Below are 58,760 nucleotides of genomic sequence, written 5' to 3'. Positions count from 1 at the left end.
TGTGGTCCACACCTGGATATAGATATAGCAGTGATTGTGTACTATGTTAAATTGTTGTTTTGATGCAAAACAAAGATATCCACCATATCAAACCTGTGCAGTTCGCCCACCAGGACAAGACTGGCTCTCTCCCATTGCCACTGACCCTGGTGTTTTCTGACAGAGCACTTTTTTCTCTTTTGAAAACGTCCATATTTTGTCACAGAATAGAGAGAGGACAGAGGAAAAGTCCAAAAAGTTCTCTCTCTTCTGAGAGTCCCCCAAATCGTTTTTGATCTTCTGGGGGAACGAACAGCATCTCGTCTCTCTGACATACAGTGGAGAAGGCCTATGATCTGACAGTCTTTTCACCTAAGCTGGATTTTACTCTCTCTGTCACTCCGTGTCTCTCACAACCCCTCACTTTTCTTGACTGAACTTTATAATTTAGAGCGCCGCTTTTGAAATTGCTTACATTCCATTGCTGCTCGTATATATTTCTAATGCTTGTTCAGCTACACCCTGTCTGAACACTGAAACTCTTTTTACAATCATGTCCATCATGTACTACTAAGTTTAAATATTAGTCTGAAACCCATGACGAATAGTGAAAAATCGAAGCCATCATTGAGAATTTTAGATAAAGTCAAATCTGTTCTGTGTAAAATGTGGCTGTACTTTGTCCAGGATTGTAAAGTACAAATGCTGGTCTACCAACAGCATTTGTCTGAATCCATTATCTCTGTGTGAGTTATTTTGTTGTTGTGGTCCCAATCTGGGGGGCTTTCTTCTGCTGATATGTGCTAGTCTTGGAAAAAACTCTTCAGAACTTCAGAATATAAAACTGTTCAGAACATCATGTGCATCTTGCTAGCTTGGATTTCACAACATTTACAGATATCCTGTTTTCACTGTCTTGGGTATGGCATCTTGGTTTTTTGGCATCAAAAATGAACATATTGAGGGTGGAGCTGGAGAGGATATGCATTGCTACACCTTGATCCTGATTGGATCTGACTGAGAACCTGAGGACACACCATGGGAGCTACTTGTCTCTCAAAGTAGCCACGCCCTAAAGTATATCCTGCTGGACCATTAATTACAAAATTAATGTCATCCTGCATTGAAGAAGACTTGAACCTAATGATTGAAACCAGACATTATGTGAGAAGGAGGATCATTTTCTCATTTTTTTTCGTACATTCCATTTTCTTTTTGCTGCCAGTGGTCTCGCCCCCTGCTGGCCATTAGCGAGAATGCAGATTTCTGGAACTACTGCCTTGGTTTCACTTTTCAGACCTGGTTGCTCTGTCCACTATTTATACAGTCTCCATCTGTGAGTTCTTGGGAGTTAATTGGACTTTCTCTCCAGTCTCAGCTGTACTGAGTGTTGCGTACACTTAGGGAGTGACAGAGTCACGGCCTGGGTCATGCAGACTTTTTTTTTTTTTTTTTTTCCATTGCCTTGCTTCCCTCTGCATTACCTTGCAGTACTGTCCTGCACTGATTTTTCTACTCCACAGCATTACGTTTTATGTTCCTTTGCATTTAGATTTGCATTCTCTCTGAGCCATAGAGAAAGTCTGAGCTGTACTATGGTATACATACCTACAGTATTTGACAACCCCTGGCTGTGGCCACTGCAAGCAGCCAAACCCTCAGCTGTGGTGCAAGTCTGTATCATTGCAGCTAAAAAGACAAGCTTGTTCTTTCACTGAGACTGATGGAGACAGGCTGCAGCTGTGATAACGACTATAGTCATGGGATGGCATAGCTTCGGCTGTTGCTGTCACTGTGATTGTGCCTGTAGCTATGCTTTGGTTGTTCTGATTATGGCTGTGACATATTTGCTTCTAATGTGTGTAACACAAACTACAAGCAGGAGTGTGTGTGTGTGTGTGTTGACATGGTTGTGCTGGATGTGCACTGAAATATTCCTGAACTCCTGAGGTGTATGTATTAACAAATTGGTCATATCTGATTGAAGTCTAAAGTGTTAATTCAAGCAGCAAACAGCAGTGACAGTTTGCTGCTACTGTAGCCATATCCATAGCACCATAAATTCAACCACAAATGCAGCCATAGTCCAAGCAATAACCATATCCACAGCCACAGCTCCATCCAGCACAGTCAGACACAGCAGCTGTGCTCACAGCCAGGGGCTGTATACTGTTGAAGCTCGGCCTTTTGAAAGGAATAATGAGGAGTAATGCATAATGTAATGTCACATCAACTCTCCTTTCTCTATCTGCTGAGCATTTCCTTAAATTGGCAGTATATTATAACTGGACAGGAACAACACACTAACTGTTCCTATGGATCCTGAGGAATACCAAAAATATTGCAAGGAAACAATGCATGAAAACATCATGCAAAGTAACACAATACTTGCCACACAAAAGTATTGTTAGAGAACACAAAGGGGGCTTCTTGATAAGTGAAGAAGAATAGTTTGAACTCACATAAATACATACAACAACCTCAAACGCAGAGCTGATTCTCAAGAATCTGGTCTTTTACCTGAAAATGTATGGGTTTGATTATCCTCATCATTATAACAGCGTTGTAACATCAGTTGAAAGAGACTCATAATGAGACTCACATGGTTCAAGAGAAACGATAAGATGGCTGTTGTTGCACATTATATTCACAGTACATCTCATACAGTGCAAATTGTCCATTACAGATGAGCAACCTCACTTTTGCTAAGCCAAGCAGCTGCTACTCATCACTTTCCTCAGGTCAGTTAGCCTGCACTTAGCCAGAACTGGAGGTTTTGGTTGATGTTCCACGTTTCAGCTCTTGCTTGTGCTTGCATGAATGGGCAGGGAGCCTCTAGGATGGAGAAATTCCTTTAAACATAAGTGCGTACTGTACGCTAATGGCATAATTAACTTTCAAGAAAGTGGTCCTGGGTGAAATGCACAAAAACGAAGGACAAAGGACCCGTACTTTATCGGTAGGGAGGGAGGAAATGTGAATGATACCAGTTTAGATCTTGATTGCACTTTCTGCGAATGAGTGCATTTACTCTGCAGAAGGTGCGAGTCATTAGAGCAGGAAAGGCTGAAGGGAGAATGCTCCCTCTCAAAAAGAAGGCCAAATCTCTTCTAATATTTCATATAACACCAGCTGACAATGGTGATTGACAAGAGTTTTATTACTTTCTCACTTCTGTCATTAGTGCTGGGCCTTCAAATAACAGGTTCCATCACTTAATTGACTAATGTGAAAAAATAGCCTGCTGCCTCAGGGCTGGACACAGAGTTTTCAGAAATACAGATGTCCAAAAACTGAGCTTGCTAAGGCTCTTCCAGGCATAGTCGGAAGAAAAAATATGTGCATTTTATATTTAGAGAGCAAAAAAATCAATACAAACAGCTTTAAAACAATGTCAGTGGGCAGTAGCATAAATTATCTGTTGAGCAGTAACACGAGAATCACGTTAAATGTTGAAATGAATGATCTACGGTACAATCTGAAAATATATCTTGACTATGTAAAGCGTTCAATTAAAGTGGAATTCACGTTAGAGCCGCCACCAAAATCTAACCCGGGTCTCTGTGACTACTTCCTTCTCTCTCCTGCCAAAGTAAAAGTCCATCCATCCATTGTCTATACCCGACTATCCCTGGGGGGGGGGTGGAGTCTATCCCAGCTGTCTGTGTTACTGGGGTACACCCTGAACCGGTCGCAGGGGCAACATATACAGACGAACAACCACTCATGCTCACACTCACACCTACGGACAATTTAGAGTCATCAATTAACCTAATGAGCATGTTTTTGGTCTGTGGGAGGAAGCCGGAGTGCCCGGAGAGAACCCACGCATGCACGGGAAGAACATGCAAACTTCACACAGAAAGGCCCTGCCCAACCCGGGGATCGAACCGGCGACCTTCTTGCTGTGAGCCACGCGCACTACCTGCTGCCCCACCGTGCCGCCCCAAAGTAAAAGTAAAGTAGTGAAATGACATACACCTTCTTTCTTTCATCTTTGTGTTTTAGTTTGGATCATTTTGGGTTTGAATCATAGAAATGTGTCTCTAAGCAAAATGTGTGTTATACAATAATATGCCTATTCAATAATACTATTATTACACTACAATTAAAGGTGTTCAAAGAACACATGATGTTGAATAGAGCTTGTAAAGTAATGAGAAGATCATCTACTCATCCACACACACCAGCAATGATGGTGATCAGATGACTAAGTTCTAAATCTTGCCGTTGTATAACTTTGCTTCACCTAGCTAAGGATATTTTCACCTAATTATTTCACAGCTTTTATTATATACGCCTGCAGAGGTCCAGATGGGGACCTCAGTGGTGGGTACAGCCATGTACCCCGTTGGTCTGAAAGTATGCTTTAATAATTCACTTTGCATTTCGGTCCAAAAACCTTTGAATTGGAAGCAAATGTAAGACATTAATCATACATTTAGTGCAGTGTATGTGTTCATCTGCAACTTCCCAGTTCATTTCCATTTGGCTCAGTTTTCTGCTTTAAAACCTTTCTTCAAATGTTTCCCTATTTGTCCAGTATTAATGAAATGTGGAACAGAGGAAAGCTCGACTGGCCCAGTTTTCTTTTTTTTTGTTTTGATGTTCAAAAATGGTTTAGCTTGGCTGTCAAAGTTTTGTGGGCAGGGCCTACTTACTGGATCATAATAATTTTCCTCGTCAGTATCAAAAACCTTTCAGTACAAGTCCCCAACTCAAGCGTATTTTTTATTGACATTTGGTGAAACTGATTTTCACTTAGTCTCTCAGAAAACATCTGAATTATTCACCATATTTGGTACTCAGCATATCTGAGATCAATATCAACAAATGTTTGTTGTTTTTATATTCAATACGACTTTACTAGCTGAAAAAATAAAACAAAGAAAAAAAATGTTCTTCCTCATGAACACATGTAACTCAATTGGACATGACAAGTGATCTTTCTCTTTCGGCTACATTAAGCCACACAGGTACAACACTAAAAATGTTAAATCTTAAATCTTAAAATGTTAAAATCTGCTGTGAAATCTGTATAATTAAGTTTTAACAGACAAATGGGAATGATTCATAACAAACCAATTTGTCATTCAAGTCTTCATTCTGTATCAGTCATTTATGTCAGTGAAGTCTAATATTTCAAAGACACAGATTTCTGTACATCTTACAACATTTTACAGAATTGTAGCTGCTGAAAAGTGTTTTATTTGTTTTGCTAAATATTCTTTTATTTGTACTCTTGAGTTTATTTTTTCTTGAGTACACACAGTCTCATTGCTCATATCTGCTTCCAGTCGTATTGTGATTTTGTATTTAAGTATATTCCATCAGCACAAACCCTCGTCTCCTTTCTCCAGCGGCATCTTACTGTAATTACAGAAAGAGGAGAGGGATCCAGGAAAGTCTGCAGTTCAGTGTTTCATGGTAAATTTTTACTGCCTCAGCTAGGTGTGCGACATCAGGACATCAGGGTTATAAAACTGCATCACCCATGGTTGCAGCCCAGAATGATTCTATTTTACTGTCCTTCATGAAACGGTACCCAATCAGCGGATGTGAGTGCTGAATCAATGAAAGCTCAAAACACAATTAAAGAGCCAATTAATGGCCATGGTTCTCTGAGGAGTTAAGTGGAGTAAAATTACCTCCTTGCTAACCTGTTATTCCATCTCCACACCCCAGCACAATCCTTCAAACATGAATATAAAATGAAAGGGGAAATAAGGAAACTGAGAGCAAGCTATGTTTAATCACAAAGAAACAAACGTTCAAAGCACTGTTCAGATTGCTTCTTTGTCACCTCAAGGGGCAGGGAGTTGAGAAAAAGTTTGTTTATTGCAAATGTTGGAAGAGAGGAGTGCTGTTCCACGCATGGCTGAGGATACAATTAATGAGGGAGCTGATGAGGAGGTGAAGGATGAACTAGCAGACATTTGAAACAAGACGGAGACCATGTGTGAGCCTTGGTGTCACAGGCCAGAAGTAGACGAAGATTGAAGGGACAGAAAGCAAATGTACAATGCAAGTGCTCTATAATTTAATCAAAGGGAAGTATGTCAAAACAAGCTGCACACACAGGTGATTATATTTCCATCAAAACAAGCCTTTCTTCCTGAGGATGGTTGCATGATTAAAGTGGGAACTGGGTTTGCTTCTTAATCCTTGAGTTGTGGTTTCTGTATCTGTTCCTGCCTATGAGGCTCACCCCTGTGCACCCTATCTAGCCGGTCCTACCGCTGCCGTACCTGCTCTCAATCAGTTCAAGTGCATGCGAGAATGCATGCTTATGAGCACTTTCAGTAAATCAAGCAGCCCTGCTGCTCTGTGGTCTATTATTCCTTTCTGCTCTGCATTAATGCAAGCTGCTCACACTGAGAGATTTCTGTACATTAATACATGCTCCAAATAAAAATTCTATATTGGTTTCTTATTATTCAGGCCAACTTTAATTTCAAAGTTGGTTCTTTTGTTTTCCTCAGGGACCTGGCTGTCGGTACCTCATCCAGACATTTGGATCTGGATCATCGTCCCCCAGGAGATTCAGCCTCTCTCCGTCGTTAGCGTGCTGTGTGTTCGCCTGTCTCTCCTCTCTGTGTGAATGCTCTGCTGCCTCTTCTGTGTTTGTGTGGCCTTTCCTCCTTCCAGGTCTCCATGGTTGAGTGGAGGTCACGTAGCTCAGGTTACACTTATCCGGCAAGTCCCCGAAGCTGCTTAACATCCTATTGGATCCATACTCTTCACTTAGTTTAACACATATTTGCATTTTTGCTGATCTACTCTGTACATATGACAACCGTCTGTTTTTGTTTTTGTTCCCATTAGCATCCAAGCTGTGCGAGTTTCTCTTCCCCTCTCTCTTGCTCTCTCTTTCTTTCTTTGTGTGGCCTGTCCTCTTCCAGGTGTCCATGGTGGAGAGGCGGTCGTATGGCTCAGAACTGAGGGTCAAAGAACAGAGGGGATTGTAAGAGGGGATTGTAAAGCCTCTGAGGCCAGTTGTGATTTGTGATTGTGTGCTCTATAAATAAAATCTGACTTGACTTGACCTGTACAACTCTGTGTGAAGGAAGTGTTCCTGCAAAGTCACTGCTGACCCTTACACCAAAGAAATTTAACTGACGAAGTGGCTTCGGGTCTTTCAAGGTGAACTAGTTGCAGTTTCTTCCCAACCACGATGAACAGCGTACAGTAGCACTAAACTTTTACTTTTCTATTGTACTGCGTACTGTGTGATACAGAGCTAACTTACGTAATACTCCATGCTGTTTCAGAGTTGCCAAGAATAGAAATGCATTATCTATCAGATATTCTCAGCAATTGTGGGGGAAGTAAAAAATATTACTTACCGTCTTGGCAACATGAACTTGGATGAATTGCATTATTAAAGTAATCTGCTTTACAGTATTTTGTGTGTGTGTTTGACTGTACAGCTGTCTCCTTATGGCACATTCATTTCAGGAAATATCATATCGTTCTTTGGATTAAGTACAGTGAATGTCCCATCACATTCTTTCACAAACTGAGCTTGTTTAAAATCAGAGATGTAAATATTCATCTTTCTGCACCATTTAGAGCTCTCATGTAATTCTGCACACAAAATATCTGCCTGCCTTTCCTCAAAAAGCATCTCTGGGACAGATCTGAATGCAGATTTAATGCTTTTCATCAGTTACTGTTTGGCTGACAACTTTGTGAATCAGGCGCATCTCATGAGTAAATATTGATTCACTTAGTTCAGTATAGAGATTTGAGTGTGGCTTTAAATCAGGTGCTAGGTTGCACAAAAACCAATAATTAACTATGTCTGTCTTTTATTAGCAACTATTTTTATGCTTCAATTGTCGCATCATATTGAGTTTTACACCACAGATTTCTGTCATGTCTGTCAAGTCTCTGTATTATTTTGTGCACATTTCATGTCATGACATTTCATTTCTTGCATGTCCTGTTTTATTTTGATATCACTAACCTTGTGTTTCTGTTTTAGGTTCACTTCCTGCACACCCTTCCCCTGTCTCATCACACCTGCTCCCTGATTGTTCTCCCCACCTGTTTCCCATCTCCCCTGATTACCTCTTGTATTTTACCCCGTGTGTCTCACAGTCTCGTTGCCAGTTCATTGCGCGTCACAGTCCTCGTTCCAGCGTTCATTCTTGTCATAGTCTGTTTCGTACTCAACCTTGTTTTTTTATCTTGACCTTGCCTTTTGCCTCTTGTTCTTGGATACCTCTGCCTGTCGTTTTTTTGATCTCCCGTGTACCGAACTCTGTCTGGAAATAAACCCGCCCTTTGCTTGAACCACCCGAGTTGTGCGTTTGTGTCTGCCTGTTCTGTGCTTTAAGTTCACGACAGATTTCATTCATCCACTTAGATGACACTGCTCATACAGTATTACTGACTATGCTAAATAGTACTTTTGTAGATACTGAGTCAGCCAATTAACTTAAATTACCATTTAACTTCTGAATATGGTAAGTGTCTTCATATATCCAGATGCTGTGAGTTATTTCCAATTATTGAAAAGGAGCATTTTATGGCCTTGCATTTATACAACCTTATGCATAAGATGCTTCCTATTAAACACCATTTAATTATTAAATGAAATGAACCTGTTGTGTTTAAGGGGAAACTCTATACCCACCTTGCATTAATTGCTGCTTGAGAAACATCCAGCAGGAACTCTGACGTGCAGACAAGCCTGAAGTCTGCTGCACTGCAGTATTTTACGGATGAATCTTCACTACATGTGAAACTTAGCTTTTTAGTGTGTTCACTGCACTGTATGAATTAGCTTCATGATTTTCGGTCTTTCGAGATGATTTTCAGCAAAGAAGACATGCACATGCTGTTGCTCCACAGCAGGTGTTATGTCCTGACAAGCAGGCCTTGACCTCCAATCTGACCAACCCCGACCAATCTTGGCAAAGATACAACACTCAAATGGGGACACCCATAATGATTGGATGCTATTTGTCATCACCATGACTTCTTCATCGTTGTTATCATTACACTTACTGGCCCTTGGCTCTGAGCATTAGCTGGCACAACAGCATACTCACTGGTACTTACGGAGCTAATGTTTGCCTCTCAAGCGCTGGAGGCGATGGATATACTGCTGGCAGCAAATTCTCACAGTAATTGATTTTATTGAGGAAAAATGTTGTCAACAAAACATATGTTTGTTTTTTTCCTGCACTTCTTGGTAATAGCTCTGTATTTTCTTTCCATGTCTCTCTCAGAAACATATGAATTTGCATGAAAAATGTATGTAACTCAACAACATTGATTAAGAAATATGAGCGAGGAGAGTGGCAATAACTTCTATTTTCTTTTTTGTTGTGACTGAATGATTCTTTTTTACAGTGACAAGCTCAAACGGATAAATAACTGCTATTAGTTTTGTGTTGCAGGTCTTAAGTAAAATGTGGAAAGGGGTGGATAGATGTTCCTTTCACATTTCTCAGATGAATGCATCTTTCCAGTCTGCTGACTTTATTTTTCAGTTTGTTTGATCACAGAAAATGCATTATCTGTGTGCAGTCGCTATTTCCTTCCCTGCTCTTTGTTAAGGGGGAAAGTTTGTTGGCTGGAAAGTGTCGGTCCATTTTAACTAGTCATGCCTAACATTAAATACCTTTGTGCTTTGGTGAAACTGTCAGCTCCAGACTTTATTAGAATATGATCTGTAAAACACTTCTTTTTACAATAAGTAACCTTCCACCCTGCTTTATAATTGCCTGCACATACAGGATGGGATTTGCTTCTTTTTTTTTTTTTTCTTCCCTTAGCCGCAGACTGCAGTCCAATGTTTTTAACGTTTTTTGTTTACGCAGTGCCAGAGTAGAGAGAGGATGCTGTGGTGGATCTGATCTAAGAACAGCAAGAGCAACAGTCTTCCACTCTCATCTCAATTGTATACGTTCAGGAGTAACCGCAATTCACCATTGTTAACCATTTATTGGTTTCTTTGGTAATCAATGACATCTATATCTACAGTTTTATATAATTATAACTCCACATTTACTCTCCCCCTACAGTGTACTTTATACTGCACTCTCTCTAACTGAGACAGTTGGATGCTCTGTATTGTTGCGTATTGTATTGTGCTTTAAATGTCAGCCACTACTGTGTTTGAACTCATCAGGGTTCTCTTCAGCACAGAACTTTATTGATATAAAGGTCATTCAGGATGAATAGGATCACCATGGTTACCCAGGAGAAGATAAGTGGAACCTCATATTCTATTCTATGTTTTCTGTGTCCACCACAGCCTCTGCAAAGAATGGATGCACCCTCACAAGCTTTCTGAATGGAAGGAATTAAGTGACAGCACAGTGGGCTGCTGTCGCTTTGCCAAAGTGCTCCCTATACAGCTGAGAATTCGTCAGAATCATTTTTCAGTGACAAATAATAAAAAAAAGTTGCAATGTACTGTAAGGTTTGCAGTTTGAGACTCTCTTATGAGCACTGTCCCACTCTCTGGCTTGTGTTTGAACATTTCTCTGCAGAAAGCACCTGAGAAGAGCTGCGCGTATAACAAGATTAAAGCAGATTGGAGCTTGACAAGCAACAGTAACCGTGAAGCCTCATTTCTCTAACTCAGATGTAAATGCTCTTAGAATTCCTTTTACATTTTGTCTCATCTTCCCTGCTTGTGCTTCTGGACCCTTTCACGCCACTAGCTGCTCCTTTTACCAAATGTCTTGCTTTCACTTTCAATTCACCTTGGGAAAATAAAATGTAAGCCATGGCAGTTGCAATTAATTTTAACACTGTTTGAGTATATGGAAGCATGCCATTTTATTGCACTGTACTGCATGTCCTGGCTTTTTCTTTCTTTCTTTCTTTCTTTCTTTCTTTCTTTCTTTCTTTCTTTCTTTCTTTCTTTCTTTCTTTCTTTTTTTTTTTTGCCGCTCTAGAGACAGCCTTGTCAGTGTTCACATGCTGTCACCTCGTTAGGATTCAGCTATAGTGATAACACACTCAATATCAGCAAGATAGATACAGTTATTCCAGGATTTTGATTATTTTGAAATTGTGTCATTTAGCATATTAACTGTAAGAATTTCATGTGTCATTCTGAAAACAGCTTTTCCATGTTTTTTGCCATCTCAGTCAGTTTTCAGTGACGAACAAGGAAGAAATACTTACATGTCCTTGTCACTCAAGGGAGAATAAAAGAGATGCTAATCACAACTAAAAAAGAAACGTTACACCTTTCTTCCTTTTAAAAAGAACCCACCTTTGAGAGTTTCTCCTTTATTGTTCATCCCCCCCAAATTACAGTGAAGGTCTATTTGAATGAAAGTGACAATGAAATACAAAGTCATAAATGGTAAAGACTGATATTTATTTCTCATCACAAATAAAAAGAACCATGCTTACTCATCACAGACAGAAAAAAAAGAGAGAAGCGCTCAGTCTTTGTATCTTTACCGACTTTGCTGTCGGAGTGTTTTTTGAGAATGTGAATAATAGCACTCTATGAAGATTGAAATTCTTTAAAAAAACCCCAAGCCTTTGCCCATACACTGATGCCCCCAACCCACACCTCCCACAGCTTGTAGCCACACCTCCCACAACCTATAACCACTTCCACCCAGCTCATTTGTCCCTCCCCGAACAATGATCACAGCATTATCTGAGCGGGTCAGTCTGAGGGCTCTCAGTCCCCAGAAGTCTTAATAACCTGGAACAGTGTGACATTGTACAGCACCTGGTGTCCGTTGTTCCAGGTGTACAGGACCCTCTCCCTGGGATTGTAGTCCATCATGGAGATATGGGAGTATTGATTGTGGAAGGGGATGTCTGTGTACTCGTAGCTTGATGTGTTGGTGTAGTAGGCAAAGTAGATTTTGGCACCAGCGAGGTGGGAGTTGGTGACGTAAAGTGTACCACAGATCATGAAAGACTCTCCAGCACTGCGCTTGGGAAAACCTGTGTCCCAAGTCTGCAGCACTTCCAGACTCTGAGGCTCCAGGCGGCTGATGACAATGTTCCCAGCATTGGGGATGGTGGTGTAAACGGCCCACAGGCCATTCTCATCCGCCATGAGGTCGATGTCAGAGGAGCCACCCCAGGAGTAGGGAAAGGTATTGTTATAGCCGGCCCCACTCAGGCTGCGCTGCACCAGCACACTTCGAGAACGGAAGTGGTATTTGATGATGATGTTGCTCTGGTACTTGTTGTAGTACAGTGAGCCGTTGTAGACCACATGGCCAGTGCCTGCCCAGGGGTGAGGCAGCAAATGCTGCACAAAGTTCTGGCCCTTCATGAAATCATTCATTGTGCGGTATTCCAGGACACGCCGTCCCTTGAAGTAACCATCCATAGACCACACCTGTGGAGAGAAGAGAAATGAATCCCATGGAGGAGAGGGGACAAGCTAAAGGAGGTAATGAGAAGATCTAGAGGTCACAGGAGAGTATTGTTGTACTATACCTGACACACCTCTCTGCAAGAACACTGTGATTAATGTTTCATTATAGCCAGTGGCGATGCCCTGAGCAAAGTAAGCATGTTGTGCGTATGTGCTCACTCTTATTCCAATGTGAGTGCATGCCTTCATGCAGTTGTGCAGACTTGAATGTGTGCACAAAACTATTGATCTCTCCTGTGTGTGGGAGTGAAGACGTTGCCTGCGCTTTGCAGTCAACCACTGCTTGTGCTCTCTGCCCTTTCCAGTCCACATTTACAGAAAATCAATCCATTTAGCAGCTCTATCTTTTTCCTCAAGTACTCTCAGCGGATCTCTTCACTGACATGGCCCCTCTCTGGCAGCATCTCCCATCTCATTCTCTCAATGCTTCCACCGAGGCACAGTTCAGCTTTCAATTGATTCAATTAATCTGCAGTTGGCTTAGATATTTATTTTGTCCTTAACATATCAAGGAGGGCTTTACTAAGATGAAGCTCTTGTTCTTCTGATGCTCTACCCTTCATTTTTCTCCTCCTCATCTTGCCTCCTTCCCAGGTGTAGAGGAGACACTTTCCTCCAATAACAATCCCACTGGGGCAAGAGGAAGGGTATGGGAGGAGCCTGGGGTGGTGAGATACAGCGGCTGAATTATGGAGGAGGGGAGATTATGGAGCATTAAGCATTGTTTCTCCTCTGCCTACTAAATGACTCCCTAGAGCTGAGCCAGGCCAACGCTGTAGCATATTTAGACCAAGCTTTTTTTTTTTTTTCCCTCTGGGATGCGTTTTTTTGTTTGGCTCCTCAAATGACGTTACCCGAATATGGTCATCATGTTTATGGTGGGTATGGATGTGATATTCTTGATGTATATTGCTATTAATACAATCAGTGATTGATCTAAAGAATCTTATGTGATCTCAGCATGTCAGGTGATTAAAGACAAAGATCAGGGCGTTCAATCACAGTAATTGACCTTTTCTGTTGGCAATACCTATTTAGTCTGTTATGATTTAGGCTGGGGATGAAAAAAGGCCATCGTCATCTCTCCTCTTTAACTTCATCAGTTTTCATTCTCCCCCACAGTTCATAATCCACTCTTCCACTCCTCCATCTCTACCACTTCCCCCATTCATCAGGCTGCACAATTCCTCTTCCTTTTCTTCCTCCCATGTGTATTTTACCCCATGCTTCTTACCATGTGTCTACCCACATAAGAACACATCTCTTTTCAAGCCATTACTATATCATCTGGGTCCAGAGCTTCTCAGTACACTCCTGGTAATTACAGAGGTGATTTAGAAAACTTTAGTCTAAACAACTCATTCATTTCTCCATTGATGATGAAGTGATTAATCAGATGAAGTTGCAGTGACAGAGGAAGACACAGAGGAGGGAAGGGGATACTATCCATCAGTGACTCGGCTTTGCATCCCCATTTCTCTCTCTGTCTCTCTGCCTTCGGAGTGCAGAAGAAGTCCAGCTCAGGCAAAACAGTCAATCAGTCACTGAAGTATCATGACAGCATTGCTGTGAGGGATACTTTTTCAACTGAGCCACTCACAGAGTTTGCCCAGTTTCTCACAATGGCTTTGGTTCTATTTTATCCTCTATGTTTTTTTGAACTATGAAGGGTTCTAGTTCGAGGGTGAGCACAGAGGGACTTACTCTGTTGTCTGAGCTGGGGATCATGGTATCTGTCATCCACGAGCCGAACCTTGACCCTGATGCACGCACTGTGATGGGATTACTGACGCCAGTCAACTTCCCACAACCTGGAGGTCAAAGAGGAGAAAGATGTAAGATGACAGAAAGATTTAGCCATGTATTTATGTACACACACACCCTATATGGTTTTGTCAATTTCAGGATTTCCATTCCTCATGTTGTCTTGTCTTAAAAAAATATGTTACCCTTTGTTTTTAACCTGTGTGAATGAAAAGTACCTGTATGTTATCACAGCTATTGTAAACAGCATTCTACAGGTCACGAGTTATAATAGTCAGTGTCCAGACAAGCTCAGGTTTCAGCCCAGTAGTGTTAGAAGGTTGTGTGTTTGCTGCTTAAGAGGAAATAAGGTTGCTGCTTATGAACGCCACCACAACAGCTCACTACCATCTTTCATTAGCAGACTGGTCTGGACCGCTAAGGCTAGGTACTGGATACAAGCCAGGCTAAATTAGTCTACAGAAACCACTGCGCTCCCAGCTAAATGAATGAATGGTTGAATGAACAGTTCCAAGTGAATATTGAATGCTGCTTTTGCTTGAATTGCCTATAAAAACATTCGCATTTTTTCACTTTTTGCAGATGACACTCAAATATGTATCAAAAAATGGGTTTTTCAGCAATGTCCAATCTTGTCTCAAATGTGTTGCTGGAATTAAATTCAGAATAAGCATATATTTAGAAAGATCAATGAAGTTGATGAGGTAAAACATGAAATATATTGTCTATGTATTGTTTTCAATTAAGCTTTTAGAAACTGTCACAACTTTTGGGGGGAATTGGGGTTGTACAAAAACTGATGCATTTATTCATTAACTGGCTTGATTGATTTCTCTAAACATATTTAATATTCCTGCATGTTTTTTCCATCACTTGTCTAAGACTTCTCTTTCCATTATTTTCTCACTTTCATTTTCTCTGCACTTGTTTATTCAGCTTTGGAAAGCACTTAATAGAAATTATCTGGAAATAAATATATTTAAATGGATAATTATTACTTTATTATCTCTCAGTATGAAGTAATTTGCTTTATGCAAAAGCTTATCGGAAGCCAATGGAAGACAAAAACAAAACACTAATGACCTAAAGGCTAAACTCTAACTGCAGTCTTTTTCCGTTAAGTCATCAGTTTATGTATGTGGGATTTTGTAAAATCATCAGATTAAGCTAATACATTACACAAGAACATGATCAATTATTCATTTGGGCTTTCTAGGGCAATTTTTCTTAATTTATGCAGATAATTCACGCTCTGAGCCGAGTGGAAATGTTGACAGTGTACAACAGTTTTGACCATTGATGATCTTAATTAATCAGTTATTCTTTTCTGCACTGCTGTTGTCTCACCTGTAACTGTTTAAGGGCTACACTAATATTTAATGAATTTCAAATTAAGCATTCACTAACTACACCCACTCACACCTCTTTGCATATCTCTTATACCTAGTTTCTGCATGCAGGAGTGCAGCCTGGTCTCCAGCAGCAGGACTCTCTGGCGGAGCTCCTCATAATCATAGGCCCCCATCTCTTCCTGGATGGCCATCAGCACCAAGGACAGATTCCTCACCTCCTCCCGAAGACGAAGGATCATCTTGGCATCCGCCTTGTATTGTTCCAGCACTGGCAGTAGGGGGAGTAGCTGGGTCACCTTGTCTTTCAACTCCTAAGATAGTCATCGCAGAGAAAGAGTAGCAGAGGGGGTGGGGAGGATTAAACCCCCTGTGAGAATATCGGACAGGGGATGAGGTCGACCAGACTTGTCAGTACAGGGGATTGTGTGCAGAGGAGCTAGCCCTTCAATCTTCACTTGTTACTTCTGGTCTGTGGATCATATCTCAGTCAGGACCTCATATTGTAGCTGGGTGCTGGTTCATCTCTTTGACCCCTTATCACCTGGATTGATCATGAGATGGACAGCACAACTGTGCCAATGTTTAATTTACTGTGATTACGTACTCCTGACATTTCTGGTATACATATTCAGATTGGATTTGTATTTCTTTAACTTTATCTTATAGTACTTTACACATCACATCCCATCTTGGCATTTATGTTGTTTACAATTAAACAACATTTTCTCAGTTGCTTTTTGTTGCTTTGCACTGATCACACTTTTGCTTACTTGTTTTACTTGCGTAGGCTTATTTTTATGATCTGTAAGAAGAGACCTTTTCCCATTAGCAATGCTTTATGTGCAGTTGAAAGGCACTGAAATGACACATTATTTTCAATGCACGTCTGCTCAGTGTCTAACCAGATTCGGGTGACTAAATTTTCACCTACAGTTAGGAGCATGGTACTGGTGGGTATAAACTTGGTCTGTGACTCATCATGTGTTTAGAAGTGAAAAGAACAATGTGTCCTTAGGTAGGAGTGCAGGGAGCAGCAGGAGAGCCAGGCTGCCTGCTTGGAAGGTAGAAGGCACAAGAGAGAAATAGGTGTATCAATAAAGTGTGGCCGCCACTAGAGGGGCTGTTTCCTCCTTGTTAAGGTTTATCGTAAATCTGGTGATGGAGCAGCTCTCAGCCCTGTGGCGCCACATCATAAATCTCATTTTCCCCTTTTCAAGCTGTGAAAATTTGGTCTCGTTAATCTCCCACGCATTGCCATTGGCAACTCTGAGCTGCACGCATTCATCAGCCAACCTGCTCTGGTCAAATCCCACTTTTTTTTTATATATATATATACTTTGTTTTTCTGTATTGGATTGTGAATTTTCATTCAGGTAATCCAGGGATATAGTACTTTTTAATCTGCAATTTTAGTCATCTGAGGCTTTACTGATGAATTGGCTAATTTCATAAACATCTTCACTACCTCCACTGGACTTGCTTTCATAAAACACGCTGAAAGCAAAACACAGCCATTCATGCCTGTCCTGGTGCTGAGGCAGGGTCCCAGCAGAATAGCACACTTAGCATTTATCCAGGCATCTTTTAATCAAACTATTTTATGGTCCATCTAATGTCTGTAAGAGTGTGAGAAATGTGGAGAGAGCCCGAGCAAGACGGCCCACTGACAGGAAGACAAAAAGGCCCACTGATAATGGCAGCTGAGCCTTAGCTTGTAGAGAGATAAGGTAGAGATAAATGTGAATATATGTGCCTGCTATCTAAGAGCAGACAGCAGAATGCTAAGCATACAGAGTAGGAAGAGAGGCTGAGTGAGGAGAGAGAGGAAAGGGTGTAAAAAGAGGAATACAGAAAAAAACACTCTTCTTCGAGGTCCAGGAGTTTAATAATTCAGGAGCCTGTGAATTTGCTCAAATTTCCTCTGTGCATGACTCAATGACTCAGATAGTTTTGGAATTGCATTTGTGTACCTATGCCTATGCGGCAGTCTATTGAGAGTCATGCAAAATTTTATTGTCTGTGAAGAGTGAAAGAGATTGCAATGCATCTGGCAAGGTTTGTGTGCACGTGGAGAGCAGTGCCACACCTAATAGTATCTGCATTCACTTGACAATAATATACATGCACCACTGTAAAAGAGGTGACAGACAGCCAATTACCTGAAAGCCCTTTGGATTGAGACTGCGGGGATTTTCAGAGGCCACCTTCAGCTTTCCATCCACCACTTTCATTAGGCTCTCTGTGTTCCTTACATATTGTAGATCTCTGTACGTCCTCAGGTCCAGCACCTCCATTGACTGGCTAATGTTCTGAACCTGTCAAACACACAAACACACATAGAAACACACACCACCAAATTCCCAAGACACACAGACACAGAGGTTTTTGTGTTAATCTTACAGAAATAGATTGGATTTTTACACTCATCAATCTCCCATCAGACATGCAGCTCTGGCTTGCAAAAAGAGCTGAACTGATTAGTCGATTTACCGATTAGTTGATCAACTATTTTTATAATCAGTTAAGCATCAGGTCAGCTTTATCCTCATGTTGCACCGAATGACAATTGTGGAGCTGCAACAAACAACAATCAAAAGCAAAAAAACAAAACAAAAAAGAAACAAACAGCAAGAATAACCAAGATGAAAGCTGAGGAGCTTCAAAAGCAGCACATAACAGATACACAATACAGTCATAAATTATGCAATAAAAGTCAACAGGTATCCAGTTAGGATATAAATATCTTATCTCCCTTAGCTATCAAAACACAAGGGTAGTAGACCTACAGCTACATTATGGCAGTGTATACAGGTTAATGGGTACATATAAACTATATATAAACAAAATAAATCTCAGAGGAGCAAACATGCTGACAAGTAGGTGTTTAGTGAATCTCACTTCTCAGAGTAATCAGTTTTGCACTATGTTTAATTTTTACCTTGTACTCAGCTTGCTCACTCTTTGACAGCCCACTCTGTTGCTGCATAACCAGCCTACTGTTTCATACACCCCCTCATCTCCTGCACGTTGTCCTGAACTGGCCAGAAATCATCTGAACATTGACAAATGTTACAGTGCTGTGGTGCATATAGGCGGCTCACGTGTACATATGTCCAAGCACCCACACGCATAGACACCCACCCACACATACACCACTGAAACTCCAAGCATACAGAAGATATTTATTCAAATCTCTCCCAACAAACAGTCCTAACTCTCAAAGGTCACAGTTTGGCATAAAGTCTGTTTTGCACCAAATGCCTTGCTTGCCTACTCTTTGACAGCCCACTCAATTACTTCGTGTCCAGCCTACTGTTTTCTACACCCAGCTCCTCTCCCACATGCTTCATGAACTAGCCAGGGAATATTTGGTCAGAAAATACTCTTCACCAATTAAAACTGATTTGACAGAAATACAGGTAGAATAGTGTATAGGACTGTGCAACCGTAAACTGTTCCACCAGCCTGGAGTCTAAACAAAAGAAATGTCACCATCCTCCTGGGCTGCAGTGTCATTTGGGACTGCTTCATCTTCTGAACTGTGATTACTGATGCACACACATTAGGCATTTCATGCTTTCTTCTCTCCACATACAGTGCCCTCTACTCTCACACTCCCCAGTTTAGGTGTGTCTGCCTCATGTCGTGTATAGACTCGCTCTGTACCAAATCCCAAATTGTGTTTTTGTGTATGCATGCCAGACTGTGCCACACTATCTCATTTTATCTCGACTCAGACATGCAGCCAGAGAGGTCACAGGGAGGTGAGGTGTTCAAAAGTCTGCACCGAGTGTGTTCTCACACCACCATCCTTCAGGGTCAACTCTGCTTTGGATGGCATTTTGTCTGCCTTTGCAGAAAGCTGAATAGAGGCTTTTGCGCAAGGCTGCTTTACATTCTTTGAACAGAGGGTGGTTTTGACATTGTTAGCATAACCTTGGCTTTCTGTGTCAGGGACAGCCTTTGAGGATCTGGTCCGCTCATATAATTCCTCCACATGCTCCGGGTTCAAATGATCCATGCACACAAGCAAAAGCCACAAGTTAAAAGACTACATGTAGATCTGTATGTGTGTGCACATAATAGCACCATGCCTGATAAGACATCCTCATATAATTGCTCCACATGCTCCGGGTTCAAATGAGGATGTCTTAATGTCTTAATAGCATGGTGCTATTATGTGCACACACATACAGATCTACATGTAGTCTTTTAACTTGTGGCTTTTGCTTGTGTGCAGCTCTAATAGCACTGACCCATGTTGTCCCCATTAGACTGGGCTGTGGACTGCATTTGACGCGAGCACTTGCCTCTAATAAATGCTGTCTTACAAGCAGTGTGCATCTACAGATGAAAGTGTAAACACAATGTGAGTGCTCATGCCCATTAGAGTTGTATCAGGGAGAAAGACAATGATCTTCTGAGTATGCAGACTTGCCTCCTTATGGTCTTGTAGTATGGATCTTGGACTTCTTGACAGACAGAGAGCACAGGGTCTCTGTACATGGTTGTTTCTCAAACTAGCTACATCCACGGGCTTGCCACAAGCATGCGTCCTTTCACCCTTACCCTTTGTTATGGACACTGATGGATGCAGGAGCACTCACGGCAGTGATTCATTTTTCTAATGATGTGCGTTGCTGTCCTTTCCCAAAGGTTCAGAATCAATGTGAATGCTCTCACTGTTGCTAGTTGTTGGCATGATAACAACTACTTGGATTTAAATGTAACTAAACTGAGGAGCTGATTATTGATTTTAGATGTTACAGAGATGCAGCTAAGGCGTGCATCATCGTGCTATTTTCGACGACCACCTTAAATTCCGTGTGAACACTCAGGCTCTTGCGAAGCGGGGGCAACAGAGAATCCACCTTCTCTAAATTCAACTAAATTCATTTTCTGACAGTCCCGTCATTCTCTGCCATTTTTATCAATCTTTTATAGAGAGTCTCCTGAGTTTTTCTTTTGTCTGCTGGCTTCACAGTCAGCCTGAGCAGCATTGTTAAAATGTGTTGTAGGATCACCATATTGAAACAAAGAGATCAGAATTCTTTCTGCAAACGGGAAATCCTCCAGGAAGCAGCAAGTGTTTTGGCTTCTTCTGGACATGTTCTTGCAAGTGAATTTCTCCGTTGCCATCAGGGCATTGTTATTTTTTACCTGTTTGTAGAACAAACAGCTATTCTAAATCGTTCATTCCCTCTGCAATTTGAATTCTCTGTAGGTTTTTTTCATTCTTTTAGCGGTCATTGTTTGTGAATGTTTTATCAGATTATTTTTAGCAATATTATTTACAGGGTCTGGTGACCACTTTGCTCCCTTGTATCATTTATTTGTTTTTGTATGTTACTGTGTTTTTGTGCACTAAGCTGCTCCAAAAAAAAAAAATAAAAGCTCCACATGAGATTAACAAAGTTGTTTGTATTGTATCAACACCCACACTGTATAATACAATCCAATACAACAATGCACAATACATTTGGGTGTTACTGTTAAACTAAGAATGAGGACACCCATGTCAGTAGACACACACATATAGACAAATGTATAACAAGCATATACTGTGCTGTACACACACACACATACACACGCGCGCGCGCACACGCGCACACGCACGCACGCACACACACACACACACACACACACACACACACACACACACACACACACACACACACACACACACATACTGTATGGACTCTACATACATACATAAAACATGCAGAAACAGTATTCTTCACACATAATACAGTATATAACAATTCCTATAAAGACATACACACATTCAAGCACATATCTAGGTGAACACAACCACTGAACAGCTTTATCAAGTTTGTCTATTTCTCTGGCAGAATATGCCTTCTCTGTTGGAATAGGCTTCTTTTAAAGTGTGTATGAGTGTGGATTTTGTCTGCATGAATGTGCGCTCGAAGCAGCAGCAGCAGAGACTGTCGGGGGAAAAGGCAAACTTCAATGAGAATGAATGCAATATGTGAATTCAGGTGTTTCATTGATCCATCAGGACCTCAGAGCCTATTCAGCATCTCAATTTACCACCACCTCTCCTCACAAGACCACATCAATGTCAGCCCCCTCCTGTCTTACCCGCTCTCTTCTGCTTCTCTGCTCACAGGCTTTCACTCGCTTTGTGGATTCACACTCATTCACCCATGTGCTGGTTTTGAATGTCCACAAAAAACAACTCTGCTTTGACTGAGCTGCCACGGCCTGTCAAAGCAAGTGAAAGCTATTACGCATTATTTATCAAGTTTTTATCATTTAGTTTGGGAAAGCCAAGTAGATAAGAATGGAAAGATGCAGATGTACTGCCTGCAAACCACCAATCGATGCAGTTGTAGATCTGGAGAGTCAACAAGCAGCTATGGATCACTTTTCAGCAGAGGTCCTGTCCTGTGTGTACTCTCACCCCTTATTTGTGTGTGTGCGTGCGTGTGAATGTGTGTATGTGTGCGTGTTTTTACTCTAGACACAAGCAGGAAATTACATTTGCATACACTGCACTGTAGGTCAATATCACTCTACCCCATGTATATAAAACATGGATTTATTGTCTGCTTGCTGAAACAGTGTTTGCTTGATTTGCTCTCTGCCTGCTTAAGGTTTTTTGTGTGTGTACATGTTTTTGTATAACATTACATTTATTTGCTTGTCATACACAAGTACCAACAGAAAAGAGTGTTGACTGATATTTCCCTCTTGGAGAAAGACAGAATGAGCACAAGTCTGAGCAAACAGATTTAGTGTGCACAGCATCCACTGTGTAACGCACACAAAGCATTTGCTACCGTCAATGATTTGCAACAGTTAATTTTCTTAATTGTTATTTAATAGATTAATATTAATAAAATAAATATTTCAAGACTATGGCTCCATGAATCCAATTTCTTGGATAAATTTAGGACATTTCTCTTATCAAGGCAAGCCATGCTTCATTTTTAAACAACTCTGAAACTCTGAAAAAAGAATAGTTCAACCAACAAACAGTGTTCCGATTGGCGTCATCTTCACCTGTTTGATTGATCAACTGTGGGGTAAAGGAAGTGAGACTGTTCATTTGAGCAGCCTGTACACGACAGACGGCGCCAGACATGAGCTCAGTGCAGTGTAGCAGTTTGTGTTTGTGTGTCTGCGTGGGTAACAGTCGTGTCTCAGAGTGACTGTGTTATTGACAGATGTCACCTTCTCCATGAGCTGGCGAAGCTGCCTGCTGCGTGGGTCGCGGTTACACATGTTCTGGGCTGGTGCAACCACAGTACAGATACACTTCCCATCTGCGTCCTGTGCCGAGCTGTAGATCTGCCAGCCCTCCTCTGGGCTCGGGTACAGAGCCTGCAGAAACATAGAGACATATATGTCTTAGACCAAGTACAGATACTGTTTTCTTCTGTCTGCTGTCGTTAATCTGTTGCGACCAAGCAGACTTTTGAAAATGCATGAGGGCAGACACAATATTTTATTCTGCCAGCATGTATCAACAGTAATCTGAAAAGTGTTCCACCCTTATAAAACATTTCTAAGCTAATAAATTTATCCGGTACTTGAAAGTGTTGTAGAAAGTGTTTGGAGGAAAAAAAAAGACTCTTTAATACATTCCATATCGTGATTAGTTGTGCCCATTCTGTCACCATAAGTTAGCTGCAGAGTCATAATTTCTCCATGGCATTCTCTTCCTCGCTTGCAACACTGTCAAACGTTACTCTTCCCCAAAGGCAATTAATGGCAATTGATCCCTCCAACTACTCAAAATCTCTTGCAGTCTAATTTTGGTATTAACTGGAGAGCAACAGAGAGAGAAATAGAGAGAGAAAGTGAATAGATTGACAGAGGTGGCGCTCACAGCAGGAGAAAAGAGAGAAGGAGGATAGATGAGTCAGATAGAAGATAGTAGAGAGGGAGAAAATAAGCAGAAATGGGTGCAGATTAAGATAAGACAAGAACATTGGTGGAAAATACACAAAGAGATGAAAAACGCAACGGCGTGACAGAGATAGAGTAAGATCTTGATGAAGGATGAGGAACGACAAAGACAAATGGGAGGAAAATGGGCCTTGCAAAGAAAAGAGGAAGAAGGAGGGATCAGACCAGGCTGCGTGAAAGCAGAGCACCTAATAAGTTTGGACACAGAGAGGAAATGGAGCTGTTCGGGATCGATAATGCAGGCCGTTACCAGTGGAGGAGGGCCGAGCCTGAAAGGGTGGATGTCTCTCTCTCACTAATCCAATCAAAAGTAGTGCTGTGCGCTTGCACGCACACGCACATGTACACACAGTTTACGCAAAGGCCTGGCCAGGACGATCCGTTCATTCACACCGCATCTACACACACTCAGCATATAAAGCAAAATGTAATGAGAAAAGGAGCAGCCATTTTAGTGATGAAATTAAAGACCCATCCACATAAGTAGAAGGAAAAGGCTGGAAATAAAATCTTGCATCTCGGCTCTGCGCCGCTCTCCTGCTTTCCTCTGAGCAGTTGTGCTGTGCTCTCGTCTCCTTGGGTCGGGGGATCAGATTAAAATGTCTTGGGGGACAGGGGGACTGTGTGATTGGAGTGTAAAGTAGCAACCACCCTGCGAGCCAATGTGCTCACTGTCACATCTTGTCACTCCTGCCAATCCCTTGGCACTCCACCCCCTCTCTCCCTTTCCTCTCCTGCTCTCACCGCCTTTCCCTCTTCCTCCCTCACACTTTTCAGAATGAATGCATTTTAAATCTGACTTACTCCGAATGAATTGTGGCAAACAGACTATAGCTACGTGAGCTATATTTAAATGCTGTAATGTCAACCATGACAATAACATTACACATATTCTTTTCATATTTTATCTATCTCATTATATTCAAGGTATAATGAAATCATAATTTCAAACGAATGTATGTAATTAAACTTAAAAGTCAGGAGTAATATTCTATTCCCATTTTCTATTCATACAGTACATACATAAGTAATATTTCAATATGACTGAACATCTCCTGTGCACATGAATGACTCACAGTGGAACTCATTGGCACTCTGGCTAAATTATCATTCCATTATTCTTAATATTGATGCATATTTGAGAGTCAGTGTGCAGCCAGTCCCTGCAGTGGCTTGTGCAGTTTTCTGTCAGTCAGCACCTTTCTTATCATTAGTCTTCCTGCTTTGAGGCAATCCAACATGAGAAGGCTGTTAGGTGGAGAGACGACAGAGGTCTGCAGAGGCCAGAGTTGGAGTTAAAGCAAGACAAAAGAGACGGTCTCCACTGCAGAACCTCCTCCGATTACTTTCAACCGCATATGACTGTCTATTTCATTATGCTGCTGCCTGTGGTGGTGGTGGGGTTCTTTTTCTCTGTCCTCTGTCTGCATCTCACTCACTGTCAGGACATCTGATTTACTGCAGCATGTGTGTGTGAGTGCTCATGTGTCCAACTATTTCCGTATATATCTGCTGGTGCACATGCAGGGACAGCACACACAGTATAAACTATCAACTGATTTTGAGTATGCACTTATTTCAGTATAGCTACTGAGCTACCCCCAAGAGGGTTTGCTTGGAAATCCCTGCAGCTGTAAGGTATGATTGCTGCAGGACTGTATGATGCATATGATGCATATGCAATGGCTGCAATGATACTGTGGATTCTGAGGCCACAGCATGGCACACCGGCTTCTCATTACAGCTGATATCCTGTGGCGTTAACAGGTGGAGGGTAGATTTCCTCAAACAGCAGAATCCAGTTAAGTTACTCACTCTGAGGGTATGTACAGCCTCCTGCATTCAATAAAATTACCTCATATCCACACATGTCGGGGTTGTGCCTCTGCGCCAGATATTCACTTTAGTTAAGAAAGATTCTTGCGAAAGGATGCAGAAGTGCGCATCAATATTTCATACTGCTGTCAGCCTGAAAAGAAGCTCCAATTGGTGTCACACTGACTTTTTCACAATATGTTACATAGTGGGCAGTGATAAAAAAATAAATAAAAAAAAATCAAAATTCAACAAAGTGATATTGGAGGCATGTCAACTCCATTATCATAATACCTTTTTCATTATCCAACATGTTTAAGCTCATGCTGTGCTCCTCATGTGCTCTTCTCAAGCCAGGGAGTTTTCACAGCAACAGATCTTCTCCCCTCTTCATTAATGTTTCATAAATGCTGGGCTGAAATTAAGAGCTTATTTGAATCAGTTCCAATTTCATTACCACCCACCTATCCATTCTGCACTAACTTCCCCATTCTCATCACAGTGGCAGTTTAGAGAGCAGGCAGGAAGAGGTAATTCTTAAATGCAAATGTGCTTCCTCCCTATATGCTTTGTGCCTGAGCCGTTGTGAGGAGATCTATATATTCAATTCAGTTCAATTCAATTTTATTTATATAGGGCCAAATCACAACAGAAGTTGTCTCAGGAGACTTTCCATATAGAGCTGGTGCAGACCGTACTCTTTATCTACAGATAAATCAGAACTTATTAGCAAGTGATCTCCCTGGGTGCGAGCAGTAAAGTTGAATATATTTTGAAATGTTGGCTTATTTACGTAAATATAGGTCTGCTCTCTGCAGCAAAGACTGGGTCATTGACGTTGGTTCATTTAACATCGTGCTCAGACCATGCAGCCTATCAGATATCCCATTAGTGTGGGAAAAACAACTTCCTCAATATCTAATGCTGTACATAATTATATTCAGCGTATGCAGAGTGAAATCACTCAATAACACTTGCACACTTTGGGCAGATCAGGCGTCAGAGTGTTAATGTTTCAGTAGCGATGATAACGCAACCGGTGCATCATCATGCTATCAGTTGTGACTAGCTGGGAGCACTTCAGGTCTAGGGGATAATCCTCTCCTCCAGACACAGACGGTGGTTTCAGGAGAGAGGAGGCGTTCAGTTCACTGTCCCAGAAATTCATCCATTAGATCTGAGGGATGAAATAGAATATGTAAGTGCCAGATTTGAAGCTGTCACAGTCATGGCTGCCATGCAAAAACCCATTAAGGAAGAAGACAGCAGCAATGAAAACAACAGGAAACCACAGAGGGCAAGAGAGATGAGAAATCAATTGGACTTGCTTACTAAAGTGAAAATTACTCTTTAAGATTTCTGGCTTGCCCCTTTGTGCACCACCAGGGTTCCCTCTGTTCCCATGACATCACATCTGCCTGGGCCTATGAAGCCCCCATCCACTGTTGGCACATCTTCTAACCCCAACCTCCCATCTTCCCAATATAAACCTGATTAAAGTGGGAGTTACTGATACACTGATAGGCAGAAAAGGAAGAGTTGTGGTTTTAGAAAGGCTGACAGGGGGAGAGAGAGATGGCTCTAATTTCCTCTAGCTTAGTTCAAATGCTGCCCAGTTACAATGCTGAATGACAACTTCACTTAAATCCCTGCTGAGAGAGTGGAAGAGGAGATGAGATGAGAAGGTGTGGTCATTACTAAGCTAAAAAGTAGAAATGCTATTCCAGAATTCTCCTGAACGCTACAGACAATATGTGTGTGTGTGTGTAGTTTAGAGGCAACATTATGAAAACTAACCAACTTGAGCACTTCCTCAGAGTGCAAAGAGGCTCAGAACCCTTGTGTTGTTAATGATTAACAAAGTTCAGAGGGATTATACAATTAGACATTTGAGCTGGTGGTATCACTGTTGAGCTGCGGGATGGACTTCCTCTGGCGTTTCATTAGACCGACCCTGGAGCTGGCTGCTGTAACGCCTGAGCTAAATGAGATCATAAATCTACAGCTCCCTACTTTATGAGCATGACGGGAAGTCTATTATAACTTTCATAAGCAGCAACCAGAAGGGGCAAACAGGCAGAAGCAGGTACAAGTCCTGAGATATGTGATAGGGCTGACTGCTACACCATGAACTGAGCTTGCCATCGCATCTGAGAAACTGCAACGCCACAGAGAACGGATGGCGCAAGAGCAGGCAAACGGAGATAAAATTGTATATGGAGACGAAAAAAGCATTTTGAAATGTAGGAGGCGTCAAGGTGAGATATTCTGAGAGTAAGGATAACAAAGAGGTAGTATCGATATAATCTATCTCGTTCTTCCGTTTCCGTCCCGCAATGCCAACTTTGTTTATCCAAGTTCTTCAGCTTCACTTTCTTCTCTCTCTCTCTCCCTCTCCCTCTGCAGAACAGTGTTTCATGCCAGGCATTATCGTCTCTGAATGCTTGTCCCCAGCAAAATAGAAACATCTGTCCCTGCTGCACATAGCTCACTTCTATCATAACCATGGCCAAACAATCAGATCTCATTTTTCAAATTTGCTGGGTATTGACGTGATTGACTGCACACAAATAAACATGCAAACACACGCCCCCACTCTTCTAATGAACAATCAGTCAATACTCAATGCACAGGCCAGCTGCTGGCCTTTAAAATAAAACTCAATGAAGACCCCTGGTGAAGTCCCTGGTCTCTCCTCCTCTCAAGGAAAACCGATTACCACAATCAGCACAGCATGGTTGCCAGTCAATAATATGACTCATAAAGTCATCATGCCCCTCTCCCTGCTGCCTCCTTTCTCCTCCCTGCTGCCTCTCACTCTCTCCCACTCCATCACTCCCATGACTGCCACCCCTCCTGTGTGGTGTCCTGCTCACTTTCCATCTGCAGCTCACTCGTTCCAATCCGGATCACACTTGAATGACAGTGGGGGTGGGCAGATATGTCATGCGTTTTTTTGAAGTGTGGGGCTTGGTTTATTTAAAGGGAATTCTTGGAGAGGTGAGAGAAAATGACACTCAACAATGCTCAGCACTTACAAGCAAGCAGCTACAACTTTATACTTTTTGGAGCAGGCTGCTCGCATCATGCCAGGTGCCCCGGTGAAACGCGTTTGGCATCCGCTCTGCTGTTAGACGGGTACAAGACAGCTCTATCATGGCTGGTGTTGTATAGAGGAGGGAGATGAGAGTGGCAGGGTAGTGAGTGTGAGAAAACACTGTGTAAACTGTGAGAACACAGTCAGTGCTTCATTGGAGGAAAATATGGATTGCAGGAGTGTGTGAATTGTGAGATCATTATATTGCTTTTGAAATGCAAGGCAATGACTCGGGCTTAAGTTCAGTTGGTTGGAAATCATAGCGGCAAATGAAGCATGTCAAAAACCTGATGACTAGCCCTATAGAGCCTGGGATTGTTACTGCTTTGTACACAGATCACATAATTAGTTAATGTATCAAAACTATTCAACATTATATTACAAGACTGGCATTCACCGAGATTCTGGCTCTGCGCTCAGCTTCACATTGAGTAGGCAGTAGAGGACACCTGTCAGGGTCTGAACTCAAATAAATTTTGGTTGACGACAGTACGATAAACATAAAAGCCAAGTGCTCAAATAAAAATCTGCAGCAGTGTTTAATCTTTAACCCATAGCCAAGAATCGATCTTTACAATCTGCTTTATTGGATTGCACAGTGGATGTGATAAAGTTTACAGTTGCACACCCTGACAGACAGACGCTGGGTGACCCCAATCAGATTCTCAGCCCCGGCTCTTTGTATGCTGCCATTTGTTGTTCCATGCTCCCTTTTGATGGTGAGAATATTTTCTTCACTCTTCTGCCTCACAGCTTTCTTATTTTAGATATCAAAGGGAGAGTCACCACACACACACACACACACACACACACACACACACACACACACACACACACACACACACACACACACACACACACACACACACACACACACACACACACAGAGTGCTGTTCTCTCCATGCAGTATTATGGATACACAAGTACAGCATATAAAGGTTTATGATTTATTCATGCCTGTCTCGTACACACTCGTGTACACATACACAGAAAACGTATTTACTGAAAAGAAAATAAAGTGTAATGTGTCAGCAATCACTGACTGTGCTATCCAGACTGAGAAAATTACACACAGGGCAGGTCCTGCCTCAGTGGTTTATGTGTTATTATTACTGTAGAGCGGACATTATCTATCTTAATAGACTTAACTCGTAGATTAAACCAGAGCTTAATTCTTGGATCTGTCTTGTTTCAATTACATATCATACCACTGGGACCCTTGTTTGCAAGTATGACAGCTCTTTTCTCGTCTTTTTTAAAATGCATATGTATATATTTACAATTCAAACTGTATTTTATATGCCATGTATTCATATTTGTTACAAGTCTCAAAACATTTCTTGGCTCAAATGTGTTCATATAAAAAAGAAACAAAAACTAAACAGTCAATGAAAAGACGCAGGAGCTGGAAGAGAATCATCGTTTCTCTGTAAAAATGGTTTATAAAAATAGATTCACGTCTATAGGGCATTGCATAGTCAATCTATTTTTCCCAGTATGCTGTAAATTGTTCCAGTTTATGATTGACACATGCAGTTATTTCTTCTCCTTGTAATTGCCATCCACGCATTTAACGCTGGACTCTCTCGTGATAACTATTTCCCTGTGAGATTCTTTTTACCAGCCAGCAGCAGTGTATCCATTAAATATCTACTTCTTATCAACCATTCTTGAGGTACATATGCAAAATATATATAGTCTTAATTTCAAGAGCCATTTCACTTTTAAAAATGTCTTAAAGGGCATTATGTATCTTTCTCCAATAGTCTCTGATGAAAGGGCAGTTCCAGAAAATATGGTAATGGTTTGCCTTTTGATGTCCAGTTTGTCCAGCAGACAGGAGGGTTATTATAATAGGACATTTCTGACAGGGTGTAATAAAAAACGTCATCAGGTTTTTCCAACCACACTCCCTCCTTTCTGGCTCTTTTCTCTTCTATGCTGATGACACATCGCGTAATTTGTCATTCTCAATTTTGACGACCCAACGCCAAATTATGTTATGCATTAACGCACACGAAGAGCTCACAATTTCCTTGTGTTAAATGTGGGCTAAAATTAAAATTGTTATTTTTGGTGATTAACATGTTGCAAAACAAATTCAGCAGTGCTGTGGTGACTTTTCTTTTGCTGTTAAATCTGTGTACAAGATTTAAGGTGTTCCACGCTTAAGGAATATTCCTGAACTATGAAAACTATTCACACTCTCTAATGCTCTGCTTGGACTACTTGATAGTGTGAAACTGTGTGAAATGTGTTTAGCTACAACCCTGATTCCAAAAAAAGTTGGGATACTGTAGAAAAATAAATAAAACAGAATGTGGTCATTTGCTAATCCCTTATATGCTTATTCTGAATTTGATGGCAGCAACACGTCTCAAACAATTTGGGACAGGAGCAACAAAAGACTGGTGATCATGTTTGGGTATGAAAGCGGTATCCTTGAAAGGCTCAGTCATTCACAAGCGAGGTGAACACATGATTGTATAAAGGATGTTAGTACAAGGGCTCAGGAACACTTTGGTAAACTTTTGTCTGTCATTTGCAAATGATTGTAATCTGTTTTTCCTTACATTTTATACTTTTTTGGCATCAGGGTTGTAAAATTTTCAACAGGTAGGTCCAAACATTATAATTAGAATTATTATAATTAAGGCATTGAATTGAGTGTATTACAGAACCTTTGAAACCAGCACCTTTGGTCACCAAAGGGCTTTTAGCAGTCCCACCATCCAGATGAAAGACTGCAAAAGACAAAGTGTCTACACATACAGCCTAAACCAGTTTTCCTGCTAATGCTGCTCAGTGTATCAATGTATCCCAGCCTTTATATCGACCTCAGTACAACTAAATAACTAACAACAAAATCAATGCAAAATTTACCTTTATAGTCTGCACCATTTATTTTCTCACAGCTGTACTTTTACACACAGCACTGTTCTTGAAAGGTGTTAACAAATCTGTTAACAGATTAGTAATACATTTCTTATTCCGCAATTACATGAAAGATTTTCTGTGTGTGCAGCCTGGCAGGGCTTGCGGGTTGTCTTGGCTTGACCATACTGTAGCCACACCAGTTCCATGTAAGTGGAAAAGTTCCAGGGTCTCTTCCGCTCATTAAGGAACATGGTTTTGCACTATCCAGATGTGTACAAGCATCCAGGCAGTGTTGTGCTCAGTGCCATCACAGAAAGGCCCATAAAGACTCAGTCAGCTGTATTCTTGGATCAGCTGGTTAAGAAGATGGGCACAGAAAGCAAGTGAAGCACACTTTGAAAATAGCTCTGAGCTGGGAGAATATGGAACGTGGCATGCATGGGTGCCAGTGAGGGAGGCAGCCATGCAATGGCCAGTGGCACTGCAGTGTCACAAGACTGTAGCGAGATCGTCTTTGATTAGAGCTCTAAACATTGTGTGAGTCATGACTGCTTCCAAGATCATCACAGGCAAATGTCTCATCAATAGTGATGGGACTTGGAGGCGAGGTTTTACATTAAAGTTTTATTCGCTGCCATTGTTTATGGGGAGAGATTATTTCTGTCTCAAAGCGAAGACATTTCCCATCACAACAGACTGTTATACTGCAATAATTCCTGGCACCATCAAAGTGGCTCATCAGTTTTGATGAAACTTTGATGAAATGAACTTCAATAGCAGCATTTTTTCCTCCACTGGTTGTGAATGAGGGTTGCCCGAAAGAAAATATCCACTCATAACTATGTATAATATTCTATTGTATCCAGTCTTTTGAAATGCAAATGAAAAGGCTTCCAGTCATGAGTCTTGATTTGAATGAGTTTACTGAAAGAAAGAAAAAAAAAAACCAAAAACTAGCAACTTTCTTTTCATTCCCCTTGACCCAGAGCAGGAGAAGCAGATATAGAAAATAAATGGCTGGCATATCCAGGCGATACTCCCCAGAGAAAGGTGGGTGTTTGATGGGATTATACAGCTGAGTACTGTAAATAATTCAAACATGCCTTACACTGACATTGTTGCAGAGATTAGATTCTGATTTTTTTTCAGTGTTGTCCTCAAAATTACCTGCTGAGATACATACATGCTGCAGAAAAGATGAAAAAGGAGCGAAATGCTTTTCGCTAGGTGCTTGCCATTTTTTACAATGTTACCGTGTGCTAAGACACGTTATTTGAAAACATTTCAACCTGACAGCTCACTGCAGCATTGAGGAGACATAAAGAGGGAAATTGATGTTTTAATGAACCGTTATAAATTATAAACTCTTCAAACAGATGGACCTTCACCCCTGAGACAGGAATGCCTAAACATACTCAGAGCACATATTTAAGCACACAAACATACACACACATACACACGCGCGCACGCACACATATCCAGATGGTCGCAGATCTCTTGGGACATTCAATTTCATTCAATCATTTCAAGAAACCAAGGCATTTGCTAAATGGGTAAGGTGCCATAAAAACACACTCAGGATAGGGGCAAAGGCAATTATTAACCACTCATGAACCAGAAAATGTCTAATTCATTCATCTGCATGATAGTTCTCATGATCTCTTACCAACCATTAAGACAGAGACGTAGAACTTTTTCATGTCTGCATGTGTGCATTAAACAAGAGAAACACTTCCCTGTCAACATAAATTAAAAAAAACCAAAAAAACAAGAAACGGAAACGAAAGTTTTTTTTAAGTTACAAATCACCTTCGCTGCCCTTTCTACATGTACTGTATGACCTCCCCACATGAGGCCAGAGAGTTTCATTTGAGGAGAGGAGGAGTGAGAGGATTTAGCGTGAGGGAGGAATGAGACATACTCGAAACTGTAACATTGTCTCAACCTCTCCGTCTTCCCCATCACCTCTGAATCTGAGCACCATCCTTCCCACCCTGGAGGTGACTGACAGATGGGATCAGCCTGAACATCACTCAGAACAGCTCTCTACCTCCCGTCACCCCGGCGAAAACATATGATTTACCCCGGCTGTCCACACTGCATCCTCCACCTCTCATCATCGCTCACAGTCAAGAGCCCACAATTCAGCATCATTATACTTAATGTGACTCACACTCATGTGCATCATTCACGTTTGGTTGAAACATTGCTCTCACATGCATGTCTACCTCCATCATCTCTCTCTTATTAATACAACATAGCCCTTGAGACAGGCTCTCAAAGTCCCACTCCCATCTGGACACCCCTTTTTGAAACCACTCAACTGTTTGTGTAGTTCATCACGTAAACACACACTAACTCACAAGCTAGTATCTCCCCAATTCTTCACCATGTCCCCCTGTCTTCTGCCGTGTCATTCTCTCAGACAATTTCTCTTTCTTTCTTACATTCACAAGAGGTTACATGAACATATACCGTGCACACACACACACACACACACACACACACACACACACACACACACACACACACACACACACACACACACACACAGCCACGGAAAAGCAAAGAAAGTCATACGCACGCTGACAATCCGCTCCGAGGTGCCCCCTCTGGAGATGGTGGTCCCGTTGAGTCCCACCAGAGAGGGGAGAGTCTGAGACATCCAGTTGGTCACCATGGCCATGGTGCTGAGCACCGCCCCAATCTTTAGCATGGGAACGCTCATGTTCGCTTCCTGTGGGGCCCCGGCGCAAACGGCCCTACAGCCAGCCCTACCCTGCCCTGCCCTGGACCTCGGTCCCAGTCAACCCCTCTCTGCTCCAGACAGCCTAGGCAGGGAACCAGCCAGTCAGCTTCTGCCTCAGCCTGAGCAGCAGCAGAGCCCCCAGAGCTGGTAAAGCACAGTTACCAGACTCACACACCACTGGCTCAGTCAAAGGGACAGCCAGAGACCGGTTAGAGGAGAGCCGCTCACATCCAACAGCATCACGCTGGAATCTTCCCTCTCAGAGTGACTGCCTCAGCCTCACCCCCTCCCTCTCTCTCTCACTCTTTATCCCTCTCTCTCACTTCCTCACTCTCCCCTAGTCTCTCCCTTTCCCTCTCTCCCTCCCTCCCTCTCTCTTACCCTCTCTTCCTCAAGATGCAGAGCTGCGCATTGGCTGCCTCTCTGTCTCATCCCCTCCCAATCAGCCTCTGCTCTCTCCTTGCCAGCCCTGTTTTGCATGCATGTATCCATTCTTTTCCTTTCTTCTCTTTCTCTGACATTTGGATGTTCTTTCATGACTCACATCTTGGTGTGTGTGTGTGTGTGTGTGTGTGTGTGTGTGTGTGTGTGTGTGTGTGTGTGCGTGTGCGCGCACATTTCTGAGGCGTGGAGATCAGAGAGAGACTGATTTCAGAGGGTTGATCTGTGCCTCTGTTATGTGACACGTGTGCACTCAGGGCATCCCAGGAACTGTAGACTGTCCTACAGACTCATCACTGGATGGAGGCTATAGAGGGGTGGGTGAATAGATGTAAGGCTGGCCAGGGGCTCATAAGCAAAGACATGGGCAGGTTCAGCAAGGTATTAATGTAGGAGAGATCCAGGTGCTCCTGCCCGTGGCTGCTTTTGACAGCTTATCCATCATTGTGCTTCATGACATATCTTAAATCAGGCTGTAGCTTCATTTTACAGTATCTTACCAACTCCACTCTCTTCTTGACACTTGCTGTGTAAAGTGTTGCTGATAGTCTGAAAGTAGCACGAGTGCAATTTGGATGAAGACTGAATTGAAGCAAATAATGGAATCATCAATATACTTTGAATGTAAAGCTTGGATTTGCCCATACCTGGCTGGTATAGCATGATTTCTCTGAATAAGGGGGATTACAGGTTATTTTTCGAGTGCTATATTTTTTTTACCATTGTTGTATTGCTATAATCCAAATGGCTTTAACTTTCAGCACAATCACAGTAGGTAAGGGAGTATCAGATATCATACCAATCGCTTTGCTGTAAATCTGGTGTCATTGCACCTCAGAGACTATGCCTCAAGCCTGATTTGAGTTTTTTTCAGGATGGACTCCAGACGTGTTCTGAAGTTCAGATCGACCCTTTGGATGTGGGGTGTGTATTTTTTCTCCAAATCGTAGCTGTCTGTATTTGCCACTCATATCTGGAGGGTGTCTAAAATTTGCTCTTGAAGCTTGACGCCTCTCCTTGCAATAATTTTCCGGCAAGCTACTGGGCCGCTGGCAGTGTCACGTTGAGTCCTAAACAGCCATGCGTAATGATGACAGAATGACCTACTCAGACAAAACGGCCAGGTCATCTCCATTTCTTGCCTGGTTCCTGGTTTGCTGACTTATTCATTTTGTCAGCCATTGATGGGCTCCCCTCCCCACCCAGTCACATTGGGTGAGTGATATGGGCTCCTCTGTGTGGGGTGGACTGATATGTGAAGTGATATGAGAAGAGACAGCTTTCTGAGCCCCATCCAAAAAATGTCAGCCCTCCTCAGCTCACCTGCTGGCTCCCACATCAGGCTTGTCTATGTTGGCACCTCCATTTCTGCAGCAAGACTGTCCCCATGTGGTTACCAGTGGAAAAGCACTCAAGGCGCAGCCAGAGAGTCAGCCAGTGTCTGTCACCGTTGTTGTGCAATACTGAACCTGGTGACAGGTAGTTGTCACTTTATGAGAATGTGTCAAGAAGATGTAAGAGGGAAGGTGGCAGCACAGTTTAGAATCACACTGTTCCATCTCTAACAGGAGCCACAGGGAGCCAAAAAAAGGTTCAATGCCAAGTAATAACCCACATAAACACACTGCTGCTGGTTTCTTAGTATGCCAGGGTCCAGGGGCATGCTGGAAATAGACTGGTGGCAAGTATGAAGTCATGTATATCATCTTATTACATTTGACATGTGATTCATTATTTACTAAAAAGCTGATTTAAGACTACTGCTAAAGTAAGTGTATCAATCAATCAATATACTGTCCATGTAAATATTCTTAAGGAAATTATATATTTAAATGCAGTGGTGTTTACTTGTGGTTTTTGTCTGCAAGCTTTGTGTGGGTTAGGAAAGCTGTGTCTAAGTAATCTCCCTTACTATATATTTCCTTTAAAATGCCGTCTAAAGAGAATGCAGTAATTGTCATATTCACAGGGTGGCAGCAAAGATTTAAACATGGATATCGACGTCCCTTATCCTTCTATCTGTATTTTACCAGCCTCCTGTTTATTTTTTCATTTTCTTCCAGTGCCCTCAGTTTGACTGCCAAATATGTACTCAATAATGGCTCCTGCAGTAGCTGAATAAAACATAAAATGCAAAGACAGCAAACACACACACACACACACACACACACACACACACACACACACACACACACACACACACACACACACACACACACACACACACACACACACACACACACCGCTCTACCCTATTTGACATAATGCATTTCCTTGCCCGTACCAGACTACTTCTGTCATCCATGTCTTGTCCCTGCCCTTAGCTTAATGGTTACTGACAACCCTTTCATGATATAAAATTTTTATTAATACAATATATTTACATTTACTTTTATTTATTAACTGATAATCCCAAATGCCCTGTCTGAAACATTTTAAAAATACATTCTAGTGCCTGTTCATATCAACAGAGTGAATGGGCAATCCTCCACCTGGTGACCTGAGCCTCTGGGACCTGGGGAGCCCCTCCTGACCCTCCTTGCCCTACCGATGTGAACCTATCTCCTGTCACTTACCCTAACACTAACCAGACCGTGCTGACATCTTTAAAATGTTGTATTTTCTATCTTTTATTAAGGTACCTTTTCATTAGAGGTGTTTTAAATTATTTTACCTGTGCCCTCCACAAACTACATCAGGATGTAATCTGACCATTTCTGAATTTAAAACCAATTCTCCATCCTTGCAGAGTCCCAATGACTATTTGATAACAGAGGACAAGCCAGAATGTCCTGATTTTTCCAAAATATCATCACACAAAACTCAAATTGGTCTTCACAATGTGCTTGTGTGTGTGTGTGCCACTGTTTTTATGTTTTTCTTTCTAATGATCACAGATGAATTATTTTCTGATCTTAAAATAACACTGTCTTGTTGTGACAATTAAATGAACAAAGATTCTGATATACTAATCATCAATAGTCGGCAGACATAAATCAGTCTCAGCTTGTTACTATAGGGACTGTGGTCATGCACAGAAAGATTAAAATACAGTGAGATTTAGATTAGACATAAAGAATAATATCATGAATATTTTTTATTTATTCTCCCTGCTCTCTTTATTCCCTTTGTTATTTAGCTTGTGTTCTTATTTTGTAATATGAGAGCATACAACTATTTTCTGTCTAGTTTCTACTGTATGCAGGCTGCACCTGCTGGGTGTACAATAACTGAGGCCAGAGAGGCTGCCATTAGTAACTCCCACTTCATATCTCCTTTGCACTCTTTTCCCTCCCGTTCAAAGGCACCTTTACATCAGAGACCATTGGAAATAACTTACGGATTTGCTTTAGCTTTGTTGAGTGGAGTGCCCCTGAATTCTTTCAAACTTAAAATGCGTCTCACAGAGTGCAGGTTAGATGCCATCTTTTGTAAAGTGATGGCCTAAATAAAGGATGAGAATAATAAGTGTGATGAGGACAATGTGCCATACCTCAAAGAATTCCAGGCTCTGCCAATCATCTGTCTAATCACAGAGTCTGTTGGCAGAACAAGCTTTCATTAAATATTATCTAGAGAGGAAGTCAGCCATTTAACCTGTATTAATTTAATTCTTTCTGATTAATTTTCACAGCCATTCCTCATAATTTCCACTCTAATAATTGGCCAACCTCATTTCGCTGCTACTCTGCTGTGTCATTATCTCCAATTCTCTGTCGCCACTCTCTGTTGTTCTTCTTCTCCATGAATTTTATTTAGCCTTTAACTCCTCTCACTCTCTCGGTCTCCCTGTTGTCTCTCTTGGCCCCTCTGGCAATGAGAAAAAATGGCATCATATCATGTGTTTCTCCTTTACCCTGCATGTGTCTTAGCTTTTACTATTTCTGTCCTAAGCTCACACATTTTCAGTGTTGATCTTAGCTGCCTTGTTGCATGCTTGGACTCAGATTTGCACTTTATATTATGGATACAATACTGTGGAACATCTACATGTACACATGCCATGCAGCTTTTTGGTGCCTCCACACAGACATGCAAACATGGCCTTGTACTTTATCATATAAACGTCTAAAAAAAAAATCCACTCTGCTCTTAGCCTGTGGTCATGTTCTATAAAGGGCATTTTTAATCAGTTCAAATGGCGAAAATCCCCACCAACTGCAGAAATGGCAGCACACCCATTGATGGCAGTATAGCGCTACAAAGCCCTGAGGTCATAGGGACAAGCTCTGGGTGAGATAACAATACTAGAGAGGAGAAAGCACCAAACACTAGTCATATCTCACCAAGCGAAAACACACAGCCAGCTACAGACTCACAGCTGAAATACAGGACCAAATTACACCTCAGCTAATTACACAGGCCTCCTTCATAATGATGCAGAGCTGTTTTGACTTAGGCAGCGACGCTGCACACAAACCCGAGCCCCCGCCTGAACTCCGAAAGATGCTGGAGTCATCGGGGTCTAAGAATACTGGCTATTTTTCTGAGTCATAATTCATTAATTAGATGATGGACATGGAGGCCCACTGCCTTCTAAATATATCAAGATCAAAATCAGCTTAAACAAAGTGTGACCTCATTACCATGGCAACTATTTAAATGGCATAAATAGGCTGTACCCCTGGGTTCACGCAGGCAAACTGTGGTGTGCTTTCAACAAGGAGTCTTTAATCTATTAACAGCTCCTGTGGGCCTTTGATTAAGGAAACTCATCCGGGCTTTTAGATTTTATAGTAGCGACTGAGACCACAGGGGGACTATAGAGTACACATGCATCGACCCCGGCATGCATAAAGTACAGAGAACACATCCTATCGAGCTGAATATGTTCAATAATTCAAACTGTGAGCATTCAGCACAAATGAAGTAGGACCTCTGTCCCACAGAAGCAACTGACAGTATGTGAATCATGAAATGATGATGCATGAAGACATGGCATGGCAGTCCATAACCTTGCATGTTCACCTTTCATGAGCACAGTTGCAAGATTAGGCACTATAATCGCCTAAAGGCAGTAAAATAACCTTTTATTGTAAGGACTTGTGTATTTAACTCTGAGACCTACAGTATGTGTGTTTTTATGTGCATTCATGAAAAGCTTATATGTTCAAATGTCTCCATTTGTGTGTTTACATATGCATGCATAGATTTGTTTGAGTGTGTCAATTCTTCTCTGTATTTGCGTCCACTTGCACGAGCTACGCTTTCTCTCCACTGAGCTGTGAAATGTCTACAATACCCTCTAATGGTGGTTGCCACAGCGTTGTGTGAGAGACCCAGTTGAGCCGTGACATGCACGTAATATACACTATCTTGGTCACTATTATATGAGACAAAAGTAGGGAACAAACAGCACCACTGCCCGTGGCTCAACCCAGCAGTGCTTAAGTGTAATAACGGCAGTTAACAGGTGAGAATCTGTCCTTCCAGTGGCAAAGCACGAGAAAGAAAATCAATGCAGTAAGTGTGTCTGCCTGGCTGTATTGACTGTAACACACCTACAATACCCTGTGGTGAGTTCATCCATTGTCTTTACAGAGTAACAAGTAGAGTGCATCTCATCAGCCCACACTGTAGACGAGACACATTTAAAATACACTACCTTTCAAGAAACCTGTTACATTGACGTTTTTCGTCTTTGCTTCATAAATGACTATTTTAACTTAGATTAAAACAGCATAATTAAAACACCAAATGTATTATTTAGAGATGACATGGTTTGGCCCCCAGTGAAGAATAATTAAAGGATTAAAACTTCCATTTAGTGAATGTTCCCACAGTGTTGCATGGCAAGGGAGAACACTGTCGTAACCATTTTAACCCAAATACTTTTCAACTTTGAATGTTCTCCAGTCAAGAAAAGCATGAGTGATCCTCGATCATTGCTGAACCACAACGGTGCAATTGGGCTCTAAATATTTTGGGATATTTTGGGTTTTCCTTTGGGCCCTCTACTGTCAAGCTTGTTACAGGAATTAGTGTGTACTTGACACTGAACAACTGAAACTGTTGCTATTTTAATTTAAATCTGTATCTGATTTTGACTCCAATTTATTTTTACCAGTCTTTGTCTCTGTCTGCCCTTTCAATTGTCAGTCTGGCTGAACCATTGTACAAGCAATTTGTTCTCCATGTACAAAACATTGTTTTTTTCCCCCCAAAACCGTTCATATAAAATCACATCAAACTGAAAAGAGGAACCTGAAAGACCATTCAAAAAATATAGAGTAATCCTCTCAGCGATCTGATTGTACCAAATCAAGCTTTTGAGATTTAACAGCAGTGAAGAAAATATATTATGTGATCGCATATGAATATTCCTGCTTGTACTAAATGAATGCATTGTTATTTATAGGATATTAGGTATAAATGAACGGTTGAATATCAGATAGCTCAATCAGGAACAAGCAGGGTGCCACATTTTGCCTGAAGCTTGCTAAAGAAAAGGCTTGATCAAAGCAAAAGACCAGAACTACATGTGGCAATCAGCTGCCATGCATTCTGCAGCACAGCGCGGCTCTTTCCACTGTTCTGCACCTACTCAAGGCAACACGACCAGCTGAATACGACTCAGCGTAGCACTTCCTGTGGTAAATGTGCCCAGTTGAATTGCCCACACACACATAGAGGCACTCACACATACACACATACACACATACACACATGCATACAGACACGCAGTCACGCACACAATTACTATCATCATTTCCCGGCTCCATGACCTGATTACCAATATCCCACAAAACTCACCCTTTTTCTGGATCTGACAGCAGAGAGCCACTGCCACATCCTGACCTTTTCGCCCACCCAGCTAATCAAACATTCTCTCTGTTGCGTAGGGAAATCTATTCCTGTAAATGGAGTAATTACTGACAGTAAATTGGGAGTCTTCAGCCAGGCAGAAAGGTAGCTGAGGCTCAAAGAAAACCCACTAATTGAGACTGCCCCCCCATGGCCACTCGCCTCTTCAAAACGCCTGTCGCTGAACTTGTGGTGCTGGGCTTGTCACTATCACCCACAATAACTGAGCTTTTTCCATCCAGACGGTAACTTGTCTTCCGCAGAATGCTGGCTAACACATATTTTAGCAGCTTTCATAGCAGCTCAGTTTTAGACAGCACAACTGGTAAAGACCAATATATTTGGCATGCTTATATTACAAATCTATATTAGGCCTCTATGAAGAATATTACTTTTGCTGCTGAGAGCATTTTTGAATCTGCCCTGCTGGAGTTGAGTGCCATTCCATGGTCTTATTACTGTTCTGGCAAAGTGCTTTGTTTCATCAATGATGTATTCATCTATATCTGCGGAGGAGCTGAGAGCCAATCTTAGATGCCATGCACCTAGTGCCTTGTTAAATTGTTAGACTAAAGAGGCAAACAGTGAACAAAGTGTCTGCTTTTTCTCATTTGGTCTCTGTTTACAAATATCACGCAGTGACAGAGTCGAGGTATCGCCATGATTAGCTTATCACTGTGGTAGTTTTCAAAAGGGGAAAATAAGCCACAGAATAACACATGAGATAGACAAAAAGGTTATTGAAGAGACTGTGATGTTTAGGAGAGGCAGAGAGAGAGAGAGGGAGGAAGAGACAGCGAGAGAAACCGAAAAAGAGAGAAAAGGATGGTGATGCATTTGAAACTCCCTGAGGTGATGAATTTACATCTTGTCTGTTTTCTGCCACGTCGGCAACAGCGAAACTAACAGGACCAGAGAGAAGTGGTGAGGTCCTGCCAATTACAATCTGGTTGACTGAGAGTTTTCAGCAGCCAATTGTGAAAAAAATAAATAAATCTCAACGCTCTGCGTTCGACATGGTCAGGACGAACAATGAGCAGAACCCATCAGCTATAACTGTATATTCACAACGAAATGACAGAACCAGCCTGCAGTGTTGTGTCCAGCTTCTTTGTCAGAGCTCACACTGAAGCCTCCATTGGTATCCTCTGTCTTCAGGTCATTAATGCTCAGAGAAGCTGTAACATTTAATTAGGGACACATTATTAGTACAACACAGGCACAGTGTGCAGCGGAGAGAAATCCCAAAACAGCCCCTAACTGAATATTACATTTACAGCCACATGGAGTTACAGGCCAAAATGGATAGGAGAAACTTGTAGATAAACAAATTAGCTTGTCACTGTGCGCTTTTATGGCGTTTTGCCTTGCTTGTGGAAAGAGTAGAAAGAATTATTAGTATAAATAAACAGTCTTGTGTTAGCTTGCTTTGCTTATACCTTCCCCCCAACACCTTGCTGATGATTCCAGCCATGTAATCTGCGAAATCTCAGCTGAATCTCAAAACGAGGAGCCACCGATCCATTCAGTGATTAAACAAACAAACAAACAAACAGGAAAATATCAATGGGAGAAAATGAGTAAACAGAGCAGAAAGGAGAGGGTACATTGACTATTATAAAGGGGTAATATCCTGTGCTGTTAGCCGAGTGTGAGATGAGGAGTATTATGAGTGGGAAGTTGCTGGTGGGAGGAAGGAGGAGAGGTAGGCCGTAATGGTGAAGCGTGGCCATAGAGCCTGGTGCTTCACCACAGGGGGTTGCGCTGGATCATCAGGCTGGCTCTCTCAGCAACAGATGCAATATTCAGCAGGTACACGGCAATGTACTGACATGTCCTGCATTACTATCTCAATTCAGCTCTCCTACCAAAATGTGGATTCCACTGTGGGATGCGTGTGTGCTTGGGAATATGTGAGTTTACGTGTGGGTTATACACAGACAAACAGCCGCCGTGTGGGTTTATATAAACAGGATGTCTGCGTCTTTGTCTGCAGGATTCCAGTTAATGCAGGATGTTGAGCGGCGCGCTTTTCACTCTGAGCACGACGCAGATCTATGGTGCTTAATGATGATATTTGTGAGTGCAGCCTGGGAGATATGATATCAGAAAGGCCATCCCTTGCATTAATATTCCATGCAGCACAAGGAGGGAATGGGAGATGATTTTTCCCTTAAGGACGCGCTTCCTTTCCCAATCGTTAACATAAATATTTTTATTTTCTGTCTTTAAGACACAGCAGTCTGCGGCTCCACAGCTCAATCCTCCTGGGACGTATCATTGTTGACTATTGCCTGATTGCCTTGGGTGAAATGGACACGAACGCATCCAAAATAAGATGCAACCTCGGAGCATAGGAGATTAGGATGACACAAATATCCTTTAATAATGATTTTGAGAGGGTAAACCATTCTGACACCCACAGATTAAATCACTAATTTAAAATTGTAATGACACCAATGCAAGAGCCCACCTCTGCACAAGAACTGTGTGTTTGTGTCAATTTGAAAAGCAAAGGCTTATGTATAAGGAGGACTCTATGCTCTTGTCCCTTGTAGTAATAATCTGACAATTTTTAATTTCCTCTTGATGCTCTCCATTTAATGGCACTTTCCTGCATCAACAGATTGTACCCACACACTTGCTTCACGGCGTAAATCTATTCTAAAGTATCTAATATTATGCAGAGGTACAAATCAGTTTGAGCCGAGTCTCACTGTTCACATTTAATAGTGTTGTTCAGGGCTGTTTGGGTAAGATCAACACAGATTTAAGCACGGCAGCTGCAGATATCGATCCAGAACATACCAAGTAGAAAAATGTGCCTGACAAGTGAGAGGTACTCTTCTCTGAAGATCCCCGCACCAGCTCACTGCATGCTGTTACTTTCACTGAGAGGAGTAAGGAGATGAGAGCGGGGCCTGAGAGGGCCAGTAGCCTGAGGCACTAAGGCTTAAAGAGAGAGACCTCTGCTGAATACCTATTCATCACATCACCATTAGTGTGGCTGAAGCACTCAGCTCTTCTGCTAAAAAATATAACAAGGATTACTGCATTAGATCCAATACTATAGCATGGCCTGACATGATAGGGCTATCATAGATGCATCATATGAGCTGTCTTCAACCTGCGTCCTTTTCTCACTCTGTGACGCAGAGAGATGCAGACAGCTTTACTGTAGCTTCACATCTGCATGCACACAAACTCAGTATAGTAGATAAGCAAGTGCAGGCTCTAATCATCATGAGAGCAGGTTTTTATCAGAGCATGACGTTTCTTCTTCCCCTCCCACTGAAATGCCATTCTAGATCATTTTCTTCTCTCATCTTGTCTGTCAACGCTTCATCCTTTCTTCCCGCTGCTTCCGGTCTCTCTCTTGCCAAAGCGACAGGATGCTCATGCCATTGTTTTGTCATGGTCACAGCCGTATTGATTAAGCAATGTGGAGCTAATTAAGGACAATCTGCAAGGAGTGTCAGTGCCAGTGAGGGGAATAAAATCATGGTGATGGAGTGATAGGCCTCTAATTATTATTCTCCTTTTGGTTAGGATGGGAGAGATAATAACCCTGCAGGCACAGTCGGAAGGCACTCTCTCTGTCTATTTCTCCTGCCCGCAATCTCCAATTTTCATTTCCAGCTACTCCACTCTGTCTTTTCCTCTTTCTCTCTTTCTTCACTACCCAGCGATGCTGCCCTGCTCGGCTACTCCACTGGGCACTAATTCAAATCCAGACCACATCCTCTCACTTTGTGCTCTGACACTGCCCACCTACCCCGATCACCACAGCATCTTAAGTTCACAGCATCTGTCGACAGTGTGTGTGAGGTGTTTATTTGCAAGGCACATACAGTAAAACCTTTTTAATATAATACAGCAGCTTTAACATCAATCTGATGCACATATGCATACCCACTGCCAAGCGTATTACTTAGGGACTAGATAGGCAAATGGATGCTTTCATTAGAGTATAGCAGAAATACATTGTGCTCTTTGTACAGTCTGTCTGTCTGTCTGTCTGTCTGTCTGTCTGTCTGTCTGTCTGTCTGTCTGTCTGTCTGTCTGTCTGTCTGAGGCTGCAGATTACTGAAAAGAGAAAGTGAATAAATGTTGTAGACTGAAAACTTCAGGGCAGGCTCAAGGCCATTGATCCAAAAGCATGCTTTGTTTGTTTGTTCCTATGCTCCAAATAATCAAATGGATCTAGCGAGCAATGGATTCATGGTACTGCTGAATACACAGGGCTCATTTTAAGAAAAGTTCCTTTCGACTAAAACGCTTATCTAAATCCAAGCCTTCTGATCTATGAAAAATTAATGAAAAAGTCAGCGCGTTACATCATTTCCCTCCAATTTTGTGTAATCCATCAAAGCTAGATCAAATTTCTTTCAGTAAATGTCATCAATGCTAGAGATGTAATTCCATTCTACTTTTTCTTTAATGTGATAGTCAGCTCCTAATTAACAGAATATGTATGTATGACAGTCTCTGTGACTCCTTCCAGATGTGGCATTCACATCCAGTGTTGCACACTACGCTGTCTGTGTGTGTTTTGTAGACTTGGAGAAATCCCAGGGGTTTAGAACCAGGCGACATAATGTAATGTAAGCTGGTGTTCCTTCTTCTGGAGCATCTTGTTATCTCCCCTCTCCTACATGTAGTGTATCTCTAACAAAGGACCTCTCTTTCCTGCTCACCGTGGGGCTGCAGAGCGCAGCCCTGCCAGCCTGCTTGATATGCAGCAGTGTCTGGTAGCTGCTGGGCTCCCACGCCTCCCTGACTGGAGCCTTTAAGCCTTGGCGCAGTCAGAGAGAGCCTCCCTCATCAATGGTCCTACTGAGTGGCTGTGACAGTGCCACGCGGAAAACACATCGATTAAATGGTTCCTCTTGCCACCCGCTTCTGACGCGCCACATAGCTCTCATCCTTCGTTCCCCAAAATGAAAGCCTTGCAATTGAGTTAGCTTTCAACATAGGAGGCAATGCTGCCACACTCATACATGGCGGTGAGGAGATGATTCTCTGGAATAGAGGTGGCAAAGATCATGTGAAATAAGAGGAGAGGGAGGGAAAAAGAGATAAAAGACAGAGAGAGAGGTAGAAAGAGAGAAAGAGCTGCAGAACAGTCTGAGGAGTTCAACCAAGATTTACTTTGTTATCCCCTCATTCAGTGTCAGTTGCCGCTACAACTCTCAACTCCATAACATGTGTGTGAGAAATCTGCAATTTACTGGGGCTTTTCGAAGAGACATCTACGCTGTGTAAAATCTCTGACAAAGAATCGGACATAAAAACCAAGCCTTTTTGAAGGAAACAAGATTTCCTGGGAGAGTGGTATGTTGTCCGGCCATGTGATCAAGCAGGTGGAGGCAGAATCTGTCTGACGTTTGAGAATGCATAACACTCTCTGATATGGGATGTGTGTCCTCCGATAACAGCGAAGAGATGTGAAGAGCACCGTTCAAGTAGCAGCTTGCCCAATCTGCTCAGTCTTATGAAAGCTTTTGTATCAGAGCGGGAAGAGGAGCTCTAGGCGCAACAGCCATATTTATATTCCAATCTTCTACACAGAAACCCACATTGCCAGGCTCATAAAAGATTCATCGAGCAGGGGAAAGCAAGGTCGTACAGAAAACTGGTCAGGAGGTGCCTACTGCAATGCAAAAAAGAGCACTTGGACAAAAAAATTATCCCATGGTGTCCCATGGTGGCAGTTACTAGGCTAGCATGCGTTGTTACCCTTATTAGTGGTGGCAACATGTCCAGCACTGACCAGATGACCAAGCATATCTGTGCTCTAATTGGCGTCTGTCACTCATACTACAGGCATGTTTGTGGGTATCGATTCAATGCGTTGTTTGGCTCTTTGCCTATTGTGGATCCCATGGCTGACATGTTTGTGAACTAGACAGCAAAGGGGAGGGAGACAGGGAGACAAAGAAAATGTGTGTGCGAAAGAGAGTGCGTGTGTGCGTGTGTGCGCGTGCATGCGTGTGCCTGTTCTGGGTGTTGTCAGAGAAATGTCACTCTTGCTTAGAGTCACAGACATAAACCTCTGGGAGTCCTGCACCCTCCAGCACACTCACACAGAAGGAAAGAGAGAAAGTGGGAGAGGGAATGCGATATAGGGATGATATTCTTCCCACCAGTCAGGCTGATCCTTCCATACACCATTGATAGCAAGCATACAAATGACATCCTATACATTATATGAGTGCACTTAATATTTTGAGAAATGATTGTTGCATCAGTCAGTCATTGTGAAATTGTCTGGAAGAGAGAATTAGGGTCAAAAAGGGACACTGCGGGCTCAGGGGACACATGTAAATCGACTTTTCCTTCATCCTGCATGTATAAAAAAAGTAATCAGTCCCAGAGTATACAGCTGGCTGCTGGTTAGCTGCCAGGTTAACCATGTCTGTATAAATGAGAAAGCTCTACCAACAGTATTTAGTCCTCAATCCCAAAAGACCTTAAAGACCTTTCTAATGACGATTATGAGCTGCCCTAGAGTCAGCCAGCTCAGTCCATGGGATTGTTAATGGTCATTTTAGGCCAACAGGCCGCTGGGTTTTCAACAAGACAGAAAACAGCATCAGAGGTCATTCAGAGTCCGTACGACCCTGGAGCATAAGTAGTGGTCAGTCTGTAGCTCTGCATGAGGAAGTGGTCATTTAGAACATGGACAAATTACCAAGGTTATCAAACTTTCCAATCTGACTTTGACAATCCTAGTTTGAAGTGAGAGTATCCCTTGCTCTTTGATGTGCAAAATACTTAAATTCCCACTGTTGCAACAGGAGAGGTCCCATGCAGATGGCAGTTAAATAGCCCACCTACTCAACAATTTCAAAGCTTAAAATAAACATAACAAACGATCAGGTTTCCTCTGTAGGAGTGTCAATCAGTGGGGACTGAGGGGCATTGTGACATTTATTCTACAATGCTAGAAAGGGCTGATATGAATACCAATAATACGTCATAGACAGTATTATAGCCTGCAGCTGGTTTTTTTTGTTTGTTTGTTTGTTTTTTAATGTGCTGTGTGGAGCTAAGATCACAGTTTTGTGTCAGGGAGGTCACGTGTGTTTGCAAATGTACACATACATAAAGGGCACTCCAGTTGAAAAGGTAAGCCAATGCTGACACACTCTCTCTACCTCAGGGGCCGACCATGACAGGGACACAGTGTTAGTCTGACAGTCGGGCCAATGACCTCACATGCTTCTCTACCTGGCGGTCCATCTGTTAACCAATTACCACACAGCCCGCTGCCTGCCTTCGTGCCTCATCTAAGGCAGTAAAATCAGTCACCCATTTCGCCCTGGTTCGCACCGCAAAAAAAGCTCGCTGCAATCATCACACGCTAATATCACCCCTGTGTGAGTCATTTAGAACCGCATTTAGAAAACTGACCCAGAAACAGGTACGTCGTCATCAAAAACCAAACCACTCACGCAGGCACACAAACCTTCCAGTCCATTAAAAAACTCACATGCTAACCACCCCTCGATCTACCATACAGACACACACTCGTGAGGAAATTACACAGCGTTGACTTACTTCAGCTCCAAACCATAAACAGTGAACCTTAACCTTAAAATAAAGTCTTACCCCAAAAATAAATGGTTAACCTTTTGAAGATCAAAAGTTGTTCCCAGAGGGTCCCCACAATGTCACTCTGTGTACAGATTATTTGTCCCTGCAAACACATACACACACACATGGCTCTGATGATGAAGCAGCAGGCTACATGAAAGCACATCAAACATTAAGATGAGAGAGTGAACAGCGGACAGCACAAAGGCTCAATAGCTCTCTGTGCTCCGGCCCCCTTTCTTAAGTCGTATCTCTTTTATGAAACAAATCTCTTTACAGTGGTACGATTCTGACTCACACAATGTGGCATCATTATTGTGCACTGATTCGAGCTCTGCCCTAATCAGTCATGACACAAGCACATACTATTCAATCTCTTCAAGCAGCCCCGAATCAAGCATAATGCAACCTCATTATGTGTGGCTGATTGTGAAGCAGCACCTCTGTATATTAATGGGGAGTGCATGAAGGTGGACTCGCCCACATAGTGCTAGACATGATTGTTAGTGACTGACAGGCAAGACAGAAATTAGGTCATGTGGGTTATCTTATTTTACAGTGCAAGAAACACACAAATGTTACACTAAGCTTGAATATAATTGACATTTATCAAGAAAACGTGGCTCATATTATCATTGGTATATAGTCTACCTAACATTACTAAATGAGAAAATGAATGCTATGTGAACTGCATGCAAAACATGCAATGTTCTCAAATTAGTTTTGAAGTTGTGTGTGTGTTGCCGTTTGACCTTCCATGGGCTTGTGCGTCAGTGTCGTTCAGACAACCTCTGGACCTGTTGTAGCATAGCGAGGTGATTTTAACAGTTCAGTGTGTGTCTTTGTCTCTCGCTGGCAGATTTACACCCCTGCTCCTGCAGCTTTTCATTGGTTTAATTCTCTGTGTGGAGGTTAGGCTGCAGCTTGGCAGAGCACACTCTGTCCAGCCTGCTACCATAGTGTCCTTCCTCTTGGGAAGCGTAGACTCACATCTCTGTTCCTATTTGACAGTCATCCAGGTGTACGGGCTTGTTCCTCAATATTTCTAAAAGCCTTTAACAGGTAGGCTCACTGATAATAATGGCACAGGCAAAATTTTTTTGTAAAGTGTATTTTACAAGGTTTGACAAGCTTCAATGTTTAGGTAAGACTGCTGGGTAATATGCTTTTGGCGTGGGGACAAGGACAGACATTTACCACAAGTCACTCCATTATATTCATGTCTGGGGGAGGGCTTTTATTGTGATCATGCTGCTTTGCTCTCATTGGACTGGCACCAGGAAAAGAGATTTTTGGCCAGAGGGTCACTGCCAGGTCGGTGGACTGTTTAAAGCTGTCTCGATTGGACATTAGCCAACCCCAGCTGTTTGTCCTGCCTGACTCCGATTGAGCTGAGGTCTGTCCTTGTTGTCCTCACATGTAGAGACATTGCAGATAGCGTTAGCATTAGGTCAGCTAGTTGCTGCATCACTTTGCCTTCGCTTGTTTTGTGTCAGGCCATATATATGGTGTTAATAATACTGCCATAAAGCCAGGACAGTCTTCTTAGTATGGCATTATCATAACTACCTTTTCATTTGTGCTAATAAAACCATCTGAATTTAGTGACACTTATATTACACCACTAAAGTACTGTATAATTAGCTCAGTGTAAATAAACTAAATTGTGCCAAATGATGTTTTAAACAGCAACGTGATTTACAAGTGCCTGTTCCTTTAGAGGACTTGTCTTTTAGCTATAAATCGACCCCGGCTGGGAGAGTTTCTGGTGCAATCATCACACCAATCTAGGATGAGGAAACACAACTTAACAAGGTCCTAAATGGTAGCCTGTTCGGACTGATTGTTTATCGTGATCCCTGGTGAGAGAAAGGATCAAGTAAATTACTGAAAAATCTAGCCAATTGCTTACACAGGCTTCTGTCTCCCTCTTTGAGAATGGCAAGCAATTAGGTTTTTTCCCCCCACTGCACTTGGTGTTTGAACAGAAAAACACCAAAGTAAGCGTTCACTTCACTCTCCATCACTCTCAACCATGCTTGTGTTGGGACTCTTCGAGACCAGACATCTTAAACCAACAACTATATTCCCCTTGCACTCTCTTGCTCTAGTGGGACCCCAACAAAAAAAAAAAATGTTTGCCTCCAAACCTGAATGTGAATCTTTCAAGTACATGAAACAATCTTTATTCTCGACATCTTAAGCAGAAATTGAACAGCTGCAGAAAATGAAACAATGAAATCTTTTGTCCCCTTGAACAATATTACCTTTCTCCTCAGTCAGGCTCCAGCAAGCTTTTTAAATCAGTTTGACGGTTAGACAGAAATACTCATGGAACAATCATATTTGTGATCAGGAAACAAGTACCTGATATTATTCAAGGTCTTTGTTTTTAGCAAGAAGTTATATTTATTCATGAAGATTCAGGGCAACTGTCACTAACCAAATTCAAAATTACCTTATTTGTGATATAAAGCCATTCACACTGACTTTTCTTGTGCTCCTTATTTGTCTGATCATCTCATAGTTCACACATTAAGTCCAAATCTACACACAGTAAACAGAGCATCTTCTATTTATGATAAATTACACCGTGCATTAGATTTTCTGCTGTTGCACTAAATCTACAGTCTGAGCAATCAGTATTAAGCTGTTAATAATAACCAGAGTAATGAAACAGATGCTGAGTTTCACAGAAAATTTCTTATAATCCATGCTATGCCATATAGTTTCTATGTCCTGACTGATGACATGCATCTCATTTTCACATAGCATGCTGTATATGTGGAAACTATTTGCCAAAATCATATACAATAAACAAGGTGAATTCAAAATGGATATTTTAGATATTGTGAATACATTTAGAAAAAGTCACTTTTTAAAATTGGTCTTGCTTAGATCTGCAGCAATAAGACTGCCCTGTTAAAGAGGAAATACAATACAGCTGCAATATACTATACAGTCTATGGGTGTATAGAACATGCATTACTTACAAATGCACACACCCACACGTACGTACACACACACACACACACACACACACACACACACACACACACACACACACACACACACACACACACACACACACACACACACACACACACACGCATGAATGCACTTACACAGACACATAAGTGTTTGTGTAAGTGTGACCTGTCATGCGTGGCTTGATGTACACACCATAGCAAGATATCTGTGCCAAGGTCAAGCAGGTGCCCATCTGTATCAGTAACATAGGGACCCCTGAGCTTTATGAGTACTTAACAAACACATGCAGTGAATGAACACGTGCATCTGTCTCATTACAGCCCTCTAAATATTTCATACAGGCCTGTGCTGAGAATATGGATGAAAATTCGTGGATGTCTCTCCACTGGTGTGAGTGTTACCCTCATTGCAGTAGATACGCAAAAAGTCATCAATTCTTTATGTTGCCGTGCAATCTCAAGGAGACGGGTGGCATCATATTTTCCTTCAGACCTTTAAATATTTAATGTAAACACTTACAACAAATTGTCCCCCAAGGCCAATTACAGTATGAACCCACTGAAGAAGCGCTTGAGATATGATAGTAAGTCATCAGCTACATTTACAGTGTCAGATTCGCAAGTGTTTCACAGTGACATTTATTCCTCTTCATTTATTGAAGAACATTCATGGCACTGTGTTAATGTTAGCAGGATAGACAAGTTGTGTGATTCAGACTTTTACTTGAGGGGTTAGAATTAGTTATTAGATTAGATTAGAAGTCAGCTAAAATTCAATTGTTGTTAAATTAGTTATCAAGCAGCAGGAAACGTAATAATTAATTTAATTTAAAGGAGGTTAAAGAGGTGCATGAACACATCTTCATGGTATATTTTGTGGTAGTCGGCAGCCAGGGATGTGTTCAATTTTAAGTTAGAAGCCTGGAAACTCCTGCACCTTGTTTTATACCACTCAAAATGAAATCAATTTGTTTTCCTCAGATACCATCTGTGCTGTACATGTTATGCTTTGAACCCAACACACAGGTGTATGGACAGCCTGTTCATGCAGCGTACCTCCTGTAGACTAAAAACACACCATAGCTTCTACTTCTGTTAAAGGTCAACTGCAATGTCCACCTGCCCTGTAGACATGACATGTAAAACACTAATGTACCCTGCAACTTATGGCCTTTACTGCGTCTCCATGTTACAGCATAATTGTTAGCACAAGTGATATTTTAGTCTGAGAGTTTGCAGCAGTGGGCCACATATAATTTGAACAGAGTGACAGTACTTATTCACAGGCAGTGGCCTTGCTTCCTGTAAAGTTCACCAACTCCAAAACATGTACTAGCTGCAGCAAACTGCATTGTTCAAGGGCCTTAGAGAATAAACAACGGGGCCCATGGAAGTCTTAAACACAGGATCCCAAAAGAAGAATAGTTTGTCTCTGCGTCGCATGAGGGACCACCCTGGATCTCACTCACTGCTATTTTTCATCTCTAATGTCCCTTTCATGAACAATACATTGTTCATATATTCATTGCTGTTCCATTTGTTTATCTCCCTTGCAGATTTTATATTTAGTGTTGCTTTCGTGAGGCCCTGGTGGTGTCTGGTGGCCTTCGCCAAATGGTGATACTCACCGCCAACGTGGGAGGAGGCGCTGTCTATGGTGCTAAATTGACTCAGACTGCTGTTTTTAACCGAAGGCGCGACACGGCGCTGTCCCTGGTCCTGAATATAATGCCGCATGGAGCTAAAGGTGCGAAACGGCGCTGTCCAATATTCATGCCCTTTTCTACACTCCTAAGTAACAGACAGATTGTAGCTACATTATCAGCAGACCTTACACTTTCTAAGCTGTCATGGGTTACGCTCAACACTGCGTGCTGACCAGCTGAAGCCCCGCAAGTTCAAAAGCTCCAGCTTTGACTGAAAGCTTTTCTGGGTCAAATAATTTACCGACCTTCACTTCAATTTACAACTGTCACATCAAAGCTCGTCATTTTTACCAAAGGGACACGTCTTTTCTCGAGTGTCATGCACTACAGCACGCCACACACTCACACACGCATCACACATCTCCAGAATCTACAACCGTTTGCTGGCTCTTGTCTGATACACTACTAATTACGCACGGCTTGTATTCACAGCCACAGATCACACATAGATCGTGTAAACAAACGGTCAGCGTTGCCGTTCACTGCTCGGTCTCTTCAGCTTCATCAGCGCTACAGTGCTTCACGGGGAGCCCCTGGACCTCTCCATCAGCGATGTAGAGGTAGATAGAAAGGTGTGTAAACAACGACCTCCAGGGCAGCAACCGCATCTGCTGTTTTACTTTCCCCCTTAAGACAACGTCCTCGTAATGCAACCATCATTTATTCCGCTCATTGTGCTTTATTTTATATTTCACAGCATGATTTATGTCGTAAAATGTGAGAGTTCAATTGCGGGGAAGTGAATCGAGTTCAGGCGGATTTACCATCAACTACATCTCTGCTTATTGTCACATCTTCCCTCAACTTTCTACCTTCGCGTCAGTGCTTCTCATCAGGTTGCATACCTTCAGAACAATAGCAATTCTCCTGTTTAATGCTGCCACATGCAAACAGTCTTCGCACTGACTTAACATTGTATTTCCCTCCCCTTAAACTGTGATACCGCCCTTATTGCAGGCGTTGGTTCTTAAATTACGCATATTTAACAATTCCTATACAGGCGATCGGCACTGCTTTAGGAACTTTTGAACAATGCTCACTAATGGCGTGCAAGCGTTTGTGCCGGAGTCCTTACCTCACAGGGCATGACAGCTAACATCACAAGTAGAAACATTGCACTGAAGAGATGCATCCTAGTCGAAATGATAGCGTCCGAGCCGACACCAGTTCCTGCAGCTCCCCCTCGTTCTTGTCCCTTACTGGGGCGGTTTCTTCAGATACAGAGGGATTCCTTTAATGCTGTGTCGGCTGTGCGCCACCAACCTCATCACCAGGACGCACGGCAGCCCTCTCTGGCTCAGTAAAGCGACCCGTCTCTGTCTTTTGTGAAGTAGACTCTTTTGCGGGTGGCGAAAGCAAAAGCTCCAATCTCCCAGTGTGGAGAATTCCACAGATGCTGTAATCGGGCGAAGAGGACAGTCAGCGGTCCCCTCCGTCCTGCAAAATATCTGCGACTGAGCGAGAAGAGCGGAGGAGAGTCGCAGAGGTTGGAAGGTGACTGCTGTGCTTGCAAGGTGCCGACGCTAGGAGCAGCACATCTATGTGCAAGGAGCCCAGGCAAAGAAGTACCACTCTTTGACGCAGCCAAGCTTGGCCGTGCGTGTGTGTGCGTGTATGAGAGAGAGCCCTGCTTGCACTGACAGTATTCCTGCTCCAGTGACTCAAGATACAACTAAGATAGATAGATAGATAGATAGATAGATAGATAGATAGATAGATAGATAGATAGATAGATAGATAGATAGATAGATAGATAGATAGATAGATAGATAGATAGATAGATAGATACCTTGCAGAGGCAGTGCCTTTTGCTCCACAAAATTTGCCCACCACATTGACAGATACCTCAAGAAAGATCTGACATTTCGCTGACATTGATAATGTTGTCCTGCTTATAATTGTGAATTAACTGCGTGCATTATAAAAGATGGAGATGGTGACTGTCAGATCTACATTGACACCATCAATTCACCGCTGATGCATATCCAATTAGAAGATGCCAAAATGGAGGGATTCCGTGGGGTTTAGGGAAATGGAAAAGATTATTCTTGCCCAGATTACAACGATGATAATAGATGCTTTTAACAAAAAGAGATAATTAAATGATGGCTTGGCACAACTATGTCCCAGACCCCTTGAGGTTGTCAATGGCTGTGGACACAACCTCTGTATGCTTACATCTTTATATTGTGTCTCATGTGAAATGTGGCACAGTGATTGGATAGTGAAGTCCTGCAATTCCCACTGCTTTTATTTTATTTTATTTTATTTTATTTTATTTTATTTTATTTTATTTTATTTTATTTTATTTTTTTGACAGGCTGTGTGCAAAACTCAAATTCTCAACATGTCACTTAAATGACTGACCAGTGTTGAAAAAGCTGAAACCACGAAGACAGAACATAAAAAAGACACTGTTGCTGGGAGGAGTGTGTTGAGCCCTCCCACTCCATTTTACTTGTAACAAATTCAAAGAGATTAAGCACCATACAGCCAACAGAATGTGCCATGATTTCAACAGAAATGGCCTGTGCAGATTGAGAAAGAAGTGACAGATGGAACTTAATGGGATTGAAGTGTTTTCTGGGTAGTTTAAAAGTAGCTGAATTCTGGTTTTGCATAACATACAGGTAGGAGACAAAAGTGATAGGTGAAAGTTTTTTTTGAGTTTATCTTTAAGGAATGAATATAATGAGAGCAGATGGGAGACAGTGACAAATCACACGCTGGGACATACTGGACTGGAGGGTTCCTGTTGCTTCTATGCAAGGTTTATTATTTTCACTACTCATCATTTTCTTTTTCCCCTCAAAGGTCATTTATATTGTATTTATTTGCTGGTGTAATTCAATAAAATCTTTTCCTGAAAAACAAAACACTGTGGCTCCAGTTCTTTGTGGCTTTTAGCACCTCGAGCAGTGGGATTAGTTCATAACACATTCAGAAAGGATTTTAGATCAGACTCTGCCCTTGTATGGTTCAGCAGAGGGTTGACTTTCTCCGCCCCTGCTGCTGCCCTCAGTGGCATGGTGCACACCCCTTTATTTTCACAGCAGGAAAAACCACAAGGAGGTGAAATAAGTTGCTGAAAAGAAGCAAGGGAGGGGTGGTGTATGAGGAAGAAGGAAAGAGAGAAGAAAGCAAGAATTATTCCTGCTTTTCTGCACTGTTTTCACTGCAATTATTCTATTTTATTGTACCATCCTGAATTTGCCTCAGATGCAAAGAGTACAGCATGAAGCTGAGAATAATAGAGAAGCCCAAGGCTGCCAGGATGAGTAAAAGTGACGTTGAGTCATTGCATGGGGTCAGAGGGCCAGTGTGTTTAATGGTCATGCTGAGGAAATACACTGTACTAACAGACTCCTCCCTTGTCCCAGTTGCTCTCTTCCATCTCCATCCCCTGTTGCACTTTAGAGACCAAGGGCATTGAGGGAACTGGGGGAATGTTTCTGAGGTAATGCAAACAAAGCATAAAGCAATGTATGTAAAAGATGCAGCATTTCTTATTTATTTATTTTTTTTTATCGCTGAGTCATTCAAAGAAGGCCAAAAGAAAGGAGAAAACAGGCCTTCAGGGTGGATCCTCTCAGGGAGGCATTCTCTCTCTCTCTCTCTCTCTCTCTCTCTCTCTCTCTCTCTCTCTCTCTCTCTCTCTCTCTCTGAATGTGACTGTGCTTTTTAAGCAGATGTGGCACCAAAATCACCAATTTTTACATTTTCCCAGTCTTTTCACTCTTCATCATCTCTTCATAGTTTATGTTACTCACTGAATTTTGGTTTTTTGACCGTTTCACTGTGTGAGCGTGTTGCTAAAATATTGGAGCCGATGCTGCAACATACTTGCCATTTTGAAGTGGCCCGAGGACTAAATTTAACAACTACCAGCAGCTCGGTGCTTCTCTCTGTGCATGTGTGTGTGTGCGTGTGTGCATGCTTTACTATTTGTCTCTGACTGCTTACAGGCACTCTCTCAAAGTTATGTTTCTTCAGCATTAAAACACAGCTGTTTAGATGGGACTTACATCATTGCATTGCACCATTATACAGATTTTCAATATCCAGGAACTGATCGTCTTCAAATAAGTGGAAAGTAAAAAAAAACATTTTAACACATCGTGAGAATTAACTGCAGTCGAGCAGAGGAGCACAAAGAGGAGCTTAGTGTTTTGTTCATGGTGGTAGTGAATTTCAGACAGGTAGATAGGCCCAGTGAGTGACTAGATTGAAGATCATGACACAGATGTACTAACTGGATTTTATGAAGCTGGAGAGCATGAGTTGCTCGATCTATCAAGCAAACATTGCAGTCTGTCCTATAACAGAGCTTGTGGTTATTATTGATCTTCATAATGTTACGGCCGCTGTCGCAGCTGAGTTATTATGCAATAGGACTGAAAAACCATATGCTTCCTGAAAGTATCCAGAATGTTGAATCTACATTAGGTAGTCCAACGGGCACACAGGATAATGTTAAGCTGATGGAGCTGTCATTCTTTGGCTTAAATCTAATACTCACTGATTAATACACACACAGGCAGTCTGTCACACACAAACACACTTCACTACAACATCAACATGTCAATAAATACACAGACGGAGAAGCGCTAACCCTGACACTCGTGCAAACATAATACAGAAGCAAACACAAAAATCTTGTGCAAACATTACAACAGCCTGCAACTCACATTTGAGAGTCATGCTTCCCAGTGAATGTCTAATCAATGCCCATGTAAACAGCATGAAACCCCCCATTCTGCAGTCCCAGAAGCTTATTGTCTTTGTATAGCCAAATGGACTGCCACAACACACACTCACCCGTCTGCCGAGTTTGTCTCTCCACGTCACTAATGGAAAGTTATTGTAAACTAGACATTAAGTCTAAAAACACAGATTTCCAGGATGTCACATGATCAACGTGGACCTCCATTCATGGCAGGATTTATCAGAAGCTGTTACTCTTAGACCTAAAATGTCCATTTTAAAAAGCTCTTCCTGTCAGATAAGTGCTCTTTTTTTTCATACAGATGAGGGAAAGCCTAATGTATTTTCATTCGGACATTATTGGGAAATACAGAAGTTAGTGGTGGCAAAGCTCAACCAGCCATTGGGTCAGAAGGTTAAGAGTGCTCAGTTGCCATAGCAATGCTCGCCCGAGTGCCCAGACAGAAAAGTGTGAAATCCTCAATGGCTGCCTGAAGATGGAATTAAACATGGCTTTTCACACCCTCTCTTGGACTGTCTCACTTTACTACCTGCACGTAACCAA

General features: G+C 42.0%; 1 protein-coding gene across 2 annotated transcripts; it reads right to left on the bottom strand.

Moving 5' to 3' along the window:
• Nucleotides 1-11,308: 11,308 nt before the first annotated feature.
• olfm2a (olfactomedin 2a) lies at nucleotides 11,309-55,103 on the bottom strand. Of its 2 annotated transcripts, none has more exons than XM_070981197.1 (6): nucleotides 54,567-55,103; nucleotides 22,675-22,824; nucleotides 17,634-17,789; nucleotides 15,566-15,785; nucleotides 14,063-14,169; nucleotides 11,309-12,319 (listed from the first exon to the last, which is right to left on the bottom strand). In XM_070981197.1, exons 1-6 carry the CDS (start codon nucleotides 54,621-54,623, stop codon nucleotides 11,645-11,647), a joined length of 1,365 nt encoding a protein of 454 aa, XP_070837298.1. In that variant the 5' UTR covers nucleotides 54,624-55,103; the 3' UTR covers nucleotides 11,309-11,644. The 2 variants fall into 2 exon arrangements, with proteins under 2 accessions (XP_070837298.1, XP_070837297.1); XM_070981196.1 differs by lacking the exon at nucleotides 54,567-55,103 and adding an exon at nucleotides 33,787-34,395.
• Between the last annotated feature and the right edge of the window lie 3,657 nt (nucleotides 55,104-58,760).

Source organism: Chaetodon trifascialis, chromosome 15 (assembly GCF_039877785.1).
Source record: "Chaetodon trifascialis isolate fChaTrf1 chromosome 15, fChaTrf1.hap1, whole genome shotgun sequence".
Classification (NCBI taxonomy): Eukaryota; Metazoa; Chordata; class Actinopteri; order Chaetodontiformes; family Chaetodontidae; genus Chaetodon; species Chaetodon trifascialis.
The sequence above is the reverse complement of the archived record's forward strand: the minus strand, read 5'-3'. Positions and strand labels throughout refer to the sequence as shown.

Excerpts from the sequence above, each read along its gene's own strand:
- olfm2a (XM_070981196.1), bottom strand. The coding sequence starts at position 33,930 with ATGAGCGTTCCCATGCTAAAGATTGGGGCGGTGCTCAGCACCATGGCC. Across the intron at positions 14,170-15,565 it reads CTCCTGCATGCAGAAACTAG|GTTGTGGGAAGTTGACTGGC; the intron begins GTATAAGAGATA and ends TTTGACCTCCAG. Across the intron at positions 12,320-14,062 it reads TCCCCAGCTCAGACAACAGA|GTGTGGTCTATGGATGGTTA; the intron begins GTAAGTCCCTCT and ends TTCTCTCCACAG.